This window comes from Nilaparvata lugens, chromosome 11, assembly GCF_014356525.2.
Source record: "Nilaparvata lugens isolate BPH chromosome 11, ASM1435652v1, whole genome shotgun sequence".
NCBI classification, from domain to species: domain Eukaryota; kingdom Metazoa; phylum Arthropoda; class Insecta; order Hemiptera; family Delphacidae; genus Nilaparvata; species Nilaparvata lugens.
Genome location: NC_052514.1, coordinates 30,953,556 through 31,025,644, shown reverse-complemented (window position 1 = coordinate 31,025,644; position 72,089 = coordinate 30,953,556). Strand labels below are relative to the sequence as shown.

Sequence of the window (72,089 nt, the reverse complement as noted above, 5' to 3'; positions counted from 1 at the left end):
TTCAATTCCAAATTTTGTTCATTTACAACATTTTAATCATTTTATACCCCCCACACAAGGCCATGCTTGCACCTCCTCGTTGAAAAAAATTCTCTTTCTCCCCAAAATTTCATTTTGAGCCCCCCTCCCCAACAAAGAACTCTACCCTATTTTAGAAATTTGACAAAATTTGTTTCTTTCAATTCAAATAATGAGGCTAAGACTACAATTTATTAAATTTATCATTCTTCTCTACAAATTCCTAGTATACAATAGCTATTTCACAATTCATTCAATGTTGAAACTATCAAATTCAATTTTAAATTTCATAATTCATGTACAGAAATGAGGTTGTTGAGCGTCAATTGAGAACAATAGAATAATTAATTGAATTTTATCTGTATCTTTTTATATTCAATTCCAAATTTTGTTGCATTTACAACTTTTCAATAAGAGTTACCCCCACCCAAGGCCATGCACGCACCTCCCCGTTGAAAAAATTCTGCTTCCCCTCAAGATTTGATTTTGAGCCCCCTGGCCACCCAAGAACTCTACCATGTTTTAGAAATTTGACAAACAAAATTTGTTTCTTCCCGATTCAAATAATGAGGATGAGAAATCAATGTATGAAATGTATCATATTTTTCTACGAATTACATATTACTCATAGTTGAGTAGGTTAATTTCCGAAAAAATGCTATTTATTTATATTTGTAGCAAATTTCATAAATAGTATTTTTGAATATCGTGTACATTTTTCATTGATTGGATTGCATATTTGTATAATAATGAAAAAAAATTATTTTACTCAATGGAATTACTATTCTTCAATAGCTATTTCACAATTCATTCAAAGTTAAACTATCAAATTAAATTTTGAAACAAATTGTTTCTTTCAATTCAAATAATGGGGTTGAGAAATAAAAACATTAAATGTATCATATATCTCTACAAATTCCTAGTCTTCAACAGTTATTTCACAATTTTACAATCCAATGTTGGAACTATCAAATTTAATTTCAAATTCATGTACAGCAATCGTGTACAGAAATTTGTGAAACAAATTGTTTCTTTCAATTCAAATAATGGGGTTGAGAAATAAGTACATTAAATGTATCATATATCTCTACAAATTCCTAGTCTTCAACAGTTATTTCACAATTTTACAATCCTAAGTTGAAACTATCAAATTTAATTTCAAATTTCATAATCCATGTTCAATAATTACAACTATGCAATTACAACACTGTCCTACATACTCTATTACGCATTTTCCATTTTCAAAACACAGTGCACCAAACTGGAATTGGAAAGAAATAGGGGTTTAGTGGTGCTATTGGCGAGGGGCGTAGTGTGCGAGGCGCAGAATAGCAATAGCGCGGCCGTTCATTCTCCTAATATGACAAAATGGTGGGCCATTTCTCATGGGGGCTTTGTGTTTGTCTGCATTGTAAGGTGTGAATAAATCCTGGCAGAGTTGCTCACAACTCAGGACGCTCACCTGGCGTGAAATAGTCGGAGAAAAGACTGCAGAGCGCTACAAATACCCCCCCCCCCTTCCAAGGCCTCAAACTACAAGTACAAAAGAACTGTAACGATGAATTGAAAGGGAAACGTGCGTTTTGTTTGGTCAAACTCACAGCGAACCGATCTATTTGTCAAACCGCATAAACAGTCTAGATTCTATACCAGTGTAGCTTCTACACTATACTCCTAATACAGACGATATAGTATTCTCTACTCCTAGTGTAGCTTTGTTAACATGAAAAGTGTCCAATTATGAGAGGCTTTTGATGAATGTAGCGGAGGTTTGGTGTCATCCACCTTGGCACGGGTGTGTGACACAGAATGGATTGGTAATGATGATAAACTGCCGTACGTGTTGCATATATTTGTATTCGTGGAACCGAGTTTAGTCAAGTGTTTGAAATTCGTAGTTGGATTGTGTGCATAGAACATTTTGTATGGGGAGAAGGCTGTATGTTGAGATATATGGCTCCAACTTCACGAACCGATACTTCCAGTGATTTTTCTATATGGGATTCACTCCAAGCAGCAAACTTTCAAATGAAAGTACTTATAGAAGTAATTTGATATTCCTCCTCAATGATCAATCACCTCAAAAACTAATCAGCTTCCAGAGCGATGTCATTATCAATATTTATAATCTATATTATTTACATACCAACATAGTTAATCTTTTTGTTTCAAATCTGTTATTTTTTAGAATATAAAACTTTCGAAAAAGGATACTCTGATAAGGGTACTTTATTTTTATTGATAAGATTGTTATCTTATCAATAGAAAAAGAGATTTGATAAAATAGTTCAGATTCTTTTACTCTTTGTTTGCTGATATCTTGATATGTTCTTTAAGATTATGTTGGCTCTTTTTTCATTTTAGTTGTATATTACAAAATTGACATAATATTCTTTGTTTCCATTGAACTGATATTATCTATATTCTTCCATCTTCTATAGGCCTACCCATATTTGTGACAATTTTGTAATTTATGAAAACTGTTAGAGGATCATGTTCATGAACATGAGTTTGTAATGATCGAATATGAGAGACTGCCAGCGTCACATAGCTTTATGGGAAAGAACCACGTGGACTATCGGCTTGAGATAACACAAAAAGTTACGACATAAACACCCTATACCATGGGATATCTACTTATGCTATTGTTTCTCTATGATGTTGTCTACTTGATTGTAGTTTTATGGCAAATAAATTGAATTTTATATGTTATAATAAACAACAGAGATGGTGAAGAAACCAACTACTGTCTTCAAGATGATGAAGATTTGTACATTTAACACACTTTTCAGTGTTCAAACGAAAATACCATCATGAAGATTCTACTTAGACGTATTCGACGTTTTTCTAATGTTGAAACTCACCGTTAAGAATTCATCCGTTAAGAATATATCGATCAACGGAGCGTAGGGTCAGCTACTATTCACAGTGACGTTGAATGATTACATGAACAATTACTCCTGAAAAGCTGTTAACTTTACAGAGGCAGGGCTGACACCCAAGTAAAGGCTCATTACACAACAGCTGCCCAATTTACCTCCACATTTTTCTGTACTCTTGACCTCTAGAGTGGACTTCTATCCTTTATGGATAGACTTTTCTGAAAAAGTAGCTTCTATTGTAGATATAAAATCTTCACTGAACATATATACCATCAAACACCATTCCTTACCAAATTAAAATCATCTCCTCCCAAACAACCTCTGTTATTCATCAAACGTTTTCCTACTCCTCTTTTCTCCCTTTCCTCTGCAAATTTTCTCTCATACTACAGACAGATTTTTGTTTCCTTTTATACCTCTCTCTTGGATGTGTTTACTGTGTTTTGTTTATTGTATGATCATGCGTATTGTAATGCTGGTTAGTCGGTCTGTTCCAAGCGTATCATAATGGAAATCAATCATTCAATCCGTCAATCTAGATAATAACTTTCTACATCTTATCATGACAAAGTAAAATGATTCAATCTAGAAAATTCAAACTAGAAAGTTTGAATTTCTATTCTGGATGAAATATAATTCAAGCTTCATATTCTCTTTAATTTTATTCACCCACCTTCCAATACTCCTCTCCACTCTTCAGTACCATATACATTTCTCTTCTATCATTATCTTCTTCTCTCACCATTTACCGCTACTTATATTCCTTTTCCTTTGACATATTTATCTATTTCCCAGTTATATTCATCAATTATCTATTCCTCATTCCTATTAAGCATTACATTATCGTTATAGAAAAGCAAGAGCTAGCCCTAAACTTCTCCAGAAACTTCTTCTAAATTTAGTCTAATTGACTTTTTCGAATAGAACCATGGTCAGCCTTGTATCAAAAATTACTTTTCCTCTGATGCTTCTATACTTCTTCTATATTAAGTTGAAACTTGAGTTTAAACGCTATTAAGTGAGAAATGCATTTAACTTACTATTTATTAGCAGTGACGGATAATTGAATATAAATAAAAATGAATTCTCATTCATCATCTTATCATCTTTACCTCCTCCTTCCTATACATTCCTCCTCCTTTACGACCATAATATTCCACCGCGTCACCTTTTGCACAATGACACGCCACACAAGGCCGACTGGGGCTACCTCAAATCTCCCCCCCCCCCAGCTACCAACCCCCCTCTCGCTAATGGCGCAATTTATTTGACGCTATTAAATTCAGTTTACGTGACTGGAAACGAAGCCTAATGACACGGCCACAAATCACCGGCACTGAAAATGGTCGGTCGTCTCACAGATCTGAAAGATGAATGTAGACCTAATGTACCAAATAGTTGCCCGGATTTACAGGTCGTTAGCCTCCAGAGAGAGGCCTTAGCGGCTGCTGTGAGGGAGGACGCCCACAGCTGAATGGCCTATTGCTCGGTGGCTATTAGAGGACCGAAGAAGTTACAGAAAGGAGAAAGGACAGGTACGAAAACCGAGGAGAGGTTGAAGATAAGGAAGAAGATTGTAGATGGAGAAGAAGTAACATTAAGTAGAGGTTGGAGGAAAAGTAGATGTACAAAGACGAAGGATGAGCTGCGAAAAAGTTGAAGGATTGAAAGTGGTAAAGAAGTAACATGAAGAAAGAGCACGGAGCTGAAGTAAGAGAGAGGAGGCGTTCAAAGACGGAGGAGAGTATGAAAATAAGAAGGAGGGTTGGAAGTGGAAGAAACGTAGCATGAAGAAGAGGTAGGAAAAAGGGGACGTACAAAGACGAAAGAAAGGTTGGAGATAAATAGAATTGGAAGTAGAGAAATAGTAACATAAACGAGAGGTACAAGAATGGTGAACTACAAGGGCGAAGGAGAAGATGAGACAAAGTCGACAAAGTAGGATAGTCAAAGGAAAATGATTGATTGATTGATTGATTGATTGAGTACTTTATTTATGTAGATTACAATATATACTGGCTTATACACTTATATACAATAGCTTACAATACAGCAAAATTATAGATGAATTTACATAATATAGACTAAGAAAATAATTATTGAAAGTATATGATATGAAAAAGTAATTGTAATATAATAACTATAGATAATTATATTGTTATGCATCTACATAAATTGGCGGAGCTTTGGACATATCAATGTCCATTCTTTGGGAAGAATATTAAAAATATCCTCCCCACTAACTCTCTACCAAAACGTTAATTTCGTTATTTAAACTAAGGATTTATTTATTAATGGAAATATTGTAAAAGTTTTAATCAATATGAATATTAAAGAGAAAAAAAACAGAAAATTGATAGAGTAAAATAATTATATAGGTAGATAAGATCAAATAATTGATTAATAAAATGAAGTAAGCTGAAAGTAGATCAGGGTTATCAACTTTCAGTAATATACAGCATTATGCAGTGGATAATTGAAATAACATGAGTTTATATAATATATATATATATATATATATACAATTCGTTCTATAACATGGTTTAAAGGTTTGTATTTGTGGGATGGGTGGGGGATGGATGTCATGTGATCGTTCTAGGGCCGGACAGTTTCAGTCATTGTTCCAAAAGATGTTTTTTTAAAGTTAGGATGAAGCTCGCTCGGCTCTCGATGGACCTGATAGAAACAGGAAGTGCATTCCATGCACGACAGGCACTGACTAAGAAGGATTTTGTGAAAATAGTAGTTCGATGATTGGGTATCCTTAAGTACTTTCTCCGGTTCTAGTATGTGAAGCATCTATCCTCCTACCTTCAGAGACAAATTTGAAATCATCTTTAAAATAGTTCGGATTACCGTATATCAAGATATCTCTAACAAGCTTGACTATTCGAAAAAGCCTCTGATCGGGAAGCTTTAATGTTGAACTAGCAATGTGGGCTGGGGTGATATGATCATGGCGTTGGAGAGAGTAGACGAAACGTAGACAATAATTTTGGCAACGCTGTAGTTTATCATTCAGAGTGACTTGCATATCGTTAAGAACAGAATTACAATACATTAAATGTGGGAAGATGAGAGATTGAACCAATAATAATTTAATGTTTCTAGGGAGGATATCGTGCATTTTCTTCAATGCATGCATGGCTGAGAATACCTTTTTACAAGTTTTGTTCACTTGTTCTGACCAGTCAAGAGTATTATTCATAATAATGCCTAAATTTTTAACTGAGCTACAGTAAGGAATGTCATTACCGTCTACACTAATTTTGTGAATCGATTCAAGGTCAATATTGTTTATAAGACGAGAATATCCAATTATAATGGGTTGTGTTTTGATGGGATTAAGCTTAAGGCCATTTTTCTTTGTCCATTCCACTATTGAATTGATATCCTGATTCATTATTCCAACTGTTTCATTAATTTTTGTTATGGGACAGCTTAAATAGATTTGAAGGTCGTCTGCATAAGTATGGAAACTGGAGAATTTGATAATGGAAGAAAGGTCATTAGCATACAAAGTGAAGAGGAGAGGGCCTAAAATTGAACCTTGTGGTACTCCATGCATAACGTTTTTCCAAGTTGACTTTTTGTCACCGACAGATACACATTGTTTCCTACCTAATAGATAGGATTTAAACCAAACTAACGAGTTGTGACTGAAACCAAGAATAGCCAACTTATTCAGAAGGACTGTATGATCAACAGTATCGAATGCTTTAGAAAAATCAAATAGGGTGAGGATGGTGCATTTTCTTTGGTCCATAGCTAACCTTATATCATCAGTGACACGAAGCAGAGCTGTCTCAGTTGAATGGAATTTTCTAAAGCCTGATTGAAAGTTATGAAGCTTACTATTGTTGTCTAGAAATTTTACAACTTGAGCATGAATGAGTCTTTCTAGCACTTTGGACAATGCAGGTAAAATACTGATTGGTCTAAAATCCTCAACTTTATTGGGTGATGGAACTTTATTTAGAGGGCGAACCAGAGCAAACTTCCAGTTTTCAGGGAAAATGCCTTCTTCAAGTGACTTGTAAAAATGTATGTAATGGTTGGTAAAACAGCAAATAACATCTTCTTGATAAATTTAATAGGAATTTTGTCTACACCATAGCATTACTATGAATACGTTGAATTGCTCTGAAGTGTCTTCTTCTGAGATTGGATGGAAATGAAATTGATCAGTGATCGGTAAATCTAAGTTTGTAACCTGCTCTTCAAGATCATCAATGTGATTAGCAATGACAACTTCGTCGCGTTGGTTAGAGTGAGAAACGAAATGGTCATTTATATTATTCAATGGTAAGTCAATTTGTGGATTCGATTTCTCTTTGCCAAGCCCGAATTCTTTTATTCCCTGCCAAAGTGATTTAGAGTCTTGTCTATTGTTTGTCATAAATGAATTCAAGTACCTAATCTTTGAGTTCCGTAATTCCTGTTTAACCTATTTCTAAGGCTCCTATACTCTATCAAACTGTCCAAGTCAAATGTCTTTTTAAATTTTCTATGTGCTTTGTCTCTACGTCCCATCATCTTAAGTATGTCTTCAGTCATCCACGGTACTCGTCGTTTTCTATTAATCCTCCTTGTCACATAAGGTGCATGTTTGTCATACAAAGTCAAAGTCCAATTCTCGAAAGTCTTGACCATGTCATCAACTGAGGGTAATGCTTCAATTTGATGCCATGGAGTCTGAGCCACATCAGTCAGGAAGGCGGCTTCATCAAAGTTTTTGAAGTCTCTATAAGTGATTATTTTCTGTTCTGGCTTGGGTATCTTATGGGAAAGTACACAGTAGATCAAATCATGTCTAGAAATAGCTGGGACTGAGATTTGGCCTGCTTGAACAACCTCATTGGGATCACTAACAATGAGAAGGTCAATGAGTGTGTCTGATTCATTAGTATGATGAGTTGGATCGAGAGGTAAAATAGTCATGTTTAGGCATTGGAAAATTGTAGTCAGTTGAAAGTAGTCAAAGTTACGATTTGTCATGTTCAAGTCGGTGTTCATATCCCCCATAACTAGTATACGGTTATAGCAAGGCATAAGAGAAAGCAAGGCACTTTCGAAATCTGTGAAATGACCTATTTTTGGTGGGCGATAACAGATACCAACGAGTAATTTATCAGTACTAGATAAGGATAATTCAAGTAGCATAAACTCTGGTCTGGAACAATACTCTTGTTTAGATGTGATTAAAACTTTTGTTTTGATACCTTCTTTCACATAAATTGCTACACCCCCACAAGCTTTATTAATCTATCATTCCGGAAAAGATTATATCCAGGCAATGCAACAAAATTTGATGAAATACTAGGCTTCAAAAATGATTCGGAAATTCCGATTATATTGAAGTCCTGAAAACGGAAGATTGCTCTGAGTCCATCAATGTGGCAACTGAGGGATTGTACGTTAAGGTGAGCAGCCTTGAAAAGTTTTTTGAAAGAGTGGAGCTTATTTGCTAGAAACATACCTGCGTCATTATTACTATTATTGAAATAATCATACCTACTTGAGGGCGAGCGAGCTGACGTGTCAGTGAGAGGCATCATGGAAGCAGCAGACCAATCGTGAACCGACCTCAGAACAACACATGACGGGGAAAATGGGGATGAAACTGATAAAACTTAACCTAAATGAAAAAGTCTCTTGATTCGAGTGCATTCAGCATGCCTTGACAGTTCGGCTCCCTTCACTATTTAAAGCACTAGTTCAAAACAAAATTCACTAAACACAATAAGATGTAGATGTGTGGAGTTCGGTGATGAATAATCCTAATGGTGAATAAGACGAAGATTGAGGAAGAGCTGGTAGTGGGAGATCTGGTCCAAGTGGAGATAGAGCGAGTAGGTATCCAGTAGTGGAAGAATCGGTCCAAGTGGAGGTAAGCGAGAAGGAATCCAGTAGTGGAAGATCGAGTCCAAGTGGAGACAGAGAGAGATGGAATCCAGTGGTGGAAAATCGAGTCCAAGTGGAGATAGAGAGAGATGGAATCCAGTAGTGGAAGATCGTGTTCATGGTGGAGATAGAGCGAAATGGGATCAAGAAAAAAGATGGTGTAAAAAGTGGAAGAACTGGAGGAAGAGGAGGAAAAGGAGAAGGATGTGTAAAAATAGTGAGGTGAGGATAAGTTCTTGACGGAAAGTCATCATTTGCTAATTGATAAGAGGAAGCACTTCAATCAGATTAGGTTTATTTTTGTCTTCTTATAAAAGAAACAGTGTGATTCTTGTTCATGTTCGAATCGAGGAAAGAGGAAAGTTCGAATCGAGGAATCAGAGGAAAGATAAGGCATATATGAAGGATGAGATAAACCACAAGAAACGGAATGGATAAATGATATACGGAGTTTGAAAGGCAAAGAGGACAGATTGATTGATTGATTGAGTATTTTATTTATGTAGATTACAATATATACTGGCTTATACACTTATGTGCAATAGCTTACAATACAGCAAAATTATACATGAATTTACAAAATATAAACTAAGAGAATAATTATTGAGCTGTATATGATATGGAATAAAGCAATTTGTAATAACTATAAATAAAATTGATAATATTGTTATGCATCTACATAAATTGGCGGAGCTTTGGACATATCAATGTCCATTCTTCGGAAAGAATATTCGAAGTATCCTTCACACTAACTCTCCACCAAAGAGAGTACAGAAAATTATAGGAAGAACGAGTTATAGAAACAGAACAAGGGTTGAGTAAATTGCAAAAGATAACAGAAATAGTTTGATAATTTAGTTGAATGCCCTATCAGAGAGAAGATGATGAGAATATGATGAACAAGGATGCTGGAGAGCTAAGAGAGAATGATAAAACTTTGCACAGTATTGGAGAAAGACTAGAAGGTTGAGAACGTTGAATAAAAACATTTTTAAAGAGGAAGTTAGAAGGAAACTGAGGACTCTAGAAAACATTTTGGAGAAAATTATGTCTCGAGGGGAAAGAAGGAGAAATGAGGAATGTAACAAGGGAATAGCAAAAGAAGATGACAAACGGAGGAGAAGTTGGAGGACTAAGGATGAATTAAAGGACAACGATTTGAGTTGGCCGCCTCGCTTTGAGAAATAGTTGCCACGTCTCTTCCATTCATTGCTAATGGCGGTCATGACTGACAAATCTAACAATAATTTAGAGGTGGGTTGGCCGTAGTGTCATTCATACCGGCAGCCTCCATTACCATGGTATTTAGATGAATAGAAATATCATGGAATAGAAATGGAATTAGCAAATGGATTTCACTTTGTGAGATCGCGATTGATTTGATGGATTTCTTGTGTATCTTTTGAAACTGTGGAAGTTTTCTGATTGATAGTTTTTATGGATGACATTTACATTGTCAACTTCAATTGGATCAATAGTAATAAAATACAGCACGCAGCATCAATTTGTAAGTATATTTGCTATGATATGAGTGAACATCTGTCTTATACAATAGAAATATCAAATTAATTGCAAGAACCAGAAGAGTAGAGGAGAATAATAAGAATATTAAAAGAGTATTGAGAATGAATGGTAATGATGGAACCCTTAATAGTAATTGTCATTGATTCATGGAGATATGATTTTTCTCATGAAAGAAGGTAAGAAAACTGGGATATCAGATGAAATTAAAAATGGGATAGCTCTGGGATCTTTTAAAATCTTTTAAAAATTATATTTTTTTCATGGTTCAGTAGGAGAATTTAGAAAGGCATAGTAATTATCAAGCGAGAAAAATGAATATGTTACTGGTAAAAATAAATCAGTAGAAACAAGGATATTGAGAATATTTTTCTATGGTCGTACAAATCAAATCTGAGGTTATCAAATTTTTCCCTACTGTTTTCAAAATACTTATACCCTCAATACTTCATTTTTTATATGAAACGGTGAGAAATGCGTCAATTATCAACTCCACAACCGTTTATTCGCCTCACAACTCATACTACTCCACAACCAAATCAGATTTATTTGGCTTCACATCGGAAGATATAAGAAGCTGTATAAATACTGAGCTGGATTGAGATAACTGACTCATTTTGCACGAGGATGTCGACATTGATTGGATATGAAAAGGCTCGCCAAAGGACTTAGAAGTTGAGGAATGCATCATTCGGCTCAAACAACCGTTGACAAACACGATAAACAAATAAATTCCACACGAGATCATCCCTTAGATGCTGCTGAACCTAGATAAATCTCAATCAACGTCTCATCCCCTGATATTCAGGTCGAATTTCGGCTCAAAAATGGGGGGATCGGCCCGAAATCCCAATTCATACACGGGCAGTTGTGCAATTTGAGCCATCTGCTCGCCTATTTCATGCATCATCTGTCACCAGATCAGCAACTAAAGCGCATGCGCAAGGAGTAATCTTTGGGCGCACCAAATCCGGATCGGTCATTCGATGCTGGACCCCTCCGAAATCTGCGGTTTCGGTTCCTTGTTTGGCAGATGCCTGAGCCTACCTTGGATTCACACAGATATATACATATTCCTACCAATATATGTATACTGTATGTATTATATTACTATGTAAGGACCCTGGTCCATTTATGATCGCTTGCCTTGCGATATATGATATCGGTATAGCCTGACTGACACATTCTCGGCTTTGACCACTAGCAGGGGAAGACATTATCTGGAACGATTTGACCGGTGATTTGAGAAACTCGAAATTCGAGTTTGATTTTGAAATTGAATCGATTTTGCAGTTAGGTCATTGTGTTTGCGATGTTTATATGGTTTTGAAAGGGGTTCATATTTCAATATGGAGATTAAAGTATAAAGAGGCAGAGCTCCATTTTGGAATTGAATTTTTGATTGATGTGCTTGAGCATGAACAGAATAGATTTTGGAGTCCTGCATACAGTGTGAATCCCATAGTCTTTAGTAAATTATGTTGCACAAAATCTTGTTAAATTCAAATCACGAATGCATGCTGCGAGAACCAATCCGAGAAAACTTTCTGGAAAAAAAGGATTTCTCGAATCGTTCTCATGGTATTCAATCGCGGTTAATAACCTTAATAACCTAATAGTCGAATAACTTTCGATAAGATCCAAGATGATCTTTGACAGCTTTGATCAGTTGAACCATTGACCTGAACCATTCAATTTCAACCTTTACACAGAACATGATAGAACGGATTATTTTCTCCTATAAGAATCTATTTACTGTGCTCTTACAGACAGGGGCTTATTACAAAAATAGTAATTCTGTACTGAAGGTACTCAGTTTTTCTATAACTAATATCCTGCATATTGAGTGATATACTTCAACATGTGATAGCAATAATACAGTAGTGTCAACTTGATAGGCATCGCTGAAGTTATTCGAACATTACAGCCGGAAGCTCCAATTTTGTTAACGAGTAGAAATCCTCTGGAAAGGAATTCAAGCAAGAAATTCACACCTGCAATGGATTATGACATAGTTTGATGAGCGGAGATCAACTGGAAGAAGGCGAAGAAGAAGTAGAAGAAGAGAAACAAGATGCAGAATAAGGAGAAGAAGAAGAAGGAGAAGAGGAAGAAGAAGAAGAAAAAGAAGGAGAAGAAGAAGAAGGAGAATATGAAGAAGCTGAGATGAGAAGGTGAGGAAGATACCATTAAATGCAAGTACCGCTAATTTTGCAGCACGAATACAAGCCAGCTGACAGACATTTTTCGGAAGCTCTTCACAGCTCACAAGAATGAACAAGAGGCCTGTACGTGGACAATGAACAAGAAGCAGCAAATACTCTAATAAAAGGATAGAAGAGGAGGAGTTAGAAAAAAGAAATAGAAGAATGAAAAGCGTTAGTGAGAATAGTGAGATGGGCAAGGCGCCTAGAATGGGTTTTTGGAAAGATGATAATAATAATAGGAGAGAAGAACAGTGGGATGAAAAAAGATCGTAATAAGCTGAGTGAAGGACGCTGGTGATTCTTTCCATTGCTGTGGAGGTACAGAAGTAGGTGCAAGCACATCTCACGATAATGGTTTGATGATTTTGACTTTTTCGTTTTATTCGGAGGAGCTGCGGGCTGTTTTGTGGAGTGTTTCTCCAGCAGTTGGCTTCATCTTGTTGAGATGTCATTATCACATTGTTTCTGTCTCGTAATTCTGGCGACTACTGTAGCAGCGTGAGAGTTTTTCGGGAAAGGTTGAGGCCTTGTTGACCGAAGCCCAAACTTGGTTCAAAGATGTTGATCCCAGGTGGATTCAAAGGGGAGGAAAGTTGAAGATACTTGGAGATATTGTCTGGTATCTTTAAATTGGAGTAGATTCAGGTTTCAATATCATTACTCGTATTTGAAAAAAAACTATCATAACCTACTCTAGAACATGGAACGCCATAGTGGAGTAGGTCAATTTCCACACAGAAAAAACTAAACAAGTAGAAGACACATTATAAGAATTTGTTGTAACTAACTATTGTATGTAATATTGTAATTTATCTAATATTTTGTGTAATTGATGTTGTAGTTTTAGTTTTTTTTTTGGGAAATAAGCATTTTGTTTATTTATTATTTATTATTAGTTCCAATTAGTACTTCTAAATTTTTTTTTCAATTCAATTTATTCCAAGTTTAGCTTAGTTAGCTTCAATTAGCTTAGCTTCAATTCAAATTCTAAGTGGAAGCTACTAGTATCGAAAGTAGAATGATAATTTGCCTAATAGTTGATCGATGAATAATAATGTTGCCTAATAATAATGTTTGCCTTTTGTTGATGTATTGGCCAGTGGTGACGCATATATTGAATAAACAATAATGATTTGGCATGCTGTTCATGAGTTCATCAATAATGTCTTACCAGCAATTTGAATAGAATTACCATGGTTTATTTCAAGAACTCAACACTTTATTCAAATGTCACCGAAGTGTAGCATTGAGGTATTATGTCTTGTAAGTCTAAAAATAATTGCTAATTTGATAATGCACCAGATTTTATTAGATTAATTTCAAACAATGACTTCCCAATCATTATGAATGACTTATAATAGTTTCCATCAAATTTATAAAACGTTTATCCAGTTTGGTCAACTAGTTTCATAATATTTTCATTGAAATCTGTGTTTGTGATATTCTCCGGTATCAAAATGTGAACCAACAGTTCATTTCTCTGAATAACAATCTGAATACGAATACATTTTTCGCGACCTTATTATCTGAAGAATAAATTTTTAGACGACTTCCTCAATTGATTAAACTAAAGGCATTGATGAATATCATTCGAAAAGTGTACTAAGATAACGTGTGACGAAAACTATAACAGAAATGCTTGAAATGTGTGGGTGGAGTTTAAAAATAAATAAGAGTACTGGCAAGATGTTACCCTGAATACAAATTGATTCACAGCATTCAATTGTGATTTCGTTTAATAATAATTAGTTTCCCTGAATATTCAACGTTTGGTTCTGTGATCAGAAAATAGCTAAATAAACTCATTCCACTTTTGAAATATATATTTTTAATATCTTTCTGTCTCCTAAAATATTATCCTTCCATCTTTTTTCCCTCATTCTTTGTCTTATTATCCCCATTTATGAACTTTTCTCTTTTCCTTGTAAAGATGGTTTTCTATCATTCCAACGTTGGATCATACCTCTAAATAATATTGTTGATTCAAAGTGTTATGTATTTGTTGTAAAGTGGTCTTAGATTAAACCGTATAGCGTATGCAATATTTTAAGTAATACTTCTTGTAAAATATTGTTTTTTGTCATACTTACTCATTTGCAGCTGTTTTCCATGCATCAAATCAAGCCAGTAAACAGCTGTTTGCAGAGCAAGAAAACATGGGATTTTCATTACAGCATACTATACTGTAAAGAGATCATATGCTTTCTTTACAGTCGAGTATGTTTCCTAGTTCTATAGTTAATAATTAGAGTCCCTCCTATGTTAATATAATAACTCAAATAATTCAAGAACTCATCTAAGAAGTTTCAAGTTATAAGAATTCATCTGAAATCTTATAATATAGGCCTTTATTATTTTATTTGAGCTCGATGGGTCTGTCTGTTATGAACTAGGCGCTACGGGCTAGGCCATGTTTATAAAATGCAGTAACTTGAGCATAAGCAGGTAATGGTTTCTGTTACTCAGCAATAATATTCTTTCTCAGATAAATATGACAAAAAATATTGTACGTAACTTGTACGGTAACGTATTTACCGCATTCGTATGATAATAATTCATACAAACAATCATACTTATGCGGTAAATTATCGTTACCGGACTTGTGACGTGAAGTACTATTTTTTCAATGAAGCACTTTTATATTCTATCTATTTGTTGTGAAGTGTCATGTATCTTTCCCTTCCTTCTAACCTTTGTTTCTTCTTCCTCACCTACATCCTCGTTTGCAATTTTCAATTAATCATTATTTAATCCCCGTTCTTTCATTCTTAGCCAATCCTTTTCATATTCGTCCTTTTGTTATTAAAACAGAGTCTGAATTCAGGCTCTTGTAAAGGCAGTTCCTTGTGTTAGGTCAGTCTTTGATAATTTTTCTCCCAAACAGATGAAAAAATCTCCCAGCAAGACAGCTCACTGCAGAAAGATTCCGCTCTGAGAAAATCCTGACCTCAAACAATATCGCCGTTGGAGACAATCGGGAAACTCATATGAAACTAACTACATCCGGAACAAAATTGGTTAATCGTTTGCCGAAAGTGCCCCGGGTTGCAAGAGGTCCCAACTCCCAAGCACTGCTCAGTGCTCCTCTCTACCAACTGAGCAATTCCAATTGCTGCTATACCCCATGGGCCGTAAGAAGCGACACACATCCAAGGATTTCAGGTTGCTGCCTATACTATCTCGTGTCGCTTCTCACTGTATATAGCTTGGGGGCCAACTGCGACTCATTGTGAGGCCAATTAAGAAACCTAATACGCCGGCTAGAGTGGATTTGGGGAGTGCGGGTGGAAGTGGTTAGCAGAGATAAGCAGCGGCAATCGTCTAGGAGCGGGTAGGAAAACTAGAGATTCAAAAAATAGTCTAAGCTTTCGGGACAAGCAGGTCTACCCTGATGATTATTGTAGATCGTCACAAAGGATGCCGCCCCCTTCTAGGGGCAATCTCCTGGAATTGTCTCCCTTTTCTCATTCTCTGTGTTCCTCTCTTTCTCCCAACCTCCTTGAATTCTTCTCTTGTCTTAGTTCCTTCTATCAAGTTGTTCTCTCCACTTGACTCTCTTAATTTTTCCTATTTTTGTACTTTACTGTACTCCTTCCAGTTCCTTCTTTCAATGTTGTCTGTCTTTTGCACATTCTCCTCCTATTCCGATCTGCCTTCGTTTGTCTCACTTCTTCTACTCAAATAATGTATTTTTTACGATGCTTCTCTATTTCCTTCTCCCAGACACCTTCATTTTCTATTGGATGATTTTCTTTACCCTATTGATTTTATTAGTGTTTTTCTCCTCGTTTTTCATATTTTTGATTTCCAGTTTCCTTCAATCGGTGCAATAATAAGTTTTTCCTAGGTACTTGATAATTTTTCTCTTGATCTTTGCCCCTATCAATTTCATTGACTTCTCTTTCTCTTTCCTCCTTCTTCTATTCTCTTTCTTCTCCCATTCTCCTCTATCGTCATTTCAATGCCTTATTCTATCTCTTTCCTCCTTCTTCCATTTTACATTCTTCTTCCTAGTTTCTTGTATTACAATTCCTTTCATTTCTGTCATATCTTCTAGTCACGATTCCTCTCCTCCACCTACACATCTCTCTATTTTCCCTCTCTCTTCCTCTGTCTCTCCACCCAACAATTACTTCGGCTTCCTTCACAAGAAAAAGTAAAACGAGAAGCTAATTGTCCGTTACTACCCGCAGCTACCCGTAACTAGACCTCTTTTTTCTACTTTCGGCTTCCTTTCAAATTATTTCATTGAACCCTTCCGCCACTACCCCAAGCGGTAGCCTACAATTTTTACCTCTTTTTTCTTTATTTACCTAACAATCTTTGATCGTACCCTTCCCTCACTACCGTTTCGAATTGGAAAAAACAACCTGAACTTCCTCCCTACAACTACTGTTGTTAGCATTCTTTTACACTAGTTTTTTTCTCCTCTGCATTTATCAAACTATTCGTGATACTATCTTTCTTCTTCCTTTCCTTTTTTCACCTTGGTAATTCAACCTGAGAGAACATTCTTAGACCTCTTGTTATTATTCTTCCCCTTCCGTTTTCTTCTTCTTTGTCGCCTCCTCCTCATCATTCTATTCCTCCTTCATTTCCAGCATTCATTTATGTTTCTCTCTTTCTATAATCATTTTCCAGTTTCCATTTGTATCTTTCTCTCCTCTTTCTCCACTATTCCCAAATTTTCTCAACTTATTCAATGTTTCTGGGTCTTTCACTTGTCGACCTGATCCCACTTATTCTATTCTCTACTTCATCTCATTCTTTTCTCAAAGATACTCATTTACTTCACTCCAACTTTCTCCATTTCCCTCCACCCCACTCATACTTCTTCTACCACCTTCTCAATTTCTCCTTTCTCTTAGTTTCCCATCATTTTCCTTTATTTTCCTCCTTGTCAAACTACTATTAAGAATTATCATTCCACTTTTCCTCCTCTTCCTCATTTGAGCATATCTCGTTTTCTTGCATCTTATGTTGATTCTTGAATTTGATATAAGATGAAATTAATTAAAACATTTTTTTTATTCCACGCTTTTCTCAAATTAGTTTTCATGAAGCATCCTTTTCTCTCTCTTGATTATTCATTAAACTATTCTTGATAGTTCTTTGTCTTCTTATTATTCTATTATCCTTCTATTCAACTATCAAACTATAAAGAATATATTATAGTATATTCTATAAACTACATTAAACTTTTCCTTCGTCTTCTTATCCTTCTGTCTTCTCCCTCTCCTTTTTCGTCTTCACCTCCCTTCAGTCCTATCACTTCCCGCTCATCATCAATCTCCCACTTTCACTCCATTACACATCCACATCCTTCTCCTATAATTTATTTATTTATTTTATTTACAATGCAAATAACACTAGTTTTATGACAGTGGTAGATAAAATAATAAGGTAGTCCTTGTGCTAATATTCTTCCAAGTTTATAGGTGACAAAGTCCTCCTAACTTTCCTTTGCACTCAAGTATTCATCCATCTTCAACCTTCTCCTACTCTTCATTTTTCATCAAATATTTTTTCCCACTTTTTTTCTATCCTTTATCACACCACAATTTATCCAACCACACCCCAACCCTTCTCAGTCTAACAAGGCAGCCGATCTCCGATCGCTTATTATCTCCCTTTAACACATTATCTCCCTCCCTATGACAACGTATCTCACCCTTTCCACTACTTCCGTCACTGGGAACGCGGCATCAAAGCATGGACGACATTTCCTTCATGCTCTCATGCTTTTATGCTCTCATGGCGGTGTTTTTTGATCATTCGCCGATCGATTGAGCATTGTTTAGTTGCGGTGCACTTTGAAGATTCACCGTATTTCCGCTGTTTGGAAGCAATAATAATTATTCAACGACGGAGTACGGAGTTCGACCCTCTTTGATCACTAGTGTGACGATCCTGATGATGTGACCTCATCCAAGCAATAATATGCATTACATGTACACTTAATCGATGGCATATTATATTGAACATGAACTTAACATTCCATCGATTTAATTGAGATGTTCATGCTCATTATTATCATTTATATGATTTGGTTCTTTACTTTCGGTACTTGAACTTTATTCATTTATACAATAAGTACATTATCGAATAATAGGGAGAGGAAAAACAAGGTAACCTTCAGCTATTCCTCTTCCAAATTTAGATAGCACATAGTCTGGAATAGCTTAAGTCTTGTAGTTCTTTAATTCACAAATGTTCAGTCCTGAAGTTTTTTTACAAAGTGAATTTTCAAATTTAGATGCTTCAAAACTTAACATAGAAGAAATATTTCACATTATCATAACTTAAATAGGAAATATTCACATATTAAAAATAAAATTTTGAAGAATTACCAAGAAACAAACTTAATAGATTCACTTCAATCCGATTCTTTATATCGGATCTCATTGAATTAAAATTCGCAACATAATTATTAGTTCAGTAGAGTCCAGTTCTACTAACAGTTGTCCTTAGAGAGAAAACTGGATTCATTAAGAAATTGTAATAATCATCAATTATGAAAATTCCAAGGAAGTCAATACAGAACTTGAAGAATGCTGAGATGTGTTATCGAGGGAGAAAAATATGAATAACAATGAATAAAACAGAATACTGATACCGCAGTCATTTTGGTGCAACTCATAATTATTACTCTTGAACACTTTAACTTATTACCTCTGGAAGTGAAACTATCACACTTGTATGTAGAATAGTACGCAGGCTCGTAAACGTACAGCCAGTTACACACACATTGATTTTTGACATACGATTTTTTGCCGTCCTTATAAATATGAATTCTATTAGATCGAACAGATAATGTCAAATAGATGATGATTGTCAAGTTCAGTTTAATCTGATAGATTCCATACGGACGGCTAAAGAACTTCCAAAAATCAATGTGTGTGTAACTAGCTTACTAGAATATCAAGATAATTTTTTATAAGTTTCTCTTAAAAATACTTTTAAAATTCAACAATTTTTTGATAAGTTCCTCCTACTTCGCCAAGTTCGTTAATCTATGATGAAGTTTGATGTTTTATCGATTCTCATAGAATTCTATGCAATAACTTTCTAGATGATTGAATTAGGAGCAAAATCACAGTTAGTTTCTTCTACGAAGATACGATCAATTTTGTTTAATTGATCAATACAATAGTCCTTATCTTTTAATATTCTTGAATTTCAACATTAGATTGATACAATCAATAGGTAACCACTTAATTAGAATCGATTTAGGCTATATAATTATCAATGCTAGTCACACTAATAATTTTTTTATATTCTACAACACATTCTTTTTCATTATTTATTTAGGTAAGGTTTGAAATCTCCCTCGAACATTTAAAAATCGAATGTAAAATTAAACCTATAGATTTGATATATATTCAATAGGGGTCCTAGATACTGATACATGGTCATTTGAAAATTCATATTATTTCTGACTAAGTCTCATGAAGAATTCATACGAGCTACATATGCAAGGAGTGAACAAAACTGGTATTTCCGATGGAATCAGAGTAATTCTTATTGATATCCAATAAATTTAACGTTCAATGTTGGTTATTGAATGTAGTAGTCAAACTATTTTAATGAATACCTGAGAATTTGAATCAATGAATTAATAGATAAAAGTGAATTTATCATTCACTGGGTGTGAATTGTTTCTCCTTTGCAATAAACAAGTTTCAAATTTCCCTTTTTCCAAAGGTGTTGAAAACTCTCAATATACTCGAAAAATAATAACTCAAAAATGATTCATCTTCTTGAACTCCTCAGCCAGCAAGTGCTGCTACCTGTTGGTCGAGTTTAGAACTACAAACACTACATGCTACCGACCAATCAAGAGCAAGAGTAGGCGGAGTTTCAAATATTACCCAACGTGTTCTGCCATCCACTGGCAGAATTCTGAGTTACATTACAAAACTGTTGCCCAATCAAGAGTCGAGCTTTTATTGGTTATCCAAATAGTTATATCAACAGAGTTGACAGAGTTCCAAGCTGGATATTATTCACACTGTCACTTAATTAGAATACGGTGTCTCCGGATCCGATGACCATATTATAATAAGAAAGTATGGAATGTCATATTTTATTCTTTTAGTGTAACAGAGTCTCTATGAGACTTAATAAGATAAGAATGGGGATGACTGGCAAGGATATGAATTGAAATGATAGAAGAAACGAGAATATAGATTACACATGAGTATTTTATTATAAATTACACTTTAAAACGCATAAGCCAAAAATAAATCAATATCACAGTTATACAATGATGTACATAGAAGTAAACTTCAATATTTAAAGACTAGACTATCTTTATTACCTCGAGTAGATTATACAGTGATTATTCTATTCGAATTCTTACTTAGAAGAGGAATGTTAAGAACTATCTTTGTATTATACAATATAATTATATACTAGTCATATTAGCACGATACTAAATTATTCATAGCTATCCAACTTATTAGATGAAGTCCAAATTATTTAAGTTTCGTGGAAACAGTCTTTAATTAAGTATCTAATTCAACCAATGCTTATAAGAGCTAAGAGTATTCTTCCTTATGTAGAAAAAACCAATAAATGTACACATACACAATTTACAATCTCCAAAATTATCATGAGAAAATTTGAATTTTACAATATATTTTTTATTGAATACCTTATTTTTATTTTTACAATACATGTCGAGAAAGTATTAGAAAAACTGATTGAAATACTAATTCTGCTTCTAATTAGGGTATGTATGATAATTTATGACTGGTTGGAAAATGATCTTGTCATTGAGACTAATTTGGATAGCTCAATAATTAGAATTCTTGCGATAATAATCGTGAAAGCAAGACTTTCATCCTATCAGCCAAATCACACCCTAAAGGAAAAACCTCAATTATTGTGATAGATTGAATGATTTCAATCTTTTTTTTTTTGTTTTCCAATCTTTTTTGTTTTTTACTATTGCTCTAACTCTGTTTGTGTGAAATTGACAAAGACTTATTCTTTTTTTTAGTTACCAAAATCAAGTGAATGTCTCGTTCAAATTATTATGTACAATAACAATAGTGTATAACTTCAACCACAGCTGTTAAGCTACTGAAGTTCTTTTCTTTTTTTCCATCATGATACTGTTTCTTTATAATAATTGCATTGTAGAAATATTTGTAGAATATGTCAGTGTTGTGAATAAATTTCAATTTCAATTTCAAAAAAAATCAATATCAAAATAAAATTTGATTGTGATAGATTGGAATGATTTCAATTGAAACCATAATATATATATTTTATTATTGTTTGAAGAAAATAAATGGCATCTATAGTCTACTCTAAGAAGAAAATTTCATAATATGAGAGCACAAGAGACTATAGACTGGATCAATTCACTATATTAACTATTTTTAAACATTGTAAAGACACGATTTGAAATGATTTAATTCTTATACAGAGTTATTTTTCCAAAGTCACCCTTCAAGACTTCGACATTAATCAATCACCCAGATAAAAAAAACTTGAAGAATCTATTCAATTACTCAATTTTTACAAAAATATACACCTATTTGTACTAGAGTTCAATACAAACAATAATCAAATTGAAAGTTTCTCACAAGAGATGAATATATAATAGAGATATTAGCAGCCTCTTATACAATGATACAAGCTAAATTTTTACACGACCATTCTATGTAAACGATCTCAATCAAATTATTAGGCTATTGATTGGATTGAAGTTTCCAGTTTGAGAAAAACGTTATACTAATAATATTTCAATATGATAAATATCAATGTTTTGCTCTATTTGGGTTGAATAGAGGAGAATCTAGCCATCAAATCTAGAATCCCAATCTTCCTCGCTCATACACTTCATCAACTGAAACCGGTTCTATGAAGAAGAAATGTAGAGGGTGTTATGTACTATTTTTGAATATGCCATTATCCACAGTAGAAAATCCAACTGTAATCCAAGAATCTGACAAATTCTACACAACGTTGTAATACTACTATCATAATTAGCAAGTTTACGTGATCTTTATTTTTTAAATTTATTACATTTACTTATGTTCAATTCAAGGTTAATAATAATAAGAAGCTGTACGAGTATAATACATCACTATCCGTCAAAATAAATTAGCTCTTAGGAACATATTAATTTGAAAAATAAATTACAATAATTAAGCTATGTACAAAGTGTCACATTATAATGAGACTGAGTTTATACATCGTTAGGAACAGATAAGGATTGATTGAGTCCTAGTTGTCATGTTACAAATGCATTGGTTGGATGACTGCTGCCGGATCCTGACTTTGAATGACAGCCTCGGTGAGAAATTACTGAAAAATAAATCCTAGGTTAGGCTGCGAAATCATTAAATTATCCATTGCTATAATTCTAATTTTGAGGTTGAACTGAGGAAAATCGCCTATAATTCTATAGTCCCACTTGACTCACTATAAGGATTTTCGAAATCGACATTATAGATTCTGAGTAATTCTTCAATTTGTACAAGTTGATTTATAAAAGAAGTTGATGGTAAGTTTCAAGCAGCTAAGTTGATGCACAAAACATGTATTATACATGTAGATAACATGTATTGTGTTAATTATTATTATTTTTTATGAAATAAAGTTTGATTTGATTTGATTTAACATAGGAACCAAGAAAACCGTAACGAATATAATAAGAAAAATTTTATTAGACTCGAACAAATTGAAAAAGTTCAGAAATTGAAATAGTTGAACATGCACAAATAAAAACTTCATCATTAAAAAAAGAAATGAATGACGACTGGATGAAAATATATGTATTTGGATGTAAATTTATATGTATCACTTTAGCAAAATCATGCTAATTGGTTAATCACTCGCTTATACAGTCCCTACTACAGTTGGTGTGGTTAGTAACATCATTGAGCCAATCATTGATCGAATCAAAGGTGAAAGAGATACAAGTCAATAAGATCACTTTGTATATACAATAATTTGATAGCGTGTAGTCTATCATAGTGATGGGAAAACTTTGAAAATTGAATAATACCGTAGAAGAATTCACATAAACATGAGATTCTTATTTATTTATTTCAAGCAAGTGAATACGTGGACTTATTAGAATGCATAACAAGCTGGTTTCAATATCACCTCTCTTTTCCCAATTTTCACAAAGCATTGGGAACATTTTGAGAATTGGATGAAAACATGACAATACCCAAATAAAATTAAATTTTTCTGAACAACAAAAAATACATATAGAAAGAAAAAGAAAAATCTCAGTACCCTTTATGAATTATTTATAAACAAAAAATACTTCTGAGCAATTTAAAAACTCGGGATAGATGCAAAGTTTTAATTAGCAAGAAACTTTTGTCCAATTGTCAGCAATCATTGATAATTTTGAAAAGTGAATGGGTGAAAGTTTTGGGACTAGGAAGTTTTATGTATTTATTTACTCATTCATGCATTTCATTAAATTACAAAAATACGTAGTGGAAGAAAACAGGCATAGCCCTTACTATTTCTAACACAATTTTTTTTTTAAATATAGTCCAAAAATGTTGTTGATATAATCATGCTTGATGTTAATAGCCCTTACTATTTCTAACACAATTTTGTTAAAATATAGTCCAAAAATTTTGTTAATATAATCATGCTTGATGTTAATAGCCCTTACTATTTCTAACACAATTTTGTAAAAATATAGTCCAAAAATGTTGTTGATATGATCATGCTTGATGTTAATAGCCCTTACTATTTCTAACACAATTTTGTAAAAATATGGTTCAAAAATGTTGTTGATATAATCATGCTTGATGTTGATAGATCTTACTATTTCTAACACAATTTTGTAAAAATATAGTCCAAAAATGTTGTTGATATAATCATGCTTGATGTTAATAGATGTGATTTTCTATGAGAACACTCACCTTGAAAATGATCGGAGCTCAGGTACTCATCTTCGACGAGCTTCACATGCGGCGAGTCGTCCCATCGGTTCCGACACCTCCACACCAGTAACACCACGACCACCACCGACAGGAGGGCGGCCACCATTCCGGTCACCACTTGGCTGCGGTGCCACTCGGACACCAGCACCACCGATTCATGGTGCACCACTTCATCGTCGTCCTTGACCTCGTCCGGGTAGGAGCTGCCGTTGAGCAGTGCGTTGATGAGGGTGCTGGAAGTGGTGCGCGATGGTTCGGCTGGGGTCAGGACTGTGTTGTCGGTTTCCTTGTGGGTGTCCACTAGGAGCTCCTCGCTCTTCTCGGGACTTGTTTGGCCGGGGTTCATCAGCTCAACCTGGTGGCAGACAAATCAGAGAATGAGTTCGAGACTGATGTATAGTGAGTTTGAGTTTTAAGGTAGTTGGAATGAGAGTTTAGAGATCTAGTGATCATGATTTTGTATGTTATGAGCTTGGAGGTAGTTGGAGAAGGAGTTGGTTGAACAGAGTCCATTAGTTAGAGTCCAAAACTAAAAGAGTCCAAAACAGAGTCCAGAGTTATTATGAATTCGGAGATTTGAGTAATAGGGATGTAGTATCTCCATGGTAGATACATCTATCATCTACATGCATTTTATCTTAATTATATGTGGTAATCAGAGAGAGAATGGATGTAACGAGTGATATAAGAATTTATTGCATCCGTAATAAAATTATTATATGATAAACTGAATGAAAACTATCTGATTGAATGGATGAGAGCTGAAATTGGAGGATGTAATCAGGAAATTTATCCAAAGAGATATGAGGTATGAGGATTGTTACGTTAATAACAAAATTCCTGGATGAATGAATGTGTGCAGTAGTCAGGAATGAATGAATGAATGTTTTCAGAGATTGGTAAATCAGAATGGAAGTATGAACGCATAAGAAATGAAAAGTTCTCTTTATGTTTCTAGATATTGGGAGTCAATCTACATAGAAATTGTATACTATCTATTAAAATAATATAACTATTGAATTCAATATGAGAAATCACTAATCATAATTTGATTCAATCTTCCGATTCCACCAACTTTATAGGAAAAGTTAATGATGATTATAACTAGGATTCATGAAACCAATGTCTTAATTCATAGTCGAACATAATAATCAGACACCGAGAATCACAGACAGTGAACATTGAAATTGTAAATACTAGTAGCTAATGATATTTATAATAATTCAAACGTATAATTTGGAAGAAAAATCTTGTTCTCCAGTTATTCTTCTGTGAAACAAGGTGGTGAGATTCACTTTAATCTGTCAGTATTCCTCTTGAACAACATCAATGCTTTCCATCCAAACAATGCTGATAGTTCTATCATAGAGAAATAATAGCGTATGTCCCATGGTATAGGACGTTTATGTCGCAACTTTTACTGTTATCTCAAGCCGATAGTCCACGTAATTATTTCCCGTGAAGCTGTGTGACGCTCGTAGTCTCTCATATTGTGCCGTTCATACACTCTCACCCCAACCAAAAAAGTAAAAATCGACAATATTCGACAGTAATCGGCTTTAGACAACAGTAAAAGTTGCAACATAAACGCCCTATATGTCATGGGATATCTACTTACGCTATTGTTTTTCTATGGTTCTATGCAAATCTCATCAAGTTATAGCTGGATAAAATGTTTATGATTCTGAAAAATCTTCATTCTTCATGCAATAGTAATTGGTCTATTACTGTATATTTAGAACATTGAGATTCCTCACCTGTACATGAAACTGAGTATCAGGCCACAGAGACAACGCCACCGAGGTTGATGCAGTCAACAGGTTGCCTCTCAGGCCTCCACCGGCAACCTCCCAGGTGACCAGGTAGAGGGCGTGAGGCTGTCTAGCCTCCCATGCCACCTCCGCAATCACCACTGCATCCTGATGTATCACCGACACCTGCCTCAGTCTCCATCCCTTATCCTTGGCCACCTTCGTCTCCTCGGCCGGACCGTAGATGGTCACCAACCCTCCGCGTCCCACCACCAACACCCTCACCATCCCTCCCGGGGGGATCTTGGCGGACAGGTTGAGGGTTTGCGTGATCTGCTTCCACGAGCTGCCCGGCTTCTTCAGCTTCCTCATCACCAGGTAGACCCAGGGTCCCTCCAGTTCGGGGGACGGTGGCGGCCATCTTGTTTCCTGGCCGGTGGTTTGGAGAACCTCTTCGCCGCGCTTCACCATGACGGGCGAGCGCTGGATGTCGTTGCTCACTTCCTGTGCGAACTGGCAGGCGGCTTCACAGCCGGGTCCCTGTAAACACAAAATTGAGGATTCTCTAGGATATTTTGGAGAATTTTCTGATTCGAGATGTTTATTGTATGATTGTATTGTGTTGATATTTGATTTGTATTTTGTTATGTATTTGGTGTGTTTGTTTGGTAATATAATCCGTATTTATTTTGTGTATTTGTTTGGTAATAAAACCCATATGTTTTTTGTGTGTTTGCTTAGTAATATAATCCGTATGTATTTTGTGTGTTTTGTTATTTTCCTAATGTACCGTACATGTATTATGTTAAGCATTTTTATATGCATTTCGTTTCTCAATTTGGGATACTTTAACTTCTATATTGAGTAACTCATTATTTCCTATAATAATTGTAACAAAATTATAGAGCCTACTTTTTCATATTTTAGGGGAAGCTACCAAGTTTTCTTGATAGATTATTGAGCAAATAGGAAAATCAGTGGAAGCAATATTTTGGGAAAAATAAGAAATGTTCTGTGAAAAGGAACCCAGCAATAATATTGAAAAACAAAATGGGCAGAAGATTGATTTTAAATAGATGTTACTGTAGAAAATGTGATTGATGAAGCAATTTTCGATTGTGGTGCAATTCAGAGAAGAACAATAATTGAGAGAAATAATTCAAATATTCTATCAAGAGATCAAAATGAAACAAAATGAAAGAGAGAGCTACTTGGAAAATTGAAATAGCAATCTTTAATGACTTTTGCCGTGTTTATTTAAATTGAAATAAATGGAAGTCTATATTCGGCAGAACCTGTCATGAAACATACTTTTTCTAAGTGGATACTCTATTCCAAAAGTATTTTCCAATAATCCTCATCACAAAAATTATCTGTCAGTGAATTCTGATAGAAATTTTCAAAGTTTCAAACAATTTAGTCTGGAATCGTTAGTATTGGGTAGAATTTCAAATTACTCAAGACCTCTTCAAAGTAACTTTAACTTTGAGCTGCGATAAGAAAAACCATTGTTGAGTTTCTCATTGAACAGGCGGAATAATAGAAGTTTCCAAATTAACATATCTGGAGATCAAATCAACAGTTTGATGAAAGTCTTGTCAATGTTATAAAAGCGAGGCGTTTCCATTGAATGGCGACGGTGGAGTGGGGGAAGTGCAGAAATACCCGACGTCCTTATAAACGATAGCTTGAGAATATGCTCCATAAATTACTCATTAAAAGTTGGATTAATGGGAAAAGTTTACTTACGCAGTTGCTGTTCTGTAGGCAGAGTTTGTTGAAGTTAGACAGCTGCTGACAGCTTTTCCAACACTGAAAAATAGAAAAGTTCATTCAAGTTGCGCGCTGAGAAAATCATTTTTTTCGAGAATGAGTAATGAATTTTTGAAAGTTGAAGTGGAAAGTGTTTACATTGGTCGTCTGTCGGCGTTTTATCAGTAATCTGGCACTAGAGGAAAACTTGGGACTTGGCAGTGACTAAGCTTGATAAAATCGATTAGTTACAAAGGTTATTCAAGATTAATCAATGCTTTAGAAGATAGAATGTTTTAACTTTCAATTTGAATAGCTTTAGGAATAACAAGCATGCTATCTTAAACTAGTGGGCGATGTTTTACTCATTAATATGATGAGTAAATGAGTCAATGCTTTAAAAGATAGAATGTTTCAACATTCAATTTGAAGTAAATTGAACATTCAATTTTTATCTTAAAGTAGTGGACAATCTTTTACTCATTAATATGATTTTTCTCATACTTTGGTTCCTACAGTTCAGAAAAGGTAGATTAGAGAATGATCAATGAATTTTTAATTGTATTATCAATCCAGAGAGGAAAATTTGAGAAAAATTATCTTAAATTCTTCGGACCATTTGCACAGTGAGTTTAAAATGTATCGAATCAGCTGGCAGTTTCATCTCAAAATGAATCACATTATAACAGAGGAAACTCATTATTTATCTGACCCTGTTTAAACTGAGATTCCGTTTGAACTGAAACTGTTAACTGAACTTACACTAATGGACTATGTTAGGAAAGAATAGATTTTTATTGGTTACAATTATGACTATTAGACATAATTTATGACAATCATTATTGATTTTTATTTGGTTACAATTTGTGACTACATTTTTACCCCTTGGCTTCTTGCCTTATTGATAGTCAATCAAATTAGTCAATCCCATAGTCAATCAATAGTCCCATAGTCTTCCCATAGTCAATCAAATTCGATCCCTCCTTCCTCCGTTACCATTGCTTACATTCTAAAGCTCATTATATAGCAAATATATTGAGAGATGAAGTCCCAGATGTGCATGTGCCCCACTTCCATACTAAGTTTTTCGTTCAATGATCAAAAAACCACTCCATTTTTGAAGAGATCCAATGGTTTTTATTGGAAAATTTTTGACATTGAGACTATGTAAATACACCATCGCTGATACGATAATCACGGAGTCCACACTAGAAGATCCATCCGTCTGTATATTGACTGTGTATTTTTCCCATTCTTAAACTGCGCAATTGCAACCTTTATTTCTGACTACCCATCCATAGGCTATCTAGTACTGCACCATCAAAGAGAATACGGTAATTCATCGAAGCTAAATACAGCAACTCCATGTTGCACCCCAGTGCATTGCTCCTATACATAGCTTTGCATGAACTATACTATTTGATACTAATTATGCTTTCATATACCACCTTCACATGAACTATACTAACTCATACTTTACATGCTAGCTCCTTTCCTAGGTACATTTCAGCTGTTACAATACTTGGTGCTATACCAGCTATGCATCAACTGAGCTATACTGTACTAACTGTGGCATGTTTTTTTTCAATACTAGTCTCATTAGCATTTCCCATTCACTCATCAATGTATTTTGAAGCTATCCACAGTGCTGCAATATTCTAGTTTTGCAAAGTTCATTAGAATCGCCAATTACAGACTCGTAAAAATGAGTTCAGCTCTTTCCGCTCTCATCAAAAACACAGCTAGTACGTTCCTATTCACAGTTATATTATATGGCGTTTCGTAGAGCTTCATAAATGCCTCGCGTTTAGAAACCGTTTACTCGAAATGCCCTCTAATAAACACACTAGACCGTACTTTTTCGTCAGCTTTGTAATTACCCCGGTACCTCGTTAATACCGAAATGAACTTCAGAGAGTTGGAGAGTAATTAAGAACTGGCCACTAATTCCGGGAGTTCCCATTACTCTTTTTTGTCTCTCGCATTACTCTGTGTAGAGTTTAACTAGTTACCGTACCGTTATTCCTAATCATAACAGCCGGCTTTCAACTACACTACCTCTAGTAATTACGCGCAAGACAATAGGATGCATGCTTCATATTGGATGCGTATTGATCACTGATCACTGAATAGAAGCGTGTGGTGACAGCTGAGTTCAATCACTCCTTGTGAATGGATCGATCCGTCGATACTCATTCACAGATGGTTCCATTCATCATGAGAATAATTATTGTTTGGATACTGAACAGGAACAGGAATTTGTGTGGAATTTGTAGTCTTTAGAATTTCTATCACTATTGTTTCAGTTTTGTAGAGAGTATTCTGACCTATATCCAGTTCATTTGTGTTGGTTGTTTTGGCTTTTATCACTACTTAATCACTACTAGCTTTTTCATTACATATTTAATTGACTCCTAGCAGGTAAACCGTGCTTCACAAGGATCGAATTAAAAACTTGACAAACTGAAAGCTTGACCTACTGAAATGTTGACGAATTTAAAATAGGCCTATTACCATCCTCGGTGAATAAAGACTCTATATAATAAATTTCAAGTTGATCAGTCCAGTAGTTGATACGTGATGATGATGCATCATTCGTGATTTTCTATCCCGTATGGGTATAAGCCAATTCTTTCCTTTATTATAATTATATATAACTAATTTATTTCTAGTACATTTCGAATTTATTTTCAATTTCTAATTTTTTAACTACTGATACTCAAATAATTATGAGCCTGAAGTCGAAAAGCACCTATAGGAATAAATTAATAAAACAGCCAAAATGATTAAAACAATAGGATTAACTAATTCCTCCACTTTCCACAGAATTTATACAGTTTCATAATTCTTTATTATGTGAAACATACCCCAAATAGTATTCTTATGATCTGGGGTTGAGACCAAAGTACATGAAATAATATAGTCGTTAATGTAGGTACTATATTCTATGAAGCCTTTTTCATATTTTTTTATCAGCCTGTGTACCTTAGCCTATTCTATCAACAGAAGCACGGATACAACTTGATGCAACTGCTTGTCTGTGATAGGTTCTAGCAAAAATTATTTCTTTTTTAGTTCTAGCAAAAATTCTATTCAACAGAATAATCATTTATTCGACTCCACTTCATTTTTATTGTAGTCATTCAACCCAAATACGTGATTAAAACAAACAAAAATACTCAACCATTTCCATAAAATCTGGAATGAATGAAACAGAGGAAACAGTAGTCTATTTATTACTAAAATTGACAAAGGATTAAACCCACAATCATCACTGAACAGTACGGTATGTTATTTTTGTTTTGTAGTGAATATGGACAGTCTACTATGTTCTATTTGTCAATCCTTGGAACCTATTTTTCATTTAGTCTTCATTAGTTTCGGTGGTCTTAGTAATCTTTTATGAGAGCTTGGGTTCAATAATTCAATCGCCGAACAATTCGGAACTTGACACTAGCGATCACTGTCTTAACTGAAGTAATTGTTATTGTCTCAACCTGATAACAGAGTATCAAACTGTACAACCGAACCCTGCAATTATTATTAACGGTAATAGTTCCCGAATTCAGACCACGGTAGAAAATAGAAATAATAAACCGGTCGATAACGTAAAGTTTGATAATTTGGGGCGAAAAAAGAACGTCTCATGTTGGCTTCTTCAACATTTTATGTGAAAAAGGTAATTTTGGACAATGGAACTAAGGACTGACTCACTACTCACGTGATGAGTTACAACGTTATAATGGGGTCCACACCTGAATAATTGACTCAATCAATCCCAATGGTTGGTAATTTCCACTGAAGCCATCAATTATGAGAATTGATTTGAGTTGAACCCGATTTTATGATGAAATTTGTGGGTTGATTTTGAAGTACAGTCTGGATGATCATACAGGTAGCTAATCATGGGGGTATTTGACGGGAAAGCTATCACTTATAAAGGAATTCCTAAAACAGGGTCATTTACGAACTATTTTCGGGGAGTTCAGACTATTTCAGTACTTTTTAAATTTATTAGCAGTTGTCGATGGAAATATTATGTAATGAAAATGAACAATAATCATAAGCTGATCTAAAGTACATTATTATTATAAATCTCTTCACTGTTCCTTTCGATAATATGAAGGTATTTAGATCAGAAGTGTCGTGATTTTTTCATTCAATAATTGGTGATGAATCTCTTGAATTCATATGTACAATGTAAGCCTTTTGATTTCAAAGTGTAGTTCAAGCCTCTATTTATATAGTACTATTGGAATATCATAAAATTAGTATAGTAATATAAATAATAAAATAAGAATATTATAGAACACGAGCTCACCGTTAAGCATTCAATGTCATCCATGCATGTGAGGTCTTCTTCATCTTTGGAGAACTGAAAAAAAGAAATGACAAATTAGAATCGAATCCATACATTTCATAGTACAGTATAAATTTAATTGTATTACTACTACACCTGCTCTAGAACATGGGTTTTCCATAGTTCAGTAGGTTAATTTCCGAAAAAATGCAATTTATTTATATTTGTAGTAAATTTCATATATTGTATTTTTGAATATTATGTACATTTTATTGATTATTGATTAGATTGTTAGTATAAATTGCGTTCCCGTATTAGAATTACAATACTGATCGAGATCAAATACTGATATAAAACACACAGGGATCACATCCATGTATCACATTTGCAGTGAAGTGTCACTAAAGGTAAAACAGATTTTGAAGAACGATAGAACAATAGATTCGATGATTTGAATGTCAAAGTAGATTAACCAATGAAATTGTCAAGCGATATAACGGAAAGTAGATATTTTAAGATGCAACAAGAATATTTACTTATTCAACTATTTTTAATCTATATATTCTAATAAAAATTAAAATTGAAAATCGGGTTACTATGAATAAATATAACAATAATTAATATTATTATATAAATTAATATTATTAATGAATTAATAACTGTAGGATAGCAACCTAATAATAGTGACTCAATCCTCACTAAGACTTCTCACTATGACCAGCTTGCTAACATGGAGTGTTATTCGTAGTTTGACTGAAACTGCACCATTTCCCACCCAATTACCCGAGATAACCCGAGACTCTGCTACTCTGCTGATGATGAGACCACATTCTCCTGATGATGTGGTACAATCAGGGGTCAACACTTTGAATGATATGTTGATTATAGAAATGATTATAATCACGATTTTCATCAACATTTTAAAATACTCCACATTTTATAAAATTACTTTCTGTGTTTCAACTCCAGGGAGAGGCATTACAAAACAACCACCAACCATTTAATACAGCACCCCTTCTAGAAAGCTATGGAATCACGAAATGGAACAAGTTAAATGGACCTGTAAACGTCATACTCAAACATATAACATTTCCTTTGTTCCTGGTAAGTTGGAAGTGGCGAAAACAAGCAGATTTTTATTATTTCAAACAGACCACACCAGACAGGCTGCGCGGTTTTTGTTTTCGGCAAGGAATTTCTCAATTCCGCAAACATGTTTGTTGTTTATTCACAGTTTCCACCCTTGAAATCCTTTCAAATCCCTCTGTGCAGTTCTCTGGCGGCAGTAGGCTTTTTGAATTCATTCGCAAAGGGTGAAAAAAGGAAACGACAGGGGACAATGAGGCTGTAAACCCCTTTTTCACCCCCTGGGCAACCTCATGGTGGCTAATCCCGACGTGTGTTGTGGATTTCAACCCCTTCATTGAATATGCGCCCCGTGGCCCCCATTACAAATACAAAGGAGATTACCGGGACGGCCCAGTAAGATATGGGTGCATACCAAAGTATTTCTCAATTGATTCAGCAGCCAATTTCATTAGCGCCAACTTTTCGGCTCAGGAAAGAAAAAGAGAGTGGAGAGTGTGATAAAGGGAGAAATTTGTGTTAAGAAAGAAAAAATAAGAGGGTGGAGAGTGAGTATAGCGTAGAGAGAATGGAGTGAGAAAAATAGTAGGGCGAAGTAGAGAGAATAGAGAGAGAAAAATGGTTAACCAGTAAAGAGTGATTGAAAAGAGGAAAATAGTGAACTAAGTGGGGAGAATGAGGAGAGAATAATGATAGGCTAAAAAAGAGGGAATGAAGAGAGAGAAAAAATACATGAGAAGAGAGAAGGGAGATAGAGAGAAATAGTAAAGCGAAGTAAAGAGAGAACAAGTTGAGAGGAGTGGCGCAAGAATGGAAGGGGTGAGAGAACAAGTGGTAATCGAAATGAAAAGAGCGAATAGTGAGTATAGTGAAGAAAAGAGGTGGGGAGAGAGAAGGAGAGAGTAAAGTATGAGTAAAGGGAGAGGGAGGAGAGAAATAGAGTGGAGTGCGGAGTAAGAATAGGAAAGGATAAGTGAAGAGGAGAGAGAAAAATAATGGAAAATAAATTTTAGGAGAAGAATTTGGATAGGAAGTAGGGAAAAAAGCAGGAAAGCGAGGGTTTAAAGAAGGAGGATACAGAATAAATGGGACGAAGAGGTGATTTATGTTTACACAAGCGTAGAAATGGATGGAGGAGAATCGAAAAACTTAAGAAGCTTTGGGAAATGGGGGTGACTTAGTTATTTTTGAGAAAAATTAAGGTGGCAAGAGGTGAGAAAAACGCTTCAGTATGAAGAAATTTGTTACAATAAGAATCAAAGGAGAAATTTGAAATTAGATAAAACAAATGGATAAAAAGTTTGGATTTATTTTAACAGAAATAAGGACATTACAAAATTGAAAATGAATAAGACGAGAGAAATTCAGAAAACTGAGCACAAGTAATTTCATTTGGAAGAGGACAGAAATTGTGAGAACCTGAAACGACAACTGAAATACCCTACAGAAACAAGAATGAATCATAGAATTGGGAACAGAGAAAGCAGACCAGAAAAGGATCTGTGAGGGTGAATAAACAAATAAGAGAATATAGTGAGAGAGAGAAGTAAGGATAAAGTGAAGGAGAAAGACCCTGATTGGCTTTTGGTGACGTATTGAATGGATTAAGAAGAATTGAATAAGCAAATTAGGCAGCAGATATATCAAAAGGGGTGAATTGATGGGAATGGAGGGTTGTTACCGATAAGAATGAGACAGAAATTGAAGGAGAGGGTAGCTTGCATTACAACAGAGGCGTTCAGCCTAGAAGCATGAAAGGTTCGATGCTGCTGGTCAGTATTATACAGAAGTTGAAGTTTGAAGTTAGTAGTAATATTCTCTGAACGTAATATTCATCTCCAAAAAATTGTCCTCTACAACATGTCGAGTTAATTTTATAGGAATTTCTCAATCTTTCACAAGAGAACATGTGAATTCATCTTGATCAAGAGATCGTAAGGAATATAAACCTTTCCTTCTCAAAGATCCCAATATTTCATTATTATTAATAATTCTTAGTTTATTTAGAAGTTGCTGTTCAGGGTACTGTTAAAAGTTTACATCATTAGCTTCGATCTATATCACCACTGGATTCAAAATTTCACATTTCAAGCTATTGTCAATGCTCAACTGCATCACAAATTAATTCATTAATGCACTCTATTATATCCTACTATTTTTTACTACATTCTACACCCTACAACACTCTCAATCATCAGGTTTATTATGCAATGAATTTCCTACTATATCCTAGATATCGATCATGACTTTTATAGTTAACATTGATCATCTGGTTTCTTATGCAATGAATTTCCTACTTTTACTATATTCTAAATCTTGATCATGACTTTTAAAGATAATTGACTCAATTTTTTTACATTATAGTATAATATTTTTCTTGGAAAAAGATTATAATATCATGTTCTAAAATACTGTCCATTCTATCATGTTCTAGAATAAAACTACCGTATACGTTAGAAAATATTTCACAGTACTGCTTTTTATACAAAATCCAAAGCATTGTGGTATACAATTCACAGAATTGTACAATACTATTTCATACAAAATATTGTAATAGCTCACATACATTATGATATACTACTACATTATAGATCTCAATCAAATCCACTGTTTTTATAATAAACACAAATTTCATACAAAGAGTACTAAAACATTCCCAAGATGAATATTATCATATTCATTGTGATATTAAAAAGCTAATCTGATTTGATAGGTGAGTTTTAGTACTGGTGCCGCATGACAGCTTGGTGGATGAATTCACGCCAGGCCATGAATTAATATGTCTTAATAGGAAAGTTAATCATCGCGTGCAGACCACGGTTATGACGTATTGATCAAATAACTTTATTACGGAAAGTCTGCCGTGGAAGTGGACTTGGTTTTCAGCGAATTATTCCATTAGAGAGTGAATTAATATTTTCTGAAAGCTTCCTTTCGTTTTTTCACGTTTAGTATTTTTATCAAGCAGGTAGAAGGAATTTAATTGAGAGAACTAAAATATCATTTATCAGAGACAATGCTAGCTATAATAAGGTATTATCTGTGGGGGAACAATCATTTTAGTTACGTTTTCTCTTGCAGTAAGCAACTCTACATGAAATGTTTTTGGAGTTATTATAAAACCATGAGCGAAGTGAAATGTGTGTTCTGTAATTCAAGCACAGAAGAATTCATACAGCAATCAAATTCAAAGAAAAGATATCCATCTTCTATGTTTTTAACAGATAAGATAATATGCTTCATGAAGCTTCTATCACAGCTTGCACTGCACACCTCCCATTGGCTCCAGTCTCCCCATTCTAGGATCTAAATTGAATCAACTAAAAGCACTAAAAAATTTAATCAACTATTGACAAATGTAATAAAAGAAAAATGAATGGTCTACAAAAATGATCCATTCTCCTAATTCTAAGGGCACTACAAAATTAAATCAACCACATGCGATTCTACAATACTGGTTTGGAAACTTGAAGAAATATTGTAAAATAGCCTGAACTACTTGTCATCTAGCCTAATTGACTACTGCTCACCCTATCAGAGGCTTACTGTACGTTTTCACTAAGAAAACTTAATAGTAGCATCTTACTGTAAGTTTTCCACTAATAGTAGCATCAAGGTACTGTGGTACTGTACATAATATTGAATATTCCAAGTTTGATCACTGTCAACTTATTTTATCGTTGTTTGAATATTTAAAACCTAAATATTAGGTTATTGAGGTTTTAAGGTTATTGTTTTAATATTTATTATTGTTTAATAAATTGGATTTCTTATCCCAAATCTCAGAAATGTCGCAAGTTTAAGAGTGAGCCAATTCACATGAGGACTCTCATTCATGTATGGTATATGTATCAGTAAACAATGTATGTTTATTTCTTTTGAAGGTTCTACAGTGGAAAAATATTAATTGAATCTATATTAATGATCCATGTTCAAACTAGAATCTTCTAGGTTTCTATCCTACTCGAACCTTTGTTCAAAAGTTCATAAGTACTCATTAAATTTTGGTTATAACAGAACTTCTAAGTTCCAAAGTTGTCAAAACAGAATGATTCTAAACTAAATTTTATTCACGTTGCATTCAGGTCATCAGTCAAAACTGACATCCTTTAGACTAATTCGACCAAATTGATTGTTACAAAGTAATAATATTCACAAACATTATCATGGTTGTTTAGTGTTCTATCCAGAGGTCAACAGAGGCTGCACATTGAACAATGTTTCCAAATTGCCGAGGCCATGACTAAAGAGGTTAGCCAAGTCTTGTAATATAATAAAACGTCCCGAAAAGAATAATACTGTTGGGTATCCCAACTAATGAAGGCGCTGTATTAAATAAGAGAAATAGCGTTGTCTGACAACGCTACGAAGGCAGTCTGAGGAAGGATCTTCATTTTTCTTTTTCGTCCTTTTCTTCCCCTGTCCTTCTTCCGCAAAGGAAGAAGATGAGAAGGAACAATAATGTCGTGGTCGTGGAATATTAATTCGGCCCGTGTTCAGCCTTGAAAAAAAGGAAACGCCACATAAATTGCAATTTAACTTTGTTGGGGAGTCATAAAAGAAACTGTAACGTCTCAAAATTCTTTCTTCTGTTCCTACTTTAATATTTTCCCATCGCGTTTAAACTTCTCTTTACGATGTACAAGTGACATTTTTACTATTCACGTGTTCCAAATATCTCTCTCCTACGTTCAGAACAGCACTGACAAGACTTCTTGAATATGGACAACTGCTAATGTGTTTTCTTTCGCGAGTTCGGTTGTCGGTCCATGTATTTTATGAATGGTTGGAGGAGGTAGAAGGTAGAACGCCTTCCAACTTCCAATATAATATTCCTGTTGTAGATTGATTGATTGATTGATTGAGTACTTTATTTATGTAGATTACAATATATACTGGCTTATACACTTATATACAATAGCTTACAATACAGCAAAATTATAGATGAAGATGTGGGAGAAGCAGATTATTTCAATATTGAGGCAAGTGGAATAATTGATAAAATTTTTGAAAAAATCGTTACAAACTTGAATATAACTTTTATACTTTTTTGAAAAGAGCTGATGTCATGAAACATTCGGTAATTTATTGAGGGAAGAGGTACTCATAACATTAATTTTGAAATCTGTAATTCCCCGTATGTAGAATAATTCCTAATGCGAGTCAATTGAGTAATAATGATGTCAATTCAATAAATTGGTTTATAGTAGAGCTTTCTTCCGATCCATGTTTAGAACATGAAAAGAGATGATGTGAATCTGCAAGGTTAGATATCCAAAGGGTATCAAGTTAAAATCTGGAATTCACATGACATTAACTCCAAGCTTTTCCAATTATTGATTCAATGTCTCGTTTGATATCCTACTACAGAAATTATCTTTCTGATACTTTATTCAATACCTGCTCCATTACCTCATTTATTTATTTCATTCCACAATCACAATATCACATTAATGATTGGAAGAGAATCAACAGGATGAACCCAATACTGTTTCTCTCCCTAATTTTGATAAAAATAGTTCAAGTGAGGTTATGTATTCACTTATTAGAATCACAAAAATTTTCATTTTTAATATAATTATTGAAGAAACAATGTATAAATTTAGGCATTATAGATATATTCTTGTTTCTTCTTGGATAATCGATAGTTGAATTTAACAATTGAAACTTTGTCCGATAAACTCTTTTGATGTCAATAACTCCTTAAAAACATTATGTTCAACTTGATACTTTCAATTATAGTGAGGTTCACGTTATAATGACAGTGAATAAAGATAGAAGAATAGCGATGCCGATTCTCTGTATTAATTAATCATATTTCTACACTGTCAAAAACATAATTGGCACAGTTGTGGACCTAGAAAAGGATAGTACCACCGGCTTTGTCGAAAGATAGACAAGGATAGCAAAACCGAAGTTGATCAAATACTGTCATTATAACGTGAACCGCACTATACCTACTTACTTCAATTTTTCCCCTTCAATACCTTCCATTTGCTTCTTCAATTTATCAAACCTATAAAGGTTACACAAATTTATTTCAGTCCACAAATCCATTATAATGTTTCTTCTCATGAGGAACTCAGAGCAAAAAGAGAGAAAAATGACGTCTTGAATGTATTTGCACTCTCCACGTTCACAGTGTGCAAAGATTGAGAAGATAAAATCAGTGCATCCTCTCAATTGATTGAAGAAGCCTTTAAAACGCTCAATGCTTTTATTAGCAATGCAATTGAGCAATATTATTAGTGCAATTGCTGAGAGATCGTCTCACTTCAAATTGACAGAACTCCTCTTGAATTACATCTATGCTTCCCATTCCATCAATGCTGACAGTGGAAGGTGAGTATGTCTCTAGCATGCGTTGCATCTTCCAGTGCAGACCATCAGATATGTTTCCCGTTTAACCAACGCTGTCAGTGTAAAGTGAATCTGACAATAGCATGCGTTCCTACACCATGAAATGACCATCCTCTGCTGTAAGGCAATTAGTAGACTTACTTCAGCAGTTGTACTGTGAATAGTAATCACAGGAATGCTTTGAAGTGCCGCACTTACTTCGTTCAGCACCCAGCTGATTGGAAATTCAAATTGTGGACGTATATGAAGAGTTTAGCACTCATCGAACGTAGGGTTTATTTGGTCTTTTACGGAATTACTTCTGGTCTTTGTGTGACTGTTCGATTTGCAACGGAAATAAGCTATTACGCAGTGGATCAATAAAATACGGTAGATAAAGAGTGGAAGGATGTCTGGAAACTGTAGTTTGAAATTATTGAAGATGTATTCCACAGATAAGTTTGAGAAGTTTAGAAGAGAATAATAAATACACAGTAAATGTGCAATTCCTCAGAGGCTTGCCCAAAAAATAACATTGATTTTGTGGAAGATCAATCCAATATGGCCGACTCCTACCACGCACTCTTATAACCGCGCGTCTCGAGACGCCTCCTAAGGAATTGCACCTCAAGTTTTCCATAACTGAAAAACTAAGAATGTGCATCTCATAAATCCAAATTTTCTTCATAAACTACAGTAGGATAAGAGCCCAACTTGTGCCGGAACGCCCGAGATGTAAATTTTGGATGACTTTTACGTATTATCCACGCTAACGGAGCATCTAAAAATAATAGCAATTATAAAGAAGTGAATTGAAAATGAAATACGAGGAAATAATTAAAATAGGAATGATTATATTTATTGTATCAGAAATTATATTTTTCCTATCTTTCTTCTGAAGATTTATACCGGAACGGCGTTCCGGTACCTCCAAGGGCGACCGGAACGTACCGGAACGTAGTTGCAGGTTCTGGCAATTTTAAGTATTATCCTTTACCATTTAATTTGCTCAAATTTGTATTTGATTCACGTTAAACTTAATTGAAAATTGAAGTAATTGAAAACAGACTTGAAACTAGGTTTTAAGGCTAAATTTAGAGAATTTTCCTAGACCCCTTCAGTGGGGGGTATTCCATACCCCCCGGTAGTCGGGCCAGCCAGAGTTCCGGCACCTCAAAATTTACAAATTAAGCACTGCAGAAGGATGAAATGTTTTCTAGCATGGATGCTATCAATACATTATTATGTTACATTAGAATGTATCATAGTATGATATATTGGAATGTTATCAATACATATTATTATTGAAGTACATAAGGTTCTAAATACGCTTGAGACTAGAGATTGGAATCGTATAAAGCAATAGGCCAATTATTTATTGAATAGTGATGGTTATAAAAAGTGGTATCGTAGAGTTGTAATAATTTATGCTAGGGTGAAGCCTCGCACACACACACATCGATTTTTGTTCGTACGGTATTTTTCCGTCCTTATAAATTCTATTATATTAAACAGATGATGTTTGTCAAGTTCCATCTGATCTGATAGAATTCATAAGGACGCAAAATATCGTACGAACAAAAATCGATGTGTGTGTGTGGGGCTCAAGTATCTAAATGTTGTGTAGAACCTGTGAAATGGGACGTTTAAACTGAATTATTTGTCTAAATATAGAAATGAAAATGGAATGTTTACTTCATGGAACAAGGTTTTGATTGAAGGAAAGATATATATCGTTTCTAAACTTTTAAATAGATAGTTATCAGCGCAATGCAACAATATTCAATACTAAATTGGGTGGAGGATCATAATGCCTCTTTTTCAACTCTACAATGTCAAGAACAATCCTTCGAGACTCATTAAAATCACATCCCGATCACTTTAATTGAAAAGGAAGCAAACGAACAACTCTTACCCAACTTGTTACTTTTTCACGACTTAACAACTTATCTGGCAGAGAACAGAAAACGGCATTGGCCAGATCAAGTGGAAGGTAACAAGGCAAGACGTCCCTGGCTAATCTATAGGCGGCCATCAAAGCTCGTTAAGTCCCTGGGACTTAGCGCGAAGCCCGTGCATTACGTAACGTGAAGCTCAACGCCCATTCTAGTTTCACTAGAATAGGAAAACATCGATAAGTGACTGACTGACTGGCTCGGAAACGAATTCCGACCCCCCCCCTCTACCACCATAGGGCAATAAAACCTATTTGCTTCGATTCCAAGTCCCCGGCCCAGTTTGCAAAATGACTGAGTTTCCTCTTTTCCACCCCTGAGCTTCCTCCCTACATCCCCGAAGTTCCTTCCCTAATTTTGTCCGTCCGGAAAACTCGCCTCCCTCCCCAACCCGAAACAATGATGACGTAGTCATCAACCTGATTGAGTTTTCCATTCAACGGAAAATGCGATACAAACAAACGCTTTTCACCAGTTCTGATTGTTCCCATTAGCATCGTTTTTCTTTCTCGCAGACCTCTGTTTTTCTATCTTCTTTTCTTCTAATCTTCCTGTTCTACATCGTTTTTTTGTTGTCATCCTGTATTGTTTATCTAGTTTTTGTTGAACGTTCTCCCTCCCAAATTTCCGCTACGGAATCGCTTCCATTTTCTTCAACGTGAATATCCAATCCATTTTTCCTGTTAACCGACTCACGTGATTTCCATCTTTCAAAACTACTCTCTCAAGTGATCAAGTAATTTTCTCTCGCTTCTTATCAAGTCTTTCTCTAGCTTCTACGTTCCATTTTCAATATAAGTATTGAACATTTGATTGAGATCATATCTTCTTCGATCATTTTTTACTCCAACCATCATAATAGTATTCCTTCATCATTTCATCAGAGAATAATCTCCGGTATCTAATACACAAAGTTTCTTGATTTTTAGAGTTTTACGAATGCATCGTTTACGATGCTTTACGATGCATCCTTCTCCACTATTTCCATACTCATCTCCAACTTTTACATCGTCATCTTACTTTTACAATGATTCACGTTCAACCTTAGGCTATCACTATATATTTTTTAAATTTAGATGGAAGTATTAAATCCTTAATGTGACTCATTCCTTACTCATCTATAATGTGTTGTTTCCAATTGATCTCGTATGTATTTGTGTGTTGAATAAGAATTGGTGTAGAATATGAAAATTAAAAAGTGAAGATGTGCGGGATAGAAAAGGATTGGAAGATTAGGATAGAAGTAGAATAATTATCTCCTCAAACTGACTAACTCTGAATTGATAACATTAACAAAATACTCTTCCCAGTTCTTCCATTCAACTATTCTACTTTTAATAGATGCTACCCTCAATGTATTGAAACTTTTGAATTTATTGATAGATGCTTCCCTCCATCGTTCTCAACTGGCGAGCTGATAATGATTCCTATTCCAACAATTTTAAACGCTGATACTCGATGTATTCTCCATTCGTAATGTATGTATTTGATGGATCGCTGTGATTGATTTTCCATTAAACCAGTGTTTCACTTCAGAGGCCCTGAAATTAATCAAGTTCAAACGACCGGAAAATTTCAAACGAAATTTGCCAATCCTAAGCAATATATTGAATTCTATGAGCTAATCTTCCTAATTCCATTCATAATTGCATTTCCACTCTAAATAAAATAACAGTACATTGACACTTCATATTTGCTATTGTAATTCTGAAAAGATATTCTGAAGAGATCGTTAGCCTATTTTCCATGAGAAAATGAAAATATGCTGGAACATCTCTATAAAAAATCGATACCTGTACGTAAAAATGAAATAAATAGCAGTGTAGGTCAGCTACTCACTTGAGTTATGAACAGTGAGGATAGAATGATACATTCAATACTCACTGGTTATGAATGAACGGTATAACAGAAATCATTATTAATCATTTTTTCGACGAACTTGCAAAATTCCAACTTCCTATTGTTCAATGAGGTGTACTCTCATAGTAGGCCTACTGAGCGGCAAATTCTCATTATTTCACTGAGGATTTCTCAGTAAATAAGGGCGAATACACTTTAATTTTTCAAATGAACGGAGCTGGTAAACTGACGTTTTTCGAAAATATGCTAGCACCTTGGAACATTCAAATATTTTCACCAAGTTTATTTAAAAAAATAGGGTCATGCACTATAGTCTATTCTCTAATTATTTGGCAAGACTAGGCTCTGAATTGTAGGTGTTGTGAATGTCTTCTTCTTCTTCTTGCCTTCATGGATTAGGCTTTTGCCTGTTCCGACTCACAACAGCATTCTACAAAAAAACTAAATGTTTTTGAGGAATATATTATATCTAAAATTTATAGCTTATACAAGTATAAAATGTTATTAATTTTGAAATTCTTTATCAGCTTTTCCTATATTCTTATTTGATTTCCTCTATTGCCATCTTTTCCGAGGTCTACCAATGTCTCTTTTTCCTATCGGATGGTAATTTAAAATTTTTAAAGGAATTCTTTCCGTTGGCATTCTTATAATATGTTCCCTCCACTCGTTTCGATGACATACAACTTTTTCATTCATGTTGAAGGCACCCAATTCTCTTCTTATTTCTTCATTTCTTAGTGTTGTGAATGTAAGAATACTATCATGTCACTCAAATTCAATCTTCTCAATACAGGACTATCGACTACATTCACAACAAATAGGCTACTCATAAAACACATCTTCTTCGCCTTCATTTAATAGCAATGAATTTGATTAGGCTGGGGGTATAGAGTACGAAATCCAAAGTACTGCTTTCTACTTCAAAAGGACTTCACTTCAAAACAATACACATCGAACAAATTTTAATTTATATTCGATAATTTTTAGACGCAAATTCATTATTCTACTATATACAGTAATTACATCGCGTAGCCTTCATAGCATAGGAAAATCGTGAACCTGATAACTCATTTTAGATTACATAATTCATCTATTCTATTCATCATCTTTATAAAGTGGGATGTAATCTATTCCTTCAATAAGGTGTTCACTTCCATATCAGACATTGAAGATTTCTCTCAGAAATTCAGTAGCCTACTAATTGGATTGAAAAACTGCAAAACTTAACCTATTTCGGGCTATGTGTTATCTAAATTCGGAAGAGGAATAGCCCAAGGTTACCTCATTTTTCCTCTGCCCATCATTTTGATAATGCACTTATTGTATAAATGAATAAATGAATTACACAGTCAATGATAATGATGTGTAAATCCCATATCCACTAACCCGCGATATGACAGTAACCCGCGAACAACTAATGATAGCAATCAGATTCTACACAACATATTCTCATGTGATGGATGCATCTAATATTATTAGAAATACATAGAGTGTGCTCTTCTCCAGCACTAACAGAAGCACAGGAATCTCACACTTGATTCAAGCCTTTCCTAGTCTACAATACATGCAAACTTATAATCTATTTCGTGCGAGCCAGATATCAATGGAAGCATGCACAAAGCACATGACTGAACTGCATACTTACTTTGAATATACATTCTGCTCTGCACTGCGCCACCCTCAACGGGGACCCAATACCAGTCACTGCCGTGCATTCGCCCCAATCGAACAAGTTCACAAACACCAAAAATAATTTCGCCAAAAACACATAATCGAAAACACTTTTCACTTCCATTTCTAGGCGGAACTCACAGATAGAGTCTATAAATTAAACTAGGAACTTGGTGGTGAAGTCTCGTTAGTTAGTCTAATGTAGGGGGACTTTTGTTTTCATTAGTACCATTTCGAAAAATGCACAACAAAGTGCGTAGAAGTCGGATTTTTGAGAGCAATAAACTGAATTCGGATATTATTTTCCTCAACTTAAACACCTAGATTTTTAGTTCGAATTTTGATTTGCTTTTGTGGAAAACCTTCGAAAAACCCAGTTTTTGAATTGGATATGATTCCTTACAACCTCAATCTCACCCCAATCTAAGTAATTCAAACACAAGTCAAACTATGAAAGTCAAAAATCCGTTTTCAGTCACTATTTTCCATCTCAATTAAGCACCAAATTCACGATTTTCAGTTAGGAAAAGCACCAGTCTCAGCACAATTGCAGGATCGCTCAACTATGACAGAAGAGCGAGAACAACCGAGTCGAACATAACCTCAAACGATGTTAATGCTACGGCGTCCTGCGTGCAACTGAGGCGAGCTGGAAAAAGAGACGACCGCGCGCGCCTCTCTATTGGATGCGACACTGTAGTTACAAAACCTCTCACCAGGGTGCGCCACCTGCTGACAAACTGTTCCCGACACGTAGGACAATATTCTGGTTAGGGGGGAGGATGCTGGACTGGTCATTCATCAAGTTGATGGGCGACAGTCCACTGCAGTCTCATCTCTCTTCTGTCCTATATTTATTTATCAGTGCTCTGTTGTTCGGAGACCCGACAAAGCAATGAAATTCATTGATAACAAACTGTACTTTGAGTGTATATTTTGTGGTCGCCTCTCAGCCTGCTCGAAATGTAGTCACTGCACAATCGCAGGTATGTTTATTCGAATCTGCATTGTCGCAGTGGAATAAATTAATGGCCTAAGCGCGTAATCGTGGCCTGTTGGTTACAGTGGAGCTGTGTACTCTCATATGAAAGAACAACTTTTATGTTGTTTTACCATTAGCAGGATAAATGTTTGTTTTGATTAATGCATTTTTGAGAACGTCCAACCTCTCGACCTCTCCAGGTTTTTTCTCATTGTCACAATGAAGCAGGAAGGCACTAATGATTTTGACGTGCTGATTTTTATGACCACAAATCTTGAATGTGAAATTTCACATTGGTACTCATTAAATAATGATTTACATATGTCATTAATGTAGTCAAATATCCAAATATTGTCAAACAGTCGAATAGTCAAATAGTCGAATGTACAATGTTCAATGAAGATATGAATCAATATCAGGGTAGTGTGATTTGTCTATGCATGTAATCTCCAAGTACTGAGTTCATGTCATGGAATCTTGTGCGTTCTATTTCAAATAATAACGTGGTCGATACGAATTTCAAATTGATTGAGTGTTAGTGGAGTTCAAAGTTGGAAATTGCAATTATTCGTTGAAAAATGCATTGATTTGGATCTACGTTTAATAATTATTATAGTAGAGTTACATCAAGGTACCTAGAATACATGTATTCTAGGTACATTGAGTTACATAATAAAATTTCATTGATAGTATTATAAGCTGTTACTATTTAGATATCTTCTCAACTGAATAGGTCATATAATCAGGTCTTGGAAATTCTCTAGATATCATGTTTGCATTACTTGGAACTCGTTATCAACTTATCAACTATAATTTCATAAGATTCATGGAACAACTGAATAATACTAACTTGAAATCGATATGCAAAACATTGATGTAAATCCGACATCCATTAGTGTTCTAGGATTGTTTACATGTTTACTGTATTGATTCGTCGAATTTGTTTGCTCAATAAGCTTGAGCTCGTGAATTTAATACAAATTGTGAGCCCTTTTCATCAAGACGATAATGTCTACAGTGATTTGATGAATAATTGATGTCAAAGTTTGAAGAAGCTGGCAGACACAGGCTTGAGCTTGAGACTTGTAGTCGAAGTCTTTTGTTTGTACTATTCTCGATTTAAAGTGGGCTCTCTTCCCTGAAAAGCACTCAAGCACTCTCCATTGAAGAACAAAATTATCGAAAGGTTAACTTGAAAGTTTGAAGTGAATCGCTTGAAAGTGCCGAGTGCTTCAGACTAATTAAAGCTACTTAATTGATTTTAGAAGGTTGAGTTTCCTTCTAGGAAGGAGAAGAATTTTCCTAGTAGGAAGTTTAGAGGGAATTAATTGGTAAATTCATCAATGATGTTATTTTCTACACACCTTGATTTTAATTTTCAATTTTATTTTGAATTGTAATTTCTCTTGTACGGTATCACAGCTCTTGAATTTCAACGCTGTCTTTTTTATGTAACCTACTCCCATTATTTCTATACTCACCTGCTTCGCTGGTCGATTTTCATATCTGCAACATTCTACTCAACGACGACAAAAGGCAAATCAAGTACAAAAAATATATTTTTCTAATTTCTAAGAGTTGTCCAATTGTGGCTATCAAACACTTCTGGAAAATTTCTCTCGATATCTTTGGAGATGATAATAAATTTCTTCATTTCTACTATATAACCAATGCAAAAGACTAAAACTCCAATGGGCATCATTATGAAAGCCGAGAGATACGCTTCCGATAGAAGACGTATTACCAAAATGATACTTTGTTAGTTTCAAAACAGATTTTGCATTGGAGTGAAGATTTTCCACTTTTTCATGAAAATATAGGATTGTGAAGCTGCGTACAGACTTGAGCGCCACAAACACGCGTATTTCACTTTTCATCAGCTGATTCTACACTTATTATATCTGTACCTTATTGTTTCTGTACAAAATCATTCTGTATATTTCTGTATAAAATCAGCTTATGAGAAGTGGAATGTGCGTGTTCTCTCAAGTTTGTACGCAGCTGTATATTGAGATTTTGTGAGAAGTTTCACTCTAAAGAAGCTATGGTTTTGCACACACTCATCACTGTAATGAAATGATACTAAAAATTTCTCTATTTAATGAACAATAAGCGTAATAATAAAAAACAAGAAAACTATTGAAAGGAGGGGAAAATTGATGAAAATCATAAATTGCAGTTCAGTAAACTGTCAAGTTAAATCAAAGTATACTATTCACAAGTACCCTTTAACTATTCAGTCCCACGTACTATCATAGAGAAAATAATACTTTACTTGTGTAAAGAATACTTTACTCAATCTCTGGTACTATTCAGTATGCTCTGCCAACCATGAGGTTATAAGTGAGTCATAATCATAATTCTAATAGCGCATTGACAACGGCAAGAGAGGAAGAAGTGAATTAGACCAGGACATCACCAACAAAGCAAGACAATCCTGGTGACATTTTTCTGTGAATTCTGTGACATCACACACGCAACTCCAGGAAGGAAATGCCAGTAATTTGAGCTTCACAAACAAATTATGCTTAACAACCGCAATGAACAAGGTAGGAGACAGTAATTATTCGTCAAAAAATGAAAGATGCTGGTTATAGTAATGTTGTCTCACTTTTTCTGTTATTATTCTCTAGGTGCAGTGTGCTTGAGACGAGGTTGACAATGCTGTAATTACGCGTACTGCATCCGTTCAATTGTCGGTGAGAAAGGAAGTACTCGTCTAGTGTGTAGCAGCCTTAATTCTTGTCAAATTATACGAGCGTCCGGCGCAATGACAGTAGCAGTAACCCTTTCATTATTCTATTCATTAGGACTCTCTGTGGACTCTACCATGGTGAGGTTCATTCAATAATGTCAGCATTCTTCATGAAAACCACCAATGCAACCCACTCAACAAATGCTGAAAGTTTGAAATGAATATCACTACCCAGTTTTGTGAAAGAGCTGCAGGCTAATGTTTTTGTGAGTGACGGCTGGGGTGGATAGGATAGGACAATCGCTCTGGGTGGGACAGATGGTGAACGTCAATATCATAGAAATACTTGATTGGTATTCGAGGATAGTAGGCCATCATAATAATTGGTTCTCAAATGGTATCCAAAGTAGTTATATTCTAGGTACCTCTTCACGAGAAATTGTAATAATTTATCCTTAGAATATACTCAATACTTCGTGTTATCTTGTGGGAGATTATTAATAGTTATTGTGGTCAGTCATCCTCTAAGAAAAAGCCAATATCTTTGAATATTGATGACTCTGTGATTTTGGATGAACAGGTTCTGGCAGATAAATTCAACGATTATTTCATAAGAATTTCTGGACAAATTGTGTCATCTATAGCTGATTTAGATGATGCTACAAAAAAATCGTATGAACGCAAATTCAAAACTTATCGTTCCTGTAATTCTTTGTTTTTAAGGCCGGTCACTCCTGACGAACTGTTGTATGAAATAGATTCATTAAAAAAGGGCAAGTCTCCAGGTCCTGACTCAATTTGTTCTGAACTTCTCAACTATCTACTTCAATAGTTCCGATTCTATGTGATATCTTCAACACTTCTTTCTTGGAGGGTGTATTTCCTGCCGATCTAAAAATTGCCAAGGTGATTCCTATTTTCAAATCTGGATCACATACCGACATTTCTAATTACAGACCAATTTCTTTGCTCTCTATTTTTTCTAAATTACTTGAAAAACTATTCAATAAACGATTAATCGGTTTTCACAAGCAATTCAAATTTTTCAATAAGCAACAATATGGGTTTCAGGAGGGTCTGAACACTGAGCATGCTTTACAAAATTTCATGTCTGGAATCTATAATGGGATTAACAAACCGTATAAGAGTAGAACTTCAGGTCTATTCCTGGACATAAAAAAAAGCCTTTGATACGGTAGATCATTGCATTCTTTTAAGCAAATTGCATGAATCTGGTATCCAGGGGGTGGCCTTTAGATGGATCGAGTCAAACCTGTATAATCGTAGACAATAATTATGTGAAATATGTGTCCATTGGTGAATTAGTAGTGAAATTGCTTGATCACCTGTGGTGTACCTCAGGGATCGGTATTGGGTCCTTTTTTTGATTTACTTGAATGATCTCTTTCCCATAACTTTCAAGGCTCTTTAACTTCTTTTGCAGATGATACTGCGTTAGCATATCTGCTGACAGTGAGATAAAATTGCAAGAAATGATGCAGATGGATCTTAATGACTTGTGTTGTGGTTCCAATATAATTAAATTAGCACTAAATGCATCTAAAACTAAATATATAAATTTCTCCTTATCAGCTCCTTTCAGTTTTCCAGTTTCTCTAAAATATCATAAAGTTATTTGTAATAGTGTGTCATGTAGCTGTGATGAGATAAATCAATCTGATACAAAAATACTTAGGTTTGATTCTTGATTAAAATTAACTTGGAACTCCCACATAAAGAAAATAAAGATGTTTTTCATGTTCTTGATAAGACGATTTATCACTTGAAGCAGTTTTTCCCTAAACACATTTTCTACGGATTATGTACTATGCATTTTTTCATTCTAAGCTTGTTTACGGAATTTCCTGTTGGGCATCCACTTTTGTTTCTCATTATAAAAGGCTTTTAGTGCTACAGAAGTCTGTAATAAGGATTATACAGGAGTTAATAGGAGGTCACATACATTTCCAATTTTCAAAGCATTGAATATTTACCACTGAGACACACTTATGTGCTGAAGGTTCTATCTTTATTTTATCAATTAAGTGGTAACAGATCTGTTTCAGTATATAACAATGATGATGAAATTTCTGTTGTAACACGGCAAACTACTCAAATGATTGTTAGGCTTCCAAAATCGAACTGTACCACGTTCCAGAGGTGTTTTCTTTTTCTTGCTCCGAAATTTTATAACTTACTACCACCTGATTTGAGAAGAATAAATACCCATAAACACTTCATGAATAAAACTAAGCTTTGGCTATGGCTTCATTCGCCAGTCGAGGTGGAAGGCTTCTTTAAGGTTTTAAGTTAATAAGTTTCAATATATATCCACAAATCAAGTCAACCTTGTATTGACTACTACATAGTCCATCAATTTATTCTGTGTGATACGTTTTGTCTCGATGATGTCACTAATAACTGTCTTTCTGTGAATTATACTACAATATGGAATTGATTGTTATTTTAATATATTATTCTCTGTAGATTGATAGGTATTATCGCTCTTTCTCTACAAATGGGTGTAATTATAATGGTAAATGATACTAAAAATGTTTGTTTGTATGTATGTGCGAGCTTGCACTCAATCATCTTCATTTCATCTTCATTACATCATACTTAAATTCTAAATCTCTCTTCTTCCCAACTCCTTTCCAAGACCTACTAAATCTTAAACTATATCAATTTATAAAATAAATAATCTTACTTATAACACTTTGTATCTGACTCCTATTCGCGGACAAAGTCCAGTAACATACTGTACTTTTGTGAGTAGTATCTTGTTCACTTGTAACTTGTGTGTATAGCCTACTTTTGTTAATATTTTGTATGAATCTCGAGTGAATAAATTTGAATTTGAAAAAAATGAATTCGAATTTGTTATCCAAGAGAATATAATATGATTCTCGATTTTCAATGAACCTGACTATACTGGCATGGCTTTTGTTGGTGGGGAGTCCCTCAAGAATAGTATATAGTTATGTATATAGCTATACACTATCCTTGGGAGTCCCTTGCGGGAAGGTCCCACCGTCTGAATATATAATTTAAGCCGTCAATGGGCCTTACGACTGTCATACTTCAATCGGGACCGACAATTTAACGTGTCCATCCGATAACACGGGAGTGATCTTCTGGTTTATCTTTATGCTGCTACGCAAACACTCTATTTACTAGATCACAATACCACAATATCACATTGACAACTACTCAGAAGGAATATAATATTGAGTGATTCTTTCCAAACTCAGAACTTTTCTAGTGTCAGTGTTAGGAATATAGAATTAACAGTCCAGCATAGACATTACAGGATGAAATAAAGAATGATAAAATACTTTCACTACCAACACACAGGTTTTCTATTGTTGATATTGCAAGAGGAACATTTGTTCAAAATCAGATAGCTTTTTCCACTATTTTCATTAGAGGAAGATATAATAAATGTATGAATGAGTATTAGGACTGAAACTTTTGTGAAGTGAACAACTGCAAGACTCAACCTATTTCGGACTATGTGTAATGTTATCTAAATTTGGGAGAGGAATAGCACAAGGTTAGCATATTATTTTTTCTCTCACTATCATCTTGATGATGTACTTATTGTATGAATAAAAAATAAATAAATATAAATATAATCACCTAATTAAATTGAAATGAATCTGATAAGAAAAATTCGCCCCTGTTGCAATTCCTTTTTATTCAATATTTTATTTTCCAGATTATTCCATAATCCTTGATATTGAATGATGGTTGATTGATGAATTGATGATTGAATGATTGATGAGGTAATGGATGATGGTCAAAAAGTAATTAAAAGTATGGTATTTTACCACGCTAGTATCTAAGTAGTAAAATACCAAAAGTAGAGTAATAGGTAATGGAACCTATTCCTATACCATTTTATTCTGAAGGCATACCTGAGCATCATGAACTTCCATGAACATGAATACAAAGCTACTAGTAGAGCAAGAGGTATACAGAACACAAAATAGCTACAAGCTCTTACTAGGAGTTCAATCTACATTTTGAATCAGTAAGAATAATGTTCAAGTGAGAGCATGTAGCCTCAATCAACATTACTCCTCATTGTACAGAAAACTCATTTCCCAGCGTAAAACTATGTACCTGAATCAATTGACGGCAAAGGTAGTACCCATAAACATCAACGCGTAAACTGGAATTGCATGCTAAGCAATTTTTCGAGTCTATTAAACAATATTCACGTTCAATTTCAGCGTGGTCATAAACAACAATTAGCGGTCAAAGATTAAACGGCACGGAAATAGACTTATGACGGTCTGATTGCTCGATGTTGTATTTATGGATGATCATCAGCCAGGGAGGTTGTAGGATAATTTTTGCTCTTGTTACTTTTTACCTACAGCAAACCGATGAATAGTAAGCAGGGGAAAAGGAGAAGCAATAAATGGAGTAAAAAAAGAAGGCATGAAGACGAGATAGTAGATGAGTAGGGAATACATGATGACGAAATAAGTTCCACACATAGGTAAATTTATTATGGGATTTGTTCTGGGAATAATTGGTATAATACAGCTAGCAAAAAGGTAAACCTTGTTCTCCCAAGCCCTTATTCTCCTAAACAAATACATAAGTGATAACATATTTTCTAATATCATTCCTGGTATAATTCTGGTATCATTAAAATCCAATATCATTCCAATACCTAACTAATATCATTCTCTGAAAATATTCAAAATTGTGTAAAATAGAGGAATTAATTCAAATAATACGTATAGAGAAGAAATAAATACGTGATAGAGGCCACATGACGAAATTAAGGTTGTTTGTTAAACTTTTTATTATTTGAATTGTTTAATCTTTTCCAATATAATTATTGTTAAGATCATTATAAGACAGAGAAAAAGTGGCAACTGAAATTTTTAAGTGGTCTAATAAACGAGTTATGGGTTGTTGAAGTGCTATCTTCCCAGATTCCGTTTTCTTTCCAGATCATAAACGGTTTCGACTACATTATTGCAACATCTCTTAAAAATTCAAAAAATGTATCTTTCCAAACTAAAACATTTTATTCCCCATATCGTTAAAAAATAAAAAAGTAACACTTGTTCTAAATTCCATAACTTGTTTATTTTGGCATTAATCGCGAAAAAACGCATATTGGAACAAAGCCAATGATATACTGAATGTATTAAAAAAACTCCAATGGGAAATTCGAAACCGTTTATGATCTGGAAAGAAAACTGAGTTTAGCACTTCAACCACCCATAACTCGCTTATTAGACCACTTAAAAATTTCAGTTGCCATTTTTTCTCACTCTTAAAATATAATGGATCTTAACAATTATATTGAAAAAGATTATCCAATTTAAATAAAAATAAACAGGTGTACCGAATAGCCTTAATAAATTTAGAGAAGTAATATATCGTAATCCGTATAATATTCTCATACATTTTTACATGAATTAGTTGATCTTCTTCCAATCACGTCAAGCTCAAAATGACAATATCATGAATATCATCTCCAGATAATATGTATTATCTCACATAGAAAGATTGTGAAATGAAGACTGGAAAAATATAAATTTTATCGTTTTTAATACAACTAATACTTCTGATAATGCTATTTCTTTGGAAATCGAAAGTGTTCGTTGTTTTCCTCAATTCAGTTCACATTTTTCTGAATCATTTGAACAAGATACAGCACTAGTACATCACAACTTACACAAAATGAATGAATATTAGCAACTCCTCCTTTATACAATATGTACATTATCGAAATGATAGAGAGAGGAAGAATAAGGTAATCTTGTGCTATTCCTCTCCCAAATTTAGATAGTTAACGTAAAACACGAATCTAACTTTAAGATAACTACAAACTCTCTTTCCACATACACATTCAACTCTCTCCATACATAGAATTAAGATAATATTGGAATAAATGAGCCGATAACTTCAACCATAAAGGAAGTAAATAGGAAAGGTAAGATTACTTATTTAATCTGTGCTTGAACCAAAAGAGGGAGAGATAGGAGATAAAAACAATGTTGAGGAATGTGCGTGTGGAGAGGATTGGCTAGAATGGTGGCGTCGATCATTAAAACCAGTGAAGTAATGATGTCCCTTCATCTATGCATAGTAGCCTATGCGATCTGTTATGGATATACCACAGTCAATACATCTAGCTGATTTTATAGGGTTGAGCTTGTTTGAAGAACAGTAAACGATGATCGGTGGACTGTATTTTGTACTACGCATGCGCATTGATTGTGGAGAGAACCGCTCTAGAGCCAATGCCCAGTAGCTGTTTTAGTCTATGCATAATAGTAAACCTGGATAATATATTGGTTTGTGATTTATAGTAATTGTCCGACTCTGCAGGGGTCACAGCTACAGTAAGATCTCTTGTCTAGTTGGTCTCTCATCAATTTCTTATTATTCTCTTCTTCTTCTTTTTATTTTCTCTACTTCTTCTTCTTCCTCTTCTTCTTCCTCTTCTTCTTCCTCTTCCTCTTCTTCTTCTTCTCCTTTTTCTTCTTCTTCTTTTTTTTGTTACTAGTTGCTTCTGGTAGGTCAGTTAGTTGCGCTACTATAGCAAGTTGTGGGTTCTATCTTTTCTTCTTCTTATTTCTTCATCTTCACCTCTATTCTATTCTCATTCTCACTTCTTCTAGTCTACCTTTTATTTTTCCTGGATCGTCTATTGTACTGGATGATGTCCTCATAGGTTTGTGCCTGTGATTGTGTGGGTAATAAGATGAAATGATCAACAATCAAGCGTTTGGTGGAATTCGAACCCACAACCGCTCCTCATCCCCTTTCTATCTCTGGATTAATTTATTCCCTGAAAAATATCATTCTCTTCTTCTTTATTTTTCCTCATCTTCCGTCGTCAGTTGGGTCAGTATAATAATATTGTACCTTCACCCCCTTCTGATCACTCCTATCAATTCTCTCCTGTTCTTTCTTCTATTATTCATTTCTCACTTTCTCCATTCTCTCTATTCTATCTCTTCTTCAACCCCTCTACTTCTACTCCCTTCTATTGTATTCCTCTTTCTCTCCTGTTCATCTTACATCTTGTTTTCTTATTCTCTTCCATCGCAATCAACATCTTCTCAAGAATGTCCATAGTGAACTCTTCAGCTTATTCTCCTCTGTCTCATAATTCTCTTACACCACCTCTTCTTTTGTCCTTCCTTTCCTCTTCTTTCTGTTTTTTCTCTCACACCACCTCTTCTTTTGTCCTTCCTCTCCTCTTATTTCTATTTTTCCTCTCACACCTACTCTTCTTTTGTCCTTCCTCTCCTCTTATTTCTATTTTCCCTCTTACACCACCTCTTCTTTTGCCCTTCCTTACCTCTTCTTTCTATTCTTACACCACCTCTTCTTTTGTCCTTTCTCTCTTCTTCTTTCTATTTTTTCTCTCACACCACCTCTTCTCTTGCCTATCCTCTCATCTTTCTTCTCTCATTCTCTTTCCACTTACTTTCTCCTTCTACTGTCCTCCTCTTCCTCTCCTTCCCTTTCCCCTCCATCTTCGAATGTCTAGGTCAGTACAGAACAGTTCAATCACCCTGTCAATCACTCAGCAGTCACACAGAGTCTAGTTAGCTTCCAGTCATTCCTCCTTTGAGCTAGTAGATTGTGCCGATAAATAATAATTCATTGTCTTCCTTCCGCTCCTCCTCCTAGATACCCCATGGGGTCCTCTTCTTCACACAGCTGTTTGAGCCGTCACAACGTAAACTTTCTGTCTCTGTCAAAATGAAGATTGTTTTGTTTGATGCCAATCATGAGGATTATCATCAATCCATCATTTATTTTGCAAATTTAGTTGTAAAATATTTGTGGATAGCGTGACTTTGGTATATCAGCAGATGGATAGAATGATAATTTATCATAAAAGACTGACAAAATTTAGAAATAATGGGAAGATATATGATAATAACCAAAGATTATGTAATAGAATAAATAGGAACATTTTCATGAAGTGTCATTGTACGTGGCTGGGAAAAAACAACGAATAAACATAAGAAAATTCTAACAAAAAGAATGATAGAATGGAAAAATAAACAAGTGATCAAATGATAGATGGTAATTACCGAAAAATATCTAATAGAACAAATATCAACATTTTCTTGGAGTGTCATTGAACGTGCTGGAGTTAAAACAATGAATAGAAATTTGAAACAATGAAAGAAATTGTGAAACTCCCAAGTTTTCTAATGAATTTTGAATGAATTCCAATAATTCTTTGGCAAGCCTGCGCGAACTGATTACAGTGCTTTCAACTGACTGAAGCCAAAATAATCCATTTTCGACCATCTCGATTCATCTATTCATCTTTCCTCTATGGTATACCATAGACCATGTTCTAAAAGATGCAATCTATGTTTGCTGGTCCGGAGATGGGTTTGATTCCTTCTCCAGCATCTGGTATTTCATTTATAGTTTCACACCTCACGAGTTACATGCTTTATATATAAAGTTTGTCAGTAACAGAAGAGATTTCATTTCTAGAATACTTTTAGATTTGCTTTTTACTACTGGTGGTAGGTAGTTCTGGTAACTATCATTGACCATAATATTCCAAAAACCCATTTTAAGACTTCATAATATATACTACAATTTATTATTAATTGCAATACTTAAAGGTGCGTACAGATTTACGCGCCGCGAAAATGAGCAATTCTCTTTTAATCAGCTGATGCAAAGCTTATCATACCTGTATCTTACCGTTTCTGTAAAAATACAGATAATTATAATCAGCTGATTAAAAGTGAATTGCTCATGTTCGCGGCACGTATATCTGTACGCACCTAAAGATTGAATAATCACATTATGTACTGGTCATTTTATATTATTGTATTATATTCATAATCAATATCATAAATTTCTCTACATTTAATTTTCTTATTTCTTATTAATTTTTCTAGTTGTATTTCAAATTTTCTTTGTATTTTCAAACGATCGATTTAATGGAAGCAATATGGATCATTGATCTGTTGCTTCCACATGTTCTTGTTTCCAATAAATGAATAAATTCAGTGTTAGAAATGGAAGCTAGAAAGAGGTACATCATATTCTTCTCATGACTCAATACTTCTTCATGTTCATCTTACATCTGATGAGAATATTAATCTTCATTGTCAATCCTGTATCCCTTTTGAGCTCCAACATTTATTATAATATTCTAGTATCCCCCATATTAAGCTACAAGCACAGTTAGTTGTTGACTACGATGAGTTGTGAGTTGTTCTCACACACACACATGAGTTGTCTACAACTACAAGCACAATAAACGTAAAAACATATCAAAAAAATTTCCATTTTCCATATTTTTACTATCTTTGAAATTGTTCAAAGAGTTTGTGGCATGAATATATTAATGTTGTGGAACTTTTTCATATTTAAAGAGACTTGAAACGTAATCAACAAGATAACCTCATGTATTGAAAAGACTTAAAATTGAAGACCTAAATTAAAGAGACCTAAAATGTTGTCAAAAATCCACTTTTTTTTAATAAGAATTAATATTTTCGAATATTATCAAAATAAAGTGAATTTTTGACATTTTAAGTCTCTTCAAATTTAGGTCTTCAATTTAAGTCTCTTCAATACATGAGGTTATCTTGTTGATTACGTTTTATGAATATAACCAGAGTTTAGCAATAGATTGTTTATTCTTTGATATAACGAAAAGAAAAAGCTTAAAATCAAAATACCATTCCTTTGAAGAATATTAACAACGATATTCACCGAGAAGTGAGATGTAGTTATCCTTTCAGCCCACGTATACACAAACTTTTTGCACTTTGTCTCCGCTGATTGTTTCATTACAGCGTTGGCAACACTGTATTAGAGCATTTCCGGTACATGACAGTACCTTCCTTCCTTCTTCCTTCAGCTGTGAAGAAAGTCCTCACCTCACGCAGTGCAAGCTCTCTAAAAGCTTCAAGCAAATTGAACGCTTCTTATAACATAATATGGGAGACTGAAACTTATCATTTCTGCTCTAGTAGCTTCTTCTCCGTCATCTTCTTTTGCTTCTTCCGCTAATTCTCCGTCCCAATCTACATCTCCATCATCCTTATCTTCTTCTTCTTCTTCTTCTTCTTCTTCTTCTTCTTCTTCATCATCATCATCTTCTTCTTCTTCTTCTTCTTCTTCTTCTTCTTCTTCTTCTTCTTCTTCTTCTTTTCTAGCTTTCTATCTACCTTCTTCTCATCACATACCTCTGCATTTTTCCCACCCCTTTCTACTACTCAAATTCTTCCTCCTACTCCTTATTTTCATCACTTCTCTTTCTCTACCAACAGCTCTTCCACCAACGTGATGGTGATACGTTATTCTTCTCCAACTTTCAAACCTTCAACTTCCTCCTTCTCATCTTCTTCCCTTTTTCAGCGATTCTTGTTTCCAAATTCTTCTTCTCAATTCCTTCCAATTCTCTTCATCACTATTCCTTCATCACAAACTTCTTCTAACCAAACTTCCTCTCTCTCATCTTCTCCCCTTCTTCATCTGTCCTTTTTCAAATTATTCTTCTCTATCCCTTTCATTTCTCTTCATCACTATCGCCTCTCTAATTCACAAATTTTATCTTCTTCTTTTGTCTTTGTGTGTCTTGTCATCTTGCCTCTCCTTCTCACCGATATTGCCTCTTATTTCTTCAGGTTCATCTTCTTAACATTCCCATTCTCCTTGTCTTTGCCTATTGTACCTTTCTTTTTTCCTCCTCACACACATTCTATTTATAGACCTCTCATCTTCCGCTTCTACTTCCTTCCATTCTCTCATTGGTTATATCCTACCAACCCTTATCCTTCAGTTATATACTCTTACCACTCTCCTCCTCTTCCTTTCTTTATCGTCTTCCATTTCTCACTTTCTGTTTCTTCTACTCCTTCTTCTCTTTCTCCTCTTTATCTATATCCGATTCCACTTCAGCCTCACATGAGAATTGGCTTGCGAGCATGATTAAAGCCGAAAATTAATCCAGCGTTTCATCATGCAGATAGTTGACGGTTTTTGGTAAGTGATAGAAGAGGAGAGAATATGAAAGTCAGAGACAGGATGATGGAGAAGAGACTTCTTGTAACACAATTCGCGTCCTGGATTTATGAGCAGGAAGTTGTCAAGTAAAGGTGGTGGGTGGGCGGAAGGGAGAGGATCGCGGTTTTAACTGGAATTAAACACCCAACCGAACTTCACAGCAGACAGCTTACTTCAAAGGGTGATCATCAGAAGATTAAGTGCTCGAGTTTTAGTGAAGGAGTAAATCAAGTAGGTGTGAAATACTGTTACATACTGCAGAAGGCGATATGAGTCTACTTGGGGTTATCCTGACTATTTGAATCATCGATCGTTAGTGAAATTGTCATAAATTTTAAATCGATTAAGATAAAAGAGAATCTGGTTGAAAACTGATTGAAATTGGAAAAGGTGCATTTGACTTCTTGAATCATCGATCTTTACTAAAATTGTCACAAATTTTGAAGGAAATCGATTAAGATAGGAGAGAATCTGGTTGAAAACAAATTGAAATTGGAAAAAGTGCAGGCTTGTAACTGTGAAAGAGGTAAATTTATCTATGAAAAACAATGGGAATGTGCATATAAATTTATTGATACACCAAATACTCGTATGCGAGTAGACTTCAGTGAATATGATATATGGCAGAAATCAAATTTCAACTGCTGGAGAGCCCTCCATTAACAAACCTATGCTGTAGAAGTCTTACAATTTATTCAGTTAACCGGGCTTTCCTCATAATAGTATCTTAAGTCACAAGGACGGGAAGGCCCCTTTTGCAGGCGAGAATGATTTTTCTAGTCGAGGCGTTAGCCGAGCACTGCAAAAGACATTCACGTCCAAGTAATAACACTATTTTTTGTCATAATAATTTGGAAAAGAATAATTGAGAAACAGTAAACATTACCTGATTGACATTACGACATGCATTCTATAAACAAAACCTAGTTTACAAGTTTCGAATCAGGAATTTCTTGATTGTAGTTGACAAAATTTCCACCTGGATTGCTAAAAGGCGGTTTTTGTTTCAGTTTTGCTGTTCCACGTTTGGAACAAGGAAACATACTCGACTGTAAAGAAAACATATGATTTTATTACAGTATAGTATGCTGTAATGAGAATCATATGTTTATTTGTTCTACAATCAGCTGTTTACCGGCTTGATTTCATGGATGTAAAACAGCTGAAATTGAATGACTATAACAAATAGTAATGAATGAATCAATGTAATAAATATGCCTGAAGAATCAAACAAATTGCAACTTTCGAACTTGAAAACATGTTCTGTAAATCGAACTTATGACGGTTTTGTATGACAATAATTTATTCGTTGACAATATGAATAATATTATTCGGTTTTCCGAAGATTCAAGATAGATTCAATTTGACAACAAAATGGCTGCCTGTCACAGCGATAGGCGGATCCATCCTACAACAGAGTTTTTTGATTGGCTGTTCACTCAGACTGAAGCCAACCCACTTTGAAAAAAGGAGGTACTGCCAAATAATGAGAAAGTCGAATATGACACATTAAATTGCTTCGAAGATAAAAACCCGAATTGATCAAATAATTTACAAGTTATGAACATGATAAATCGATAAATTATTTCGTGTCCAATTTATTCTCAGAACGTTCTATTTAAAAGTAATGGGATAATTTCAAGCATGGGAAGAATTACGTTTAAAGAACCAGGAGCATTTTACGATTTGAAGCAAGGTCATAATAATATTTTATGAGACGATTTTCAAAAATATAAGCTTTTTGCATTAATTACCGTGATTATATCTGATCTCCAGAGCTCAGATCTTCATTCGTATATCCAGTCTGACATTTGAAATTTCTTTTATTATATGTATTGCTTTGATAGTCATCCGTGCATTCTAACTTTGAGGTGAGTGAATAAAGTGATCTTGATAAGATAGAGAATGTAAATTCCAATAAAATTATAAATTACAAGGAAATACTAAGGATATAAATTATGTATGATCATTAATCAAATAGAAATAAATTAGATTGTCAAACCCTTGAAAGAGGTCAAACCTTCGATATCGACCACTGTCTTCCTAGGTTTTAAATAATTTTTATCAATTATTTTCCTATTTCTCAACGATAATCAATTCTTTGAAGGTGAATGCAATAGAAGTAAAATATCTAGGAAGAGCAGAGCAACTAACAGGGAATGTACTTGAATTTACTGTGTAAACTGGTTTCCAGCATTAACTTCAATAATCACTGTAAATGATGTGAAAAATGTGCAAAAAATGTTCGCTAATAACAATAATTTGTAGAGGGCATCTGTGAGATGCCACTGCCATCTAAATTGATATTTTTTTCTCAACAAAGTATGCTCTACAAAGTAATCAACTTCACAACCATAAATTTTTCTGCTGCTCAGTGCTCTTTCTTCTTCTTTTCCTTTTTTTCCTCTACAACCATCCAATCATATTCTATTTCCTTCTCCTTCTTATTTCCCATTCGAATGTTTCTAGACTGACCTCTGTTTCCCACCAAGGCGGCTAAAACTTCTATTTTGATTTTTTATGTTCTCGTTCTTCTTTGATCTAATCCCTCAAGTACTCGAGTCTCTTGGCTCTCATATTTTATTTTTTAGATCATTGTCATCATATTTTATGTCCATCAATTTTAATTTCGATGCATTTTCATGCTTCCATCCGATTTTTCGTTGTCTTCACTTTGTTCTATGTTCTGTACTATCTATTACTAGTATTTCTCTGTTATCTTTGATTTCGCTACCTATGTCCTAACAAATTCGTTCTTGTTTATTCTATCTCACCTTATTATCATATACTCCATTCCCTCTCTTGCTTTCTCTCCTTCTTATTTTCATCTTTCTAATGCTTCCTCACCTACTCCTTCGACTGTTCTATCCGTTCTTTATCTCCAATTCTTTTTTACTTTCTCTAATAATTTTTACTTTACACTTTCAACTTTTTCATTACCTATCTATTCCTGTTTTCTTTTCTTTTTCCTCCTTTGTCATATTATCTTCGTACCATCTCACAATCCCTTCTACTGTATTTACCATCCTCTTTTCTCTACTTTCTCTCTCTCTCCTCACACTCTATACACTATGTCCTTATCTTCAACTCCTCCATCCCCTCCATCCTACTATCCTTCAACTATCTCTCCTACCTGTGTTATATTTCTGTCTATCATCTATTAGCCTTCCTTCATCTATATTTTCTCATTCCTCCACTTCTTCTCCCTTTTACTTCTTCTAGTTCCATATCAACTCTCATTTTACTCCTGAATTCCTCCCTCTTCTCCTTCTCAATGTAGTCGTAGACCATCATGTATATTTCTCAACTTCGTTCAGTTTTCGTGATGATTGTGTCTTCCTTCCAATACTAATTATCTACTTCCTCTCCTCTTCTTCTCACTACCTCTTCATCCTGACTTAAAAAAAACACCTTTTGGAACTAATGTCTGAAACTGTCCGGCCCTAGAACGATCACATGACAAACATCCCTCACTCATCCCACAAATACAAACCTATGAACCTGTTATAGAATAAATTGTGTATATATATATAATATATATATATATATATATATATATATTATATATAAACTCATGTTATTATCCACTGCATACTGCTGTATATTACTGAAAGTTGATTACCCTGATCTATTTTAATAATCAATGATTTGATCTTACTTACTTATATAATTATTTTACTTCATTCATTTTCTGTTTTTTTCTCTTAAATCTTCATATTAATTGAAACTTTACAATATTCTCATTTTTAAATAAATCCTTAGTTGAATTAATGAAATTAACGTTTTGGTAGAGAGTTAGTGGGAAGGATACTTCGAATACTCTTTCCGAAGAATGGACATTGATACCGTATGTCCAAAGCTTCGCCAATTTATGTAGATGCATAACAATATTATTCCCCTTTTATAAACTATATATTATAAACTATTTCCCTCTTCACCTTCTATTCCTGTTTCCTCCCTATAGTCCCTCTCTAGCTTCTCTTCCAATCTCCTCCTCCTAGTTTATCTCCTCCTTCCAGTTTCTCACCACCTTCTTAATATCCTCACTACCTTTTCTCTCTCTCCTTTCTCTTCCTCCTCACTCTTCCATCTCCCACCATCTCCTCTTCTCCTCTTCTCCTCTTCTCCTCTTCTCCTCTTCTCCTCTTCTCCATCTTCTCCTCTTCTCCTCTTCTCCTCTTCTCCTCTCTTCTCCTCTTCTCCTCTTCTCCTCTTCCCTCTTCTCCTCTTCTCCTCTCTCCTCTTCTCCTCTCTCCTCTTCTCCTCTCCTCCTCTTCTCCTCTCCTCCTCTTCTCCTCTTCTCCTCTTCTCCTCTTCTCCTCTTCTCCTCTTCTCCTCTCTCCTCTTCTTCTCCTCTTCTCCTCTTCTCCTCTTCTCCCTTCTCCTCTTCTCCTCTTCTCCTCTTCTCCTCTTCTCCTCTCTTCTCCTCTTCTCCTCTTCTCCTCTTCTCCTCTTCTCCTCTTCCTCCTCTTCTCCTCTTCTCCTCTTCTCCTCTTCTCCTCTTCTCCCTTCTCCTCTTCCTCCCTCTTCTCCTCTTCTCCTCTTCTCCTCTTCTCCTCTTCTCCTCTTCTCCTCTTCTCCTCTTCTCCTCTTCTCCAGCTCTATCTCCATCCATCATCTATCGGCTGCAACAGCGACCGGCGAGCAATTAGTCTGAATTATTCAATATAGGCAGTGCTTGTCGGCTAAAGGCAAAGCCCTCTATAAGAAGCTAGACCGCCCTTTGATTAAGACATTTTACGAGTGGCCTCTGCCTCTAATGGCTTTGCTTTGCTGCTCTCTCTCTCCTTCTCTCTCTCTCTCTCAACTCAACTACAAGTCAAGTATTTCTTCATCTGTGCAAGCAATGCAATTTTCAGGTCGCCAAGAAACAAATCAAGGTCCTACTTGTTACTCTGCTCCAGTCCGCTAGTGAAATTCACTTTCATCTGTCAGAATTGGTTCTAAGATGAAGCATAGATTTTATATTTAAGTAATTCTGAAAGTTTTAAGCGAATTTCAATACAGTCTGCTTTGGTGAAATTCACTTTCTACTGTCAGTATTGCTTGAATGAGGCAGTATCGATGTTATATGTAATGAATGCTGACGGTTTGAAGTGAATTTCAATGTAAGCTGCTGCTCTTTGCGGTTTGGAAAATCGTGCTTGTCACCATGAATGTGTAACAATGGACAGCATTATTGTTGATGAAGGATGTTGGAGTTTATTGGTCTCCTCTCAAGAGGAAAGATGTCACTTGAAAATAATGAAATGTGGTATAGTATTGTCTATATTTCTCCTGTTGGACTAAAATAATGCTTCCGGTTGGTGAGTGAAGAATTTTTCAAAGAGACTCTAGAAACCCTTGTTTGATGCTTTTTACTTTTGGAATACGCTTTTTACTTTCCTTGCCCTATTACCATAGGTAAGGAAAGTATTGCTTCCGAAAAAAATTAAGGTACCTCAATTTCTAAATTTCTATACGTTTCAACGTCCCCTGTGTCCAAAAAAGTGGTTTTTGAGTATTGGTCTGTATGAGTGTGTGTGTGTGTGTGTGTGTGTGTGTGTGTGTGTGTGTGTGTGTGTGTGTGTGTGTGTGTGTGTGTGTGTTTGTGTATGTGTGTATGACTGTATGTGCGACTGTGTAGGCTACACGATATCTCATCTCCCAATTAACGGAATGACTTGAAATTTGGAACTCAAGATCCTCACAATATAAGGACCCGACACGAACAATTTCGATCAAATGTAATTCAATATGGCGTCTAAAATGTAGAAAATGTTGTCAAAAACAGGGTTTTTCGCGATTTCCTCAAAACGGCTTCAACGATTTTGATTAAATTTATACCTAAAATATAAATTGATAAGCTCTATCAACTGCCACAAGTTCTATATCTGTAAAAATTTCGGGAGCTCCACCCCATCTATGCAAAGTTGGATTTTAGATTCCCAATTATCAGGCTTCAGATACAATTTAAACGAAAAAAATTCGAGTGGAAAAGATTGAGCATGGAAATCTCTTTAAATTAATGTCTTGTAACATTTTCACCTAAAATTGAAAATAAGCTTGAAATTTGAGAAAATGTAATTATTCAATAATTGCAAACTATTGGCAACTGACTGTTGATTCTATTAAATCATTCATTATGAAGAGATAGCAGATCTTGTGTGTATCCAGCGTTATTGACCTGTCACCAGCTGGCTCAGATCATTGACTTGAGATGCGCGTTCACACTAGCGTCAGGTGATCAATTTTCATAACGGCAAGGAAAGTTGTGTCAGTGCGCCACACCAGATTTTTTCAAGAGAGGATGAAATGAAATATTTATTGATGTTGCTTTCCATGACGAAACACTATATATAATAATTTTGGCGTAGTTTGGATACTGTGTTACATTTGTAAATATTTGAAAACACTCACTTTCCTTGGCGAATAGAGGTATGCATTTCAATCCTGAGGATGAGTTTAGAAACCTCCTGAGAGGCTTCATCTCAGGCTGATGAAGCTCCACCTCAGGAGTGAAATGCAATCGCCAAAGAAGTACGTGTTTTTCAAATATTTACAAATGAAACACAGTGTCTAAACTACAACAAAGTTGGAATATTTATGTGGTATTGCCTAGTTATTGTTCATTCAGATCCTTTTGAAAATAGAAATACTCTAGAATAGTGAAAAAATTCACATTAAACAAGAGTAGAGACCTGTTCAGAGAGTCTCAAAGAAACTCTACACTGTGATGCTTTTGACTTTTGAAACATGGAGTCCACTTCGATTATTGCAATTCAATGGATTTGTGGAACTACACAGTTCTTGCTCAAAGTTTCTTGAGTTGGAGAAAATTTTTTTGTAGAAGACCCTCCATATAATATAAGCATATGGCATGGTGACAACCAGTGCAATTTTTCAGGTTTTTAATTATTCTTAAGAATCTCAAGTTGATATCGCCTTCTTCACCAAGTTTTGCTACGCAATAATGTTCATATCGAATTCGGTGATCAAAGTTAATATTACATACGGATCCCACATTAAATAAAAGTATGGCGTTTACAATACTGTTCGGTCGTTGGAAAACTGTTCCTTCACAGGTGAATGTTTTTACATTGATTATTTATCAAAATCAAGTTTTCTTGTGAGGAAACTTACAAATGTTTAGAATATAGTGATGAGATTTGATTTCTATGAAAATAGAAAAATATTTAAATGTTACATTCATTCTAATTATTATAATTTTCCTCAAATATCTGAAATATCATATCATCTACATTATCAGATTCACTTACTTAGGGAATCTGGAAATACAATGCCAAATTCAAATTCAAATTCAAATTCAAATTCAAATTCAAATTCAAATTCAAATTCAAATTCTTTATTGCATGATCAAGAAACATTACAATAATACAAAATCATTCACATGAGGAGAGAGTAGAAATTTCTTATTATCTAGACGACAATAAAGGTATTAAATTAATAAGTCATTACAAAGGAATATTTGCCATTCTACAAGATACAACAATGCAAATGAAAAAAATTAATATTTCATGCGACTCATCCAAGAAGGCCAAAGCCTGTGTTTGGATGGGAGTCTGTACTATATAAATAAATGAAATTAATGAAATATGAAAAGAAAGAGTTTGATCAAGAGATAATAGATTTTTGTAGACAGTATGTACTGTAAATCCAGGACATTGACGTCTGTTACAAATAATATATAATAATCAAGAAGTATCGAAATTCTTGGAGTAATAATGGATAGAGCTGTATTAGATGATACCAGAATATAGAGCTTTACTAGAATAGGATTGGAAAATATGAATCTCTGCTGAGCTAGGGATTGATTTTAACTTTCAAAATTCCGTTAAGAATATGAGACTAATTATTAAGTTTAAGTGTTACATTTTAAACTCAGATAAATGACTACATCAAGAAAATTATACTAATCATCAGCAGGTAAACATATTACATTTAGTACTACAAATTGTTGGTGCAATACTTCTAACTTAATCTATATGTACTAATAATAATTAGGTGCATGTTTGTAATGATATGATAGATGTGACCTATATCAAAATAATAGAGAAGATGCTGGCTTTTTAATTTATGCAGGCTTAAAAGAAAAATTTTTCAAGTAATGCTTATAATATTATTACTAAAATACTATACATTAAAAATATGTAAAGACAACAGGATCGAGATTAAATCATTAATCACTGATAAATAGAGGTGATTATGGAATCAATATGTTCCTACCGATCTCTCTTAACCACCTTTTAACGTTCCTCTTGTAAATAAGAAGAGTGCAGTCGTCATAATTACGGAGTATAGGAGGAATATTCCTGTACAAGATGTGAGCTATATAGTGCGTGTTGGTTGTTGAATGAGTTCTTATTAATCTTGGGATTTCTATGCCTAGAGAATTAGCTGAGCGTGTAGAACGGTCATGCGTTATTCTTTTGAATATATTATTACTGTGCCCATGCATGTAAAGGAGTAAATTCTTGACGAAAAGTTGTCTTATGTCTAGGACATTAAAATCGTCATATATTTCATTAGTAGGAGTACGAATAGGTTTACTCAAGGCAGTTTTTATTATTTGTTTCTGAGTAATGATTAAGGGTTGAGAATTGATTTAAAAGCACCTCCATAAGCCAAAATACCCGACGATATTATAGATTGGACGTATGAAAAATAGATATTTCTCAGTTCATCTTTAGATAAAATTTGACGTAGATTGAGGAAAATGTAGATAGATCTTCGTATTTTATTTTTTAATTGTATTATATGTTCCGACCATTTTAATTTGTCATCAACTATTACACCTAAATACTTGTATGAGCTAACTCTCTCAATGGACTCACATTGACATTGCATATATTTGGGTTTGTACAAGAATGTAATACTATTGAATCTACTGATGGCTCCTGAATTTTTCTTAATGATATCTCTATAAATTTAGATTTTCCTATATTAAGAGTTAAGATATTTTGGTCGAACCATGCCTTGAGTAAGTGGAGATCGCGGGATGCTTTCTGGTACATTTCCTCTTTATTTCTACCATAAACATGCAGAGCCGTGTCATCAGCAAACAGAAATAGATTTCCAGTGAGAGGAAGTTTTGCCAGGTTATTTATATAAATGAGAAACAATAAAGGTCCCAATGTGCTGCCTTGCACCACCCCATAATCTATCGAATTCAATTCACTCTCAACGCCCATTATTTGCACAGCCTGTTTCCTGTCCGTTAAATAGCTTTCAAACCAGCTGTAAGATTTATTTCTAATGCCAATGATCTCCAATTTTCTCATCAGCTTTAATCTATCAACTGTATCGAAGGCTTTAGCTAAGTCGAGGAAAATTATACAGTTATTTAGATTATCATTCAGTGAGCAGTTAACTTCCCTTGTTAAATTAAAGAGAGCATCTGATATATTTTTGTTATTTCTGAATCCAAATTGTCTTTCCGTTAAAATGTTATTATTTTCAATATAGGAACTCAACTGTGACTTTACTATTTTCTCCAAGATTTTTGAAAAAATACTTAAAAGAGATATTGATCTGTAGTTATTTTTTTGAGATTTGTCACCATTTTTGTGCAAAGGAAAAACTCTAGCTATTTTGAAACTATCAGGAAATATACCTTGTTCAATACTTAAATTATAAATGTGTTTCAGAGGAGTTAAAAAAATTTGTATGTTTTGTTTGAAGAATCTAGTAGGAATATTGTCGTATCCTGGCGCAGACATGCCTCTCAGTTTTGAGGTAAATTGAATAATCTCGATTTCACTAACGGGTTTCAATGTAAAATTCGAATCAAGACGGTAGTTTTCATCATTCAAAACTGGTGGTTTTGTAGAATCTACAGCGCGGGCTAAATTCTCCCCAACACGTGAAAAGTAATCATTAAAATCCTGAGCTACAGCCTTGATTTTCTCTAGTGGAGAAATGGAGCTATCATGAGCTGGCTCGAACTGTTCAAGAGGAAAACCATCTTTCTTATTGCTTCTGCCTGAAATTTCATTTATAATGCACCAGAACTTTTTAGGATCTCTACCACTCTCATTTATTCTATCTTTATAGTATTGATTTTTGCTTATTCTTAATAAATTATTTAGTCTATTCCTATAGTTTTTATAATGAGTTAATAATTCTCTATTGAAAGGTTGTTTTCTGGTTTGTTTATACAATTTATCTCTTTCCCTATAGATCGAACTAAGCCTTCGGTTATCCAGGGTTTAATTTTTTTGAAACGAGAATTCCTTTGAAGAACTGGTTTTTTTGATTCATCTATGTTACGTTTAATGATAGAATAGAATTTGTCTGTAGCAATGTTGACTTCCTGCTCTATGAGAACGGAATTCCACGTTTCCTCTCTGAATGTAGATAATAAGGTTTCATTATGAATAAAATATTTGGGAGGATCAGATTTACTTTTATTTGTGAAACTGGAAGTAATTTTTATTGCTTCAATGTAATGATCTGTAACTGCTACTTTAAGAATAGCTGATTGTATTATATTAAGGTTTGCATTGTTAATAAATATATGATCTATTAAAGTGCTACTAGTTCTCTGTTCTCTAGTAGGTTTGTCAATGCAATTGACAAATCCATGCTCATAGAGAACATTTAAATAGAGTCAGTTTGTAAATCGTTGTTCAAAATGTTAATGTTAATGTCTCCTACTAATAAATTTGTTCTACCTCTACTCGAATTATCATAATAGTTATTAAGTTCGTCAATGAAATGAGGAATATGAGACTCGTGGTTCCGATAGACAGCCAAGAGACAATAATCTTTTCTATCGTAGTGGAAAGTAATTTCTAAAGCATTAGCTCCTCCTATACTGATGCTTCTACCAACTGCTGATAAGGAATTTTTAATAAAAACAAGCACTCCATCATTTCTATTGGATTTATCTTCAGTCTGAAACGAAGTGTAGCCGTCCAAATGTTTGTTATCGTCCACCTCAAGCCATGTCTCAGATAAAACGATAACATCAATTTCACAGCTTAATGAATTCAGCCCTACTAGCAAATTATCGAAATTCTCATTATAGCTCCTTATATTCTGATGTATTAATCTCAAGCAACTCTCGTCTGAATCACAAAAATTATTAAAAGAATCAAATGTATCAAACTCTTTGCATGTTATTAAATTAAAATTTTCTAATTCTTCTTCATGCCTATTCATTGTCATGAAAAGAATGCTCCGCCCGCTCAACTGTCTCACCTTATCAATAACCTATATGGTTTATATATAAAAGAAGAAACCTACTCTATTTTATTATAAGATGAAATGTATGGTATGTAAATTTAAGAACTAATAATCCTCGCTAGAACAATTCAAATCTCAGGTAAAAGCGTGGGTAAGTTCAAGACTTTTTAAACAAGATTATACGATAGAATAGAGATAGAAGTAATCATGCTAATTAACGTGAAAAATAAAACGTTCTCACAGTATTAAATGAGTGGATGTTGTAATGTGGATCACTCAGTCAGGCGTTATCCAACTTATTAGAAACAATAACAATCATAATTACAAAAATAAAGCTAATGAAAAATTAATAAATTGTCATTTCAAATTGACATTAAAATAAATCTAAATCAAGATACAAATACTGCAAATTGAAATTATATTTGAATTTACTTCTAGTACGCGCAATATTAATTAACATGGAAAATAAAACGTTCTCCTTGTAAATAAAATTCGTGAATTAGTAATGTATCGCTCGATCAAGCGTCGCATAATTAAGCTATGAAACATTTCAAAAAATAAATAAATACATGATTCAATAAACATGAAAAATAAACTACATGATTTCAAATCAGAAGTTTTCATAGTAAATTTAGGTTTAAATATAAGACTGGAAATTTACATTTACGTAATTGAATTCATTTCAATTACGTGAAATACGTAATAAATTTTTCAGAACTGTGATGTTAGGTTTAGAAATATCTCTCAACCGAACTGCGCATCCCGATCGAGCGACAAAAAACAGCATCCACACCCCACTCACGATCACGTGAGACAAAAAAAACGTTATAACACTGTCTTGACAAAAAAATTGCTGACATTCGTACGCAAGCAAAAAATAAAAAGTTTTTTCATACAGTGTCAAGCGATCGATACAGTTGAATAATAATTCTACATACTGTAAATATTCATGCATACGAATAATGAATATTACGGGATGTTATATATAAAAAAAGTTGACAATAACTGTAAA

General features: G+C 34.4%; 1 protein-coding gene across 1 annotated transcript; it reads right to left on the bottom strand.

Annotated features, from left to right (window-relative positions):
- Positions 1-20,716: 20,716 nt before the first annotated feature.
- Positions 20,717-45,817, bottom strand: LOC111058308. The gene is made up of 6 exons (XM_039438154.1): positions 45,151-45,817; positions 32,284-32,337; positions 27,960-28,022; positions 26,217-26,750; positions 24,439-24,814; positions 20,717-22,852 (listed from the first exon to the last, which is right to left on the bottom strand). Exons 1-6 carry the CDS (start codon positions 45,298-45,300, stop codon positions 22,779-22,781), a joined length of 1,251 nt encoding a protein of 416 aa, XP_039294088.1. The 5' UTR covers positions 45,301-45,817; the 3' UTR covers positions 20,717-22,778.
- Positions 45,818-72,089: the final 26,272 nt, after the last annotated feature.

Coding starts and splice junctions, on each gene's coding strand:
- LOC111058308 (XM_039438154.1), bottom strand. CDS start 45,300: ATGGAAGTGAAAAGTGTTTTCGATTATGTGTTTTTGGCGAAATTATTT. Junction 28,023..32,283: donor ATGACATTGAATGCTTAACG/GTGAGCTCGTGT, acceptor TCTATTTTTCAG/TGTTGGAAAAGCTGTCAGCA. Junction 26,751..27,959: donor GCCTACAGAACAGCAACTGC/GTAAGTAAACTT, acceptor TTGTGTTTACAG/GGACCCGGCTGTGAAGCCGC.